This window comes from Leuciscus leuciscus, assembly GCF_965113295.1.
Source record: "Leuciscus leuciscus genome assembly, chromosome: 3".
NCBI lineage: Eukaryota > Metazoa > Chordata > Actinopteri > Cypriniformes > Leuciscidae > Leuciscus > Leuciscus leuciscus.
This window is the reverse complement of record NC_138727.1, coordinates 29,041,034-29,105,303: the sequence shown is the minus strand read 5'-3', so window position 1 is coordinate 29,105,303 and position 64,270 is coordinate 29,041,034. Positions and strand designations below refer to the sequence as shown.

The 64,270-nt window shown below is 37.9% G+C and overlaps 1 protein-coding gene across 11 annotated transcripts; it reads right to left on the bottom strand.

The window, feature by feature from the left end:
• Window positions 1–23,243: 23,243 nt before the first annotated feature.
• Window positions 23,244–44,421, bottom strand: LOC309495587 (glycerol kinase). Of its 11 annotated transcripts, none has more exons than XM_082165376.1 (21): window positions 44,224–44,421; window positions 40,120–40,193; window positions 39,741–39,847; window positions 39,564–39,641; window positions 39,346–39,425; window positions 38,485–38,622; window positions 36,570–36,679; window positions 31,225–31,291; window positions 30,863–30,880; window positions 30,276–30,311; window positions 29,988–30,055; window positions 29,767–29,809; window positions 29,589–29,669; window positions 27,590–27,668; window positions 27,397–27,493; window positions 27,107–27,191; window positions 26,586–26,706; window positions 26,293–26,436; window positions 25,953–26,039; window positions 25,291–25,377; window positions 23,244–24,628 (listed from the first exon to the last, which is right to left on the bottom strand). In XM_082165376.1, the coding sequence occupies exons 1-21, from the start codon at window positions 44,314–44,316 to the stop codon at window positions 24,615–24,617; spliced, it is 1,707 nt and encodes a 568-aa protein (XP_082021502.1). In that variant the 5' UTR covers window positions 44,317–44,421; the 3' UTR covers window positions 23,244–24,614. The 11 variants fall into 11 exon arrangements, with proteins under 11 accessions (XP_082021502.1, XP_082021503.1, XP_082021499.1 ...); XM_082165377.1 differs by having other exon boundaries at window positions 23,244–24,625; XM_082165373.1 differs by having other exon boundaries at window positions 23,244–25,377.
• Window positions 44,422–64,270: the final 19,849 nt, after the last annotated feature.

The following is a 64,270-nucleotide window of genomic DNA, read 5'->3' as shown; positions in this document are numbered from 1 at the left end:
ACATTGACGTCCAGGAACTGCAGGAGAAGCAGTAGATTGCCGAGCATACTCTCCATCTGCTGTTAGTCTACCTCACCAGCAGATGGTGCAAAAGCGCGTGTTGAAGACCAGCAACAGTTAGAACAAGTCATTCATTCATAAAACTCATTTACAGCAATGTAAGTGTATTTGTGATTATTATGACGGCTGTTTTATGTTAAATTCAGTGTCTTCACGGTTACTTTTCCTGTGTAGCCTACATGCATCTTTCTCTACCGTGAACGAGATTATAATGTTATTCCCCGATGCGGATGTACAGATCCAATGTTACATTTTTTAGGTTGACATATATTTCTCTTGGTTGTTTAGTTGCCTTAACTTTATATTGTGGCGATGTGCTGCATGCAGGCTATTAGGGTTTCCCTCAATACTTAAGGATTCCCCTGCTGGACATATACAACGCTTAACGTAACTTAAAGGGATAGTTCACTTTGAAATAAAATGTTGGTATGTTTTAGCTTACCTCAAGGGCATCCAAGATGTAGGTGTCTTTTTTTCCGCAGTAGTTTCAATTTTGATATTTTTAGGTCAAACCGTTCTTGTCTGTCAGTCATATAATGCAGGTCGATGGTCACTGTCTCAAAGAGCATGCACAGAGTCCAAATTAAAACAATTCCCCATCGTCCAAATTAAACAATTCCCCATCGTAAGTACACATTGATGGCCCAAGAGCGGTTTGTGTGAGAAAACGAACAGTATTTATATCGTTTTTACCTCTTGAACACAGCTGCGTTCAAGTGATCTGAGAGCGCGGGCGGGTATAGATATATACACTAGATGTCGCATTGGCTACGGTTTCGCAGTATTAAAGTTTAATATTAAACTTTAGTTTAATATTTACTCTCCTAATCAGTTATTGACTTCGCATAACTTTTTTCGATGAACTTTCACTAATATTTCAGTGAAATTAACTTCTTTCGTTTAATAAATCTGAATTCCTATTGAGAATTAAAAGAGGTTTAGATGTTGCTTTGTTTCATTTGACGTTACCATTATGGAGATGTGTTTGCTTTAGTTGGGCTCTTGACCCTTGACTTTAACATTAGTTTTTCTTTGGTTGCTGTAACTGTGTGTTAAGACACATTTGTTGTGGCAGAAACAAAGCCAACAAAAATTAGATCAGGTGTTACTGATTATGATGTCATAACATAATGTTTGGATCATCGATCTCATTCTGTGTCTAATCCCTGAACAAAAATGTGTTGTTTTAATACAGCTTAATTTTATATTACAACACTGAAACTACAGCAAAAGTTCATGCAGTGCTGCACATTCAGTTATGAAGGATTTTTTAAACTCATTATTCACAATTTTTTTTTATAACGACTTTACACACAGAGACATCAAGAATCAGCCAATGAATCTCAACAATGGTGACGTTCAGATTTGATGTTATCTTTTTTGTTGATTATCACAAAACACGCTACTAAAAGTCAACACAAAACCAACAGCAAAAATAAGAGCAAAAAGTAAAAATTAAAGATAATAACCAGACAATTCAGCTGCATAATTTATTCAGGCTGCAATGCATGCTGGGAGTCATGGACGATTTTTTTTTGTACTATGCTGGTACCCAACATGCATTGCAGCATGAAACTTTTGATTGTCACCATTGTTGAGATTCATACGCCTATTCTTGATGTCTGTGTGTGTCTGGCTGATCCAGAAGTTTAAAATGTTCAGAGTATAAACTTTTTTTAAATCCTTCATGTTTTCTGGATGTCAAAACCCCGATAGATCTCAATCTGTAAAATCGCAATGATTCTATAATCAAAAATACAAAACATCCATATAAATACATTAGACAATAAAAGAGAACAGTGAATCGAGTCACTAGATGATGATTGTGACCATTAATAAATAGTCACTGTTATCTGATACTGTTTTCTTTCAGGGTTTTTTTGCCATAGCAAATGTATTTTAAAGACATATCATATGCCCTATAAGGAACAATAAGAGCTTGCAGTGAGAATGCAAAAAAAAAAGCACATTTTTATCCCAGCTAAGTGCCCTTCAAAGACATCATTTCGCCGTTTGGACCAAAAGGCCAGTTTATAAATTGCATTATTTGCAAAAAATAATGTGACACAGGTTATCATATCCCTTATTTTGCCTTTTTTTTTTTTGCCTAATACAACTCTTATTTAAAGGTTACAATGAAAACGACTAACCTGTTGTTTTGTTGTTGTGCTGTTTCTTTAGGATCGACTGCCAGTACCTGCAGAATTGGAGTAGTTCTTGTTCTACATTCCTCAAGTGTTCCCTTTCTTTGTTCAAACAAATTGTGTTACAATTATAATTAAAATGTTAATGTGTACTGTTGTGTACTGTTGTTTTCAAAATAAATTAGCTGAATTTACCTAATTTTGAGTATGCATTCATCATTCAGCAGATTTAAACAGCTTCTTTAAATGAGGCGTGGGCAAATGAGGACACAAACTGTCCGCCTTGAAAATGACATATTTAGTACCAGCACAGGACGTTGTCACAACGTTGTGCTTACTAACTGGTAACGTCACAAAGTTACGTTGTCACAACGTCGTGCTTACTAACTGGTAACTTCACAAAGTTACGTTGTAGCAACGTATCTGGGAATTTCACTTTTCCGGTTGCCACGACGTAACTAATTACGTCGCCACGACGAAAGTTTGGTCACCAGATTACGTTGCAGTTACGTAACAGTTACGTATTTGTGTTAGCTGGGATAGCTACAGCTGCCTGTTACGGAATTATGTAATTTCGTATAATGTTTTGAGTTTGTATACTGTTTGTATTTGTATTTATTTTGTTATTGTTATTTTTTGTGTGTGTGCTTATTTTGCTGCTTTGTTTTAGGATTACGATGATTAGCTGTGAGCTGGCTCCACCCCTTTACGTGGGTTTAAGACCGTGCTTCCGTTTCCAGAGGACGAGTTGTTGCGATTCCGGGCCGGTCGCACTTCTCCTGGCTCCTCTCCAGCCGTCAGACCATTGTTGTAGTATAGCTTATATGTTAATTACTTTTTTTTTTTGTTTTTGTTTTTAGTGGTGTTCTTTGTAGGGTTGACCTGCCCTTTTCTTTTGAAATCCTGTTCGTTCTGTTTTGTTAGAGTATGGAGGGTAATTTGTTGTAATTTTGATTTTGGATACTTTGAGGGAAGTTAGTTGCCTATTTTATTTATTATCTGTTTTGTTTGTTATTTTGGGCCTTGGGTCTTCCTGAAGACTATAACACCTACTGTTTTTTTGTTACTTTATTTGGTTACATCTAACTTTCAAATTGTTCAAATTTTTTTGTCTTAATAAAACGTTTATCGTTTTTTCTTGATTTTTGAAGTTACTTGAGTTCTTTGGGTCTGACGACTGGGCGTGGGAGACATGTTTATTTATTTTTATTCTTTTGTTACGATTAACCCTAGACGAATCGTAATAAATGGGGGCTCGTCCGTTTTTTTCGTTAGGCCATAATTTTTGTCCTCTCGTTTGATTATTTTCGTTTTCTCTCGTCTTCGGGAACAGTGTTTTTTGGAAATCTTGCTGGTGAGTACACTATTTGCTAAATGCATGTATTGTTGTTTCTGATTGGCATCTTTTATTTGTGCAGGGGAGTTGGAAATAGTTGTATAATGGACTTTAGCATTGAAGCGTTTAGACTTTCACCTACTTTGCAAGCATTAGAGAAATGTCGTAAATCTGACTTGTTTCTGATAGCTGATTTTTATGATATACCTATTCCAAGAGCTGGGACGAAGCAAGTAATTCGGGAAACTTTGTGTGATAGGTTAGTGAGGATCGGAGTTTTTGAATTTGATGAATCCAGTCCAGAGTTGCGAAATGCCGAAACAGGTGTGCAGCAGGATGCGGAAGTCACTGGTGGGGAATCTGTGGATAGAAATGCTGTGGCTAATCCACTAGTAGGTTTAAACACAGAAGATCTTAAACTGGCAGTTAGGCTTAAAGAACTTGATTTAGAAGTTAAGCGGCAGGAGCATAGTACACAGCTTTTGAAGATGAAGCAGTACGATCTGGAAAGCCAAGGTGCGCGTCGTTTGCCGGTGAGTACATTTAAAGTTCCTTTATCACCTGCCCCTTCTGCTAATGTTGATTCTCATGCGTCACCTATAAATTCAAATGAATTTGACATCAGTAGACAAATTCGATTAGTCCCTACGTTTAGAGAAAGTGAGGTTGACTCCTATTTTAATGCGTTTGAACGTATAGCCGCTGCCTTGCGTTGGCCTAGGGAAATCTGGCCGCTTTTACTTCAGTGCAAGTTGGTTGGGAAAGCGCAGGAGGTATATGTGCTGCTATGTCAATTGAAGACAGTCTTGACTACGATGCATTAAAGGCGTCTGTGCTCCGAGCCTATGAGTTAGTCCCAGAAGCTTATCGTCAGAAGTTTCGTTGTCATTTAAAAGGTGCCAATCAGACGTTTGTGGAGTTTGCCCGTGACAAGGGAGCTCTTTTCGATAAGTGGTGTCAATCCAGCAAGGTAAGTGATTTCGGTAAACTTCGTGAATTGGTATTACTTGAAGATTTCAAGAATTCGTTATCTGATAGAATTGTGGTGCATCTAAATGATCAGAAGGTGACCACACTTTCGGAGGCCGCTGTTTGTGCAGATGAATTTGTTCTAACGCACAAAAATAATTTTTTGCCACCTAATCGTCGTGAAAATTCTCAAAATAGTGTGGGTAAAAATGTGAAATATACGAAAACTGTAGTTCCAAATCAAGGAGAAAATCGCGAATGCTTCTACTGTCACGAATTTGGCCATCTGATTGCGGTGTGTCCAGTACTTAAAAGGAAAAATCAGTCACCAAGAAGGGATAATCCTAAAAGTGTTGGTTTCGTTCGTGTGCAATCGAAAATTAACCTCGATGAACAAAATGTTGATTCAGGATATGATCCGTTTATTTGTGATGGTGTAGTATCTTTCGTTGATAAAAACGAAACGAAATCAATTCGGATTCTCCGTGACACCGGAGCAGCTCAATCGTTCATACTTGATAGTGTGTTACCATTCTCGAAGGATTCGTCATGTAATTCAACTGTCTTAGTTCAAGGCATTGAACTGGGAATACTTGAAGTACCATTGCATTATGTGAATATTAAGTCTGACCTAGTTTCTGGTCCTGTTAAAATTGCTGTGCGTCCGCAGTTGCCTATTAGAGGAATTGAGTTAATCCTCGGTAATGATCTTGCCGGAGAAAAAGTTTTGCCGTTACCCGAAGTTATCAATGATCCGATTTATGAACTTCAAAATTCAAAAGATTTGGCTTCTGAATTTCCTTCTGTGTTTCCTGCGTGCGCAGTTACGCGAGCGCAAGCTCGTAAATTCGGAGTTGTAGCAGGTCTTTCTGATAGTTTCTTGAATCTGACTGAACCTGTTGATGAATCTCTTAATACTTCTGACGTTCAGGGCTTAAAGCGCACTGAGTCGCTGTCCACGCACTTGAGTGCTGAAGTTGACCTGTCATTGTTCATTGACAGAGCGTCATTAATTACTGAACAACGGCAGGATGTTTCTCTTTCTCGTTGCCGAATGTTAGCAGTGGAGAAAGATGATCTAGATAAGAGACCTGTTGCATATTTCTGGGATGATGGATTATTAATGCGCAAGTGGTCATCAGTTGTTTGTGAAGTTGAATGCAATTCAGTCTATCAGATCGTGGTACCTATGAACTCGCGTTCTCACGTTTTGACTTTGGCTCATGACCAGAGCCGGATTAACGCAAAGGCAAACTAGGCACGTGCCTAGGGCCCGATTGGCGGGATGGGGCCCAGACAGAGGGACAAAAAAAAAAAAAAAAAATTTAAAAAAAAATTACAAATGTCCTATCTACAATTTATTTCAATATGTATTAATTAACTAAAAATAGTGACGATGTTTATCTTAACCATAGACTGTTACATTACTGCAGTTAAACCAATTAATGTGTCCGTTACAAAGCGGGTGCCGGCTTCTGAAAGTATGTGTAACGAACGCATCCATCAGGGTGCTGCGAGGCAAAAGCCTAATAAGCACACAAAGAAGCACAGCTCATAATGCAGGTGTGTGAGTTGTCATCATCTATTTTGGAGTGATTGCAATGTATTCTAAATATAAACTTGTACTGTAGATCAGCGTCATTTCTGGAAAAATCATTCACCGCTTTATTACGAGTTTAAAAGAGCGCGAGCGTCATTAACGTGCCCAGACGCGACGCTTTGAATTTGCGCGTACAATGAATAACATCGCGTCGGGAGCTGACTAGTAAAAAAGCTACAAAATTAAAAGACAAGACGTCTGTATTCTAAGTTAAAAAGCCAACACACTACAACATTTTTAAATGTTTCAAATAAAGGATCTCATATCTATGGGTCTATCTTCTAAATTCTGCTGATGATTAGATTATACCCTGACATTACGCCAATAATATCAATCAGTTTATATATTTTTTTCTGCACAGTAGCGATCGTGTCTTTCTCTTCCACTTGATTTGTGTATAGCATATTTAAGGTAGCAATGCAATATAAAAGCACTTATGCTCATCTACTGAAGTGGGATTCTGGAACTGTGAATAAATTGAATAAAACAGCAAAATAACAACAACAACAATAACATCTTCATTAAACAAAAAAGAGATTACCTTAGATAAAGTTTGATTAATATGTACATACAGTAGGCTACCGGTAAAAGTCTGGACCCATTACTATGTTTAATGTTTTTGAAAGAAGTTTATTATTATGCTCTACAAGCCTGCATTTATTTGATCAAAAATACAGAAAAAAACTGGAATATTCAGCAAGGATGTGTTAAATATATAAAAAGTGATAGTGAAGACTTTTTTAAAACAACTTTTTAATAATCAAAAATCCTGAAAAAAAGTATCACAGGTTATAAAATAAATATTAAAGGAGAAGTTAACTTTTAAAATGAAAATTCTGTCATCATATACTCGCCCTCATGTTGTTTCAAACCTGTATGAATTTCTTTCTTCTGCTGAACACAAAGGAAGATATTTAGAAGAATGTCAGTAACCAGACAGTTTTTGGGTCCCATTGACTTCCATAGTATATTTTTTTTCCTACTATGGAAGTCAATGGGACCCAAAAACTGTCTGGTTACTGACATTCTTCTAAATATCTTCCTTTGTGTTCAGCAGAAGAAAGAAATTCATACAGGTTTGAAACAACATGAGGGCGAGTATATGATGACAGAATTTTCATTTTAAAAGTGAACTTCTCCTTTAAGCACCATTTCTAACATTTGATAATAAATCAGAATATTATAAAGTTTTCTGAAGGATCACGTGACACTAAATTCAGCTTTGCATCACAGAAATATAAAGTATAGTAAAATAGAAAACCATTATTTTAAATTTTAATAATATTTCACTATATTATTTTTCTGTATTTTTGATCAAATAAATCCAGGCTTGATGAGCATAAGAGACTTCTTTCAAAAACAATAAAAATAGTAATGTGTCCAAACTTATGTACTGTGTAAGTAAAAATATACTGCTTTTAAAATGAAATGTTGTATAAATAAAAAGGTTAGGAATCATATTTGTTTCAAGTGTTTTTTTATTGGGGGTGGGGGGCCTCCAACATGAATTTTGCCTAGGGCCTCCTAATGTCTAGAACCGGCCCTGCTCATGACCATAATTTTTCGGGCCATCTAGGTATTACGAAGACTTATAAACGCATTTTAAGACATTTTTTCTGGCCTGGGTTGAAATCAGATGTAGTGAAACACTGTCGATCCTGTCATTTTGTCAGCTGGTTGGAAAGCCAAACCAGACGATTCCTCCGGCTCCTTTGTGTCCTATACCCGTTGTGGGAGAGCCGTTTGAACACCTCATATTAGATTGCGTTGGTCCGTTGCCCAAAACGAAAACTGGGCATAAATATTTACTCACTCTGATGTGTACGGCTACTCGTTTCCCAGAGGCTATACCATTACGTTCTCTGAGTACTAAGGTCGTGTTGCGATCTTTGATTAAATTTTTTTCTACCTTTGGCTTGCCAAAAATAGTACAGACCGATCAAGGATCTAATTTTATGTCCAGGGTGTTTAAACAAGTTTTGACTCAACTGAACATAAAACATCATGTGGCTAGTGCCTATCATCCAGAGTCGCAAGGCGCTTTGGAAAGATTTCACCAGACTTTAAAGTCTATGTTACGTACCTATTGCGCTGATTCTGCCAAAGAGTGGGATGAAGGCTTACCATTACTGTTATTTGCTATACGTGAAACTACACAAGAATCTTTGGGTTTTAGTCCGGCAGACTTGGTTTTTGGGCATACTGTCCGAGGTCCACTTAAGCTTTTGAAAGAAAAGTGGAGGTCTAGGGAATCCACTTCGACCAATGTGTTGGATTATGTGAGCTCCTTTCGTGAGCGGTTGCATAAAGTATGTGATCTGGCTCGTATCTCATTATCGTCTACCCAGGCGAAGATGAAAAGCCATTTTGATCAAAAGGCCGTTTTTCGCAGTTTTGACAAAGGCGACAAAGTCTTAGTTTTACTACCAATTTTGGGGTGTGCTTTGCAAGCACGTTTTCATGGGCCGTATGTTGTCGAGTCTAAGCTCAGTGAAACCGATTATGTGATATGTACTCCGGACAGAAAAAGGAAGACTCGCGTATGTCATATTAATATGTTAAAGCCATATGTGACGCGAGACGATGACAAAGAGTCAAATAACCCTATTGTCCCGGTTGCTTCTGTTTCTGTGTCTATGACATATTGTCCTGATGAAGATGGACTGACTCTGCGAAATATCCCTGTGACTGGTGTGCGATTGCAGAATTCACAAATTTTTGCAGATTTAGAATCATTTCTGTCATACCTGCCTGATTCGTCTCGAAGTGATGTAAGTGAGTTAATACAGTCTCACCATGCTCTGTTCTCAGATGTGCTTTCACGTACTACTGCTGCATTTCATGACATTGAGGTAGGAGATCATACTCCAATTAAGCAGCATGCTTATCGTTTAAATCCCACCAAACGTGAGTTAATGCAATCTGAGATAAAGTATCTTCTGGACAATGGTCTTGCTGTTCCTAGCTACAGTCCTTGGAGTTCACCATGTCTCCTGGTTCCCAAGAGTGACGGTTCAGTTCGTTTCTGCACCGACTATCGAAGGGTTAATGCAGTTACGAAAGCAGATTCGTTTCCCCTTCCTCGTATGGAGGACTGCGTGGATAAAGTTGGTTCTGCTAGGTTCGTTACAAAATTAGATCTGCTTAAAGGATATTGGCAGGTACCCTTGACGCCCCGGGCTGCCGAAATTTCTGCGTTCGTCACTCCTGACAATCTACTACAATACACCGTTATGGCTTTCGGTCTTCGAAATGCTCCGGCAACATTTCAGCGCCTTATGAATTCTGTATTAGCTGGTGTTTCTAATTGTGAAGCATATTTAGATGATGTTGTGATTTATTCCTCCACTTGGGATGATCATTTGAAAACCCTTCACGATGTCTTTAATCGCTTTCAAGAGGCTTCGCTTACCGTTAATCTCGCAAAATGCGAGTTTGGTAAAGCTACGGTAACCTACCTAGGAAAGCAGCTAGGTGGGTCAGGGACAAGTTTGCCCAGTTTCTGCTAAAGTGCAAGCTATCCTAGAATTCCCTATGCCAAGAACTAAGAAAGAATTGAGGCGGTTCTTAGGCATGGTTGGTTATTATCGTGGTTTCTGCAGAAATTTTTCTGATATTGTTCTGCCTCTTACGAATTTGCTTAGTCAATCTCGAGATTTTGTTTGGTCTGATCTTTGTCAAACAGCTTTTGATTCGGTTAAAAGTCTTTTATGTAGCACCCCTGTGTTAAAAGCTCCGAACTTTTCCGTTCCTTTCAAAATTGAGGTGGATGCTAGCGCAAATGGAGCTGGTGCTGTGCTTTTGCAAGAAGACGACCACGGCATGGATCATCCTGTGTGTTACTTCTCGAAGAAGTTTTTAAAACATCAACTGCATTATAGCACTATCGAAAAAGAAGCTTTAGCGCTATTATTGTCTCTTCAGCACTTTGAAGTATATGTGGGTTCGAGTTCATTGCCTGTTAAAGTTTTTACTGATCATAATCCACTAACTTTTCTTGCAAAAATGCAGAACTCTAATCAGCGCATTATGCGGTGGGCATTGATTGTACAAGAGTTTAATATTGACATCTGTTACAAGAAAGGAAAAGAGAATGTGTTAGCAGATGCATCACGCTCTGTATAGGAATGATGTTAACTCTTAGTGGAGGGGGTGTTACGGAATTATGTAATTTCGTATAATGTTTTGAGTTTGTATACTGTTTGTATTTGTATTTATTTTGTTATTGTTATTTTTTGTGTGTGTGCTTATTTTGCTGCTTTGTTTTAGGATTACGATGATTAGCTGTGAGCTGGCTCCACCCCTTTACGTGGGTTTAAGACCGTGCTTCCGTTTCCAGAGGACGAGTTGTTGCGATTCCGGGCCGGTCGCACTTCTCCTGGCTCCTCTCCAGCCGTCAGACCATTGTTGTAGTAGCTTATATGTTAATTACTTTTTTTTTGTTTTTGTTTTTAGTGGTGTTCTTTGTAGGGTTGACCTGCCCTTTTCTTTTGAAATCCTGTTCGTTCTGTTTTGTTAGAGTATGGAGGGTAATTTGTTGTAATTTTGATTTTGGATACTTTGAGGGAAGTTAGTTGCCTATTTTATTTATTATCTGTTTTGTTTGTTATTTTGGGCCTTGGGTCTTCCTGAAGACTATAACACCTACTGTTTTTTTGTTACTTTATTTGGTTACATCTAACTTTCAAATTGTTCAATTTTTTTTGTCTTAATAAAACGTTTATCGTTTTTTCTTGATTTTTGAAGTTACTTGAGTTCTTTGGGTCTGACGACTGGGCGTGGGAGACATGTTTATTTATTTTTATTCTTTTGTTACGATTAACCCTAGATGAATCGTAATACTGCCAAAGAAAAACTAATGTTCAAAAGTCAGGGGTCAAGAGCCCAACTAAAGCAAACACTGATCTCTATCATGGTAACATCAAATGAAAATAAAATTCCATCTAAACCTCTGACACCTTTTAATAAGAACTTCTGTAGACTTGTGACAGAAATAAAGTGAATCTGGTTAGTAATAAGTGAAGCTGGTAATGCCGTTTGTGGAGTTGTTTAATCCTCCTCTGCTGAGATCTTTAGCTAAGATTTAATGTATTTTATCTTCCTTTGATTTCATCTTTTTTTCTGTTCTTCGTGTTCCTCTTTCCTTCAGTGTTACTGCTTGTTAGCAGCAGGTGTTAATCAGTGTCTGAATTAACTGAATTAACTATGAAATCATTCACTCAGTCAAGTGGACTTTATTAGTGAACTGATGTAGGGAATAGTGAATGAGGGTATAGGGTGTGATTTTGTGTCGACTTTGAGCGCTGTTAATTCACAGTATATTCCTGTAGGCTACTTCTCGAAAATTACAAAGATCAACCAGAATGCATTTTTTTCTACGGTATATTGTTGTTTTAATGGAAAACAGCATGTTACTGTAAAAATTTGGCCGTTTTTTTACAGCAATTTTTTACAGAGGCCATAGGCACAATATACCCTTTGGCGCATGATGTCCACTGGAGTGAGCAGATGTATTTTCTGTCACAGAAAAAAATGTACAAGGAAAATATTATTAAAATCTGGATAAAAGTGTTTCTAACATCTTATTTATCTGAAATTTTTTTTTGTTTGTTTTGTAAATGTTTTGTTTTCTGAGAATAAAAGGATTTAACACTCATTCCTGAGGTACTTGGTGCATCTCCTCTTCCCTCTGCCATTTTGAATGATGCAATATCTCAAAACAACAAAGAGATACAAAGACAATTACAATTTTCTCAATCGATTTGACACATTTCTCCAAATTCAGGTCACTGTTCTCAAAACAGTTAACACAGTGATCTGAACACTTTGTAATTGTCCTAATCAGGTTGTACATTTTCCTTAATTTGCAAATTACAAATCACATGCATAATTTTTCAAAACAATGTGCACAAAATTCTCAAATGTTTTCACATTAGTCCATACTGCCAGCAAAACTTTAATATATCAGGAAAAAACAATTGCAGCTCTTTTTATTTATTTTACAAAAATCACAATCATTTGTGCAATGTGCACCATTTTGTGTCAACAAACAAAACTCTGTAATTTATTGAATTCTCAATTGTACTTGGAATGTTCTCAATTAGCCCCCAAATAAATATCTGCTGAGTTAGTAATACATACAACACAGGAAACTCGGTTACGTATGTAACCCTCATTCCCTAGCTGTGTCCCAATGTGAAGGCTTCGAAGGATGCAGCCTATGTGTCCTTTGAAGGACGCACCATGTAGCCTTCGTAGGATTTACTTATTTGCCAACCAGGTGTTCCTGATCACCGCTCCTAGCGCCAAGCAACGGTGCGAGAGGACAACTGCCATCCTGATAATTAATTTGATATAATTGAGTAAACAGCTATGGAGCCAGAATTGGCTATGGCTATGTTTTTTTTGTTTTTGTTTTTTACTGGAGGACATGGTGAGGATGTTTCAGCCCTGGCGCTGCCAGGTCATGTATTTTCTGTTTAGCCCTGTCTGAATATAAAACCCAATTGAATATAAAAAGTCCAGTATTTCTCCCGGTCATCATCGGCAGCTGTCACAGTTTCCAGGCGACAAGAACAACCGTAGGCTAGACCGGTCCGAACGCTTCAGATGCGCCCTTTGATATGGGACGCAGCTGTAGTTGAAAACAATTAGTTAATATTTAAGTATATGTAAGTATTCACGTACACATGTGAAGTAACCTACTGAAGTATTTTTTTCCCTCACATATGATTTTACATTAAACTACACAAAAGTATATAGTTTGTAGTGTAACAATCTTGAAAATATTCAGAAGTAAAATGCAGTAGTAGCATAATATAAATGCAAAACTATCATAAAAACCCTGACAAGGATTTTTTTTTTTCTGCAGAATACATACCTCTAGTTTTACTTTTGATACTTTAAGTACATTAGAGTATGCAAGATAATTTTGCTTAACTAAGGTTTCAGTAGTTTTTCTCCAATGCAGTATTAGTAGTTATTAAAAGTACTTTTTTCAGAAATATACTCTAAAAAAAAAAAAACAACTCAGTGACATGGCAGCCGTCGATTGAGTCCGCCCTGCAAACCTGATAGTGGAAATATGCACTCAAACACTCTGGAGACCATCCCAGATGATGTCCCACCAGCAGAGAGGCCTCACCAGGGGCAGCCCATCCCGGTCCAGCGCACCACCAGGGTCTCCCTGCTCAGCTCAATAAAAGTCTACATCATTTTTTTGCTTATTTTATGTACTGTAAATGTTTATGTTGATTTTGATATGTTTAACGTATGTTGTTATTAGTTGGAAAAAGTACTTTAATGTAGCCCGTGGAACAAATAATTTTCATTTACCAATTTTATTTAAAAAAAAAGGTATAGAAGAATTTGTTTCATGTAGAAATTATGACTGTCATTACAAAAATAACCAATGTCCAGAACAATTCATTCTCTTTTATTTACACATTTAAAGTTGCAGATTTTTTCTTTCCTTTTAAAAAATAAAAGTGAAACAAGAATATGTAGTAAAAATATCTATTTTTCAATCATTCTCTCAAGAAGAGAAAACAGCCTGTCCATCCTCTCCCTACTCTCCTGTGCTTAGGATCCTTTTATGTATACTTCCTATCACGGGGAAACGAAGGGTGCATTTGGCGTCGCTTTTGAATCAGGGAAGCCTTCGTCGGGTCTCGATGACGCAACCGGCCTTCGAAGGATGCAGAATTGAATTGGGACAGCCTTCATCGTGCCGCAGTGACGCAATCGGCCTTCAAATGCGGCCTTCCAAGAATGCAGCCTTTGAATTGGGACGTCCTTCGTCGCGCCACTGTGACGCAATCAGCCTTCAAATACGGCCGATCGGCCTTCAAATACGGCCTTCGGAGGATGCAGCCTTCACATTGGGACACAGCTCCTGAGTAGGGAACGGAGACGTTACGTTGTGACGACGAATGGGGTTTCGATTAGAAAGCCTTTCACCTTCGAGAATACAAAACAAGCCAATGGCAAGAAAATGCCATGGGTCTGTGGAATTTGCATAGCCTAACTCCGCCCCACCTTGTGGGTATATAAGGAAGTACGCTGGCAACATGCAGTTATGTTTTCTCACTGAGGAGCCGAGACTGAACTCAGGCATTCCAGCGGTACAGTGGAAGTGGCAGGGAGACGTAACTACTCAGGGGAACGAGGGTTACATACGTAACCGAGACATTCTCTTTCGTGGTCACTATGAGTTACGTTGTGACGACGAATGGGGTTCCCAATCTAATCACGCCACCTCGGCTGTCTTCCAGTGCCCTGCGTAAGTCTGAGCTCCCTGTCATGAGACTAGCATGGACGAGGGACTCCTACTTAACACAGGAATACCAAGGTACACTGCGAAGCATATCTCAGTAGAAATATGCAACACAATGCCTGCCCGAAGGGAGGACTTACAGAATACACATATGACCCGCAAGTGGGCTGCATATGGAAGAACACTGGGGTATCCAGCCCGCAGGGTGGAATCTTTCAACCCCAGGGGTGGCAAGGTGGCTTGCCAAGGGAAAGACACACGCTTGAGAGAGGCTTACAGTGGAAATACACATGTGGGGGTTGCCCAAGGGGGAAACCATGCACATGGAGCACCTAGCCAATGCGAAAGCTGCCGCAGGCATAACTCTGGCGTTGACGTCAACAGTGCTGGAGGAACTATGGGCTTCTCGGGAAAGTTCACCTGAGGAGAGTATCGCACGTATCCAGTCCGAGGAGTGGAATGGCGAGCAAGCGAAGACACCTGAGCAGAACCTAGTTACCGGCTAGTTGAAGCGAGTACACGGGAGGATACTGGCTCCACTCAGAGATTGTAGAATCTCGCGAATGTGTTAGGTGTCAAACAGCCTGCAGCTCTGCAGATGTCTGTTAGTGACGCTAGAGCCCAAGAGGAAGCCACACTCCGGTTGGATTGTGCCTTCACACCAAGGGGGCATGGTCGACCTTGCTGCTGGTATGCCAAAGCAATGGCGTCCACTATCCAGCAACCTTTGCTTAGAGAGAGAGCCTTTCCCTTCAGCTTCCCACCATAACAGACAAAGAGCTGGTCTGAGGTCCTGAAACACTGCGTTCTATGTACGTAGGCACGGAGGGCACGTACTGGACAGAGCAGTGCCAAGGCTGGGTTTGCCTCCTCCGAGGACAGCGCTTGCAGGTTCACCACCTGATCTCGAAAGGGAGTGGTGGGAACCTTGGGCACATAACCAGGCCGGGGTCTCAGGATCACGTGAGAATAGGCTGGCCCGAATTCCAGGCACGCTTCGTCAACCGAAAATGCCTGCAGGTCCCCTACCCTCTTGATGGAGGCCAATGCAACCAGGAGCGCTGTCTTCAATGACAGGAACTTAAGCTCGACTGATTGCAAAGGCTCAAACGGAGCACTCTGCAGGGCGGAGAGAATCACTGCAAGGTCCCAAGAGGGTATGAGAGGAGGGCGAGGAGGAATTAGTCTCTTCGCTCCTCTCAGGAACCTGATGACCAGGTCGTGCTTCCCCACAGACTTACCTTCAGCTGCATTGTGATGTGCGGTGATAGCGGCAACATACACTTTGAGGGTGGAGGGAGACAGCCTTCGCTCCAACCCATCTTGCAGGAAGGAAAGCACGACACTGATCGGGCATTTTCTGGGGTCTTCTCGGCGAGAAGAGCACCAGGTGACGAAAAGGTTCCACTTCAACGCATAGGCATGTCGCGTGGACAATGCTCTAGCGGAAGTGATGGTAGCCACCACCGGAGGTGGTAGGGTACTCAAACCTGCTTCGTCCCATCTAGAAGCCACACATGTAGGTTCCATAGAACGGGACGAGGGTGTCAGAGGGTGCCCCATCTGTGAGAGGAAACGCCCGCAGGTTGCGGCACGCAAGAGGGGCGTGTGAGCCGAGGAAGTATTGTCTGCGCTTTGTTCCACACCGTCACCCTCAGGTCACCCTGTCCACCAGCCAAAGTACCACCTCTCGAAGAGGGGGTAGATCGGGGTGTGGTTGAGGGAACTCTCGCTCTAGTGAGGTCATTGAGTCTCGACCGCAGTGTCGCAATGGTCATGTTCCCGCAATGAGAACATGAGTCATCCACAAAGGCTGCCTTAGCGTGATCTAGGTCCAAACATGCAAGGCAGCGATTGTGCCCATCAAAATGAGAAACAGTCTGACCGCAACCAGAAGTGCACGGACGAGACATCTTTAAAAAGATGTGCCCATGCGCAAGCTCTTTTGTGGGAGGGGAAAACTCTGCAGAGTGTTGAAGCGACCAGGGAGAACACACGACTGGCAGATCACTGCACAGATCAGCAGGCAATGTGAACTCGCTGGAGATCGCCGACACACCAACACCTGGAGAGTAGCTCGTCTCGAAGAGAGAAGATCTCAGAATGGCTTGTGGAGTGAAGAATGCTCTTGGCTCCAAAGCGAAAACATAACTGCATGTTGCTTCCTTATATGCCCACGAGGTGGGGCTGAGTTACGCTGTGCAAATTCCGTAGACCCATGGCATTTTCTTGCCATTGGCTCATTTTGTTTTCTCGAAGGTGAGAGCGAAACCCCATTCGTCGTCACGACGTAACTTGTAGTGACCACGAAAGGGAATGCAAATTTTAGATGGTATAGGAAGAGGAGATGGAGCAAGAAGAGTTGAGGATGTAGAAGTAAGAAGAGCTGAGGATGTAGAAAGAGGAGTAGAGGGAGAAGAGATGAGTAGAAGGCAATGGTATTAGTGTGAGGGAAGGGAAGAGCAAGGTGTAAGAGGAGGGAGGAGAGGTAGAAGGATAGGGTACAGATGAGTTTCAAATGAAATCAGAGCTACCTTAATTGACTGTCATAAATGATGGTCTTTCCTTGATAGAAGCTGGGCAGAGAGTTCAGCTCAGTATAAACATTCTGCCACAGTCAATGTCCCTGGTGTTGTGCCACACAATGCTGTCTTGGGGCCGCACAACACAGAATGTTTTCTAAATGTTTTTTTAGCTCCCTCAATGAAATACACTTTCCGCTGGGGGATCAGGAGGAAATTGAGCGAATATATCATAAATCATGCGAGCCGTTACCGTTACACCTGGTATTATCACGCGTTTCAAATGTGTCTTCTGTCTCCTATTGTCTTTGCACTAACTGTAAATAGTTAGATGCTATATTTGCACTAAGTGTTAATAGTTGTTAGGTAGTCTACTAGTGTAAATAGTGGCAGATATACTATTTGCACCTCATTGTATTGTAGTATAGGACTATTACAGTATGCAATAATAACAACATATTCAGTGATATAGGATTATATTTATTAATTGAGAATCACTTACAAAAATCCAGCAGGTTTTTAATTTTTCTACAGAATGTTGGATGGTATCCTGTAGGAATGATGAAATCCTGCAGGACACATTGGCAACCAGTTGCATAAACTGCTTAGGCTAGTCTTAAAAGACTGGTCCTAACTGTTTATGGTCAGGTACATAAAAAGGTAGATCGGTCTAATTTAAATTGAAAAAGTAATACTAATTACCCCTTGGTTAATTGCCAGTTAGTCAAACACAGTCTTAAAAGCATAATATCCTAAGATTTAATCATAATCATAATACGATTTTAGATTTAAATTATCCAAAAACCACTAAAACCACATTGTTTCCAACAATGTTTAAATCCAGAGAAATCAGCTATTTTGTAATGTCCCATGCCATTGTGTCGCCTGTCACGCACGTCATATCTGCATTGCCCTCGATTTCCGGGTTTACACCACGAAAACCCAAAAGACGCTTTAATATTATGTGTTTTATTAGAAAGGTGAGCTTCTGTTACCTTTATCGACAGAAAACGAATCATTGTTAGATAGCTCATGGTTCTTATTGCTTGAATCTCTTGTTTTCTTGATTTACTGCAAGTATGTTTGTACACAAAAAGTAAATCAGACAACACAATTTCGTCAAGTGCATAAAATAGCATAATTAGAAAGAACTTTATTCGTAGTAACACAATACAGCATTTTCTGTATATTTCAATGCATTTAGCTAATATGATATTCTAATACCAATCTAGCTTACTGCAATGTGCAACAAGTGTCTCATACCAGCCACTGAGCGATCGCACAGAGTAACGTTAACATAACTTTCAACACACTTAAATGTATTTTTAGTATGATTGTTCTGCATTTCCCCAAAATTTTTATTCATCCAATAAAGTGACCTGTAGTAATTCAGCACTTGTGGCTGAAATAAAAGAATGTGAATTTATGATCAAACATAACTGTAACAAAGTTCAAGTTCAGAGAAGAAGGAGGCGAATGTTATACGTAACTTTAATTGTAACTTTTATTGTAAGATTAACATTAACAATAAAACGAAAGGAGCATCAGCGGCTAACTGCGGCATACAAGCATAATAAAAACAGCAATGTAAAATGTCCCAGGCTCTCTGCGCCGCCCAGGTTCATGCAACAGTAACGTTATTAAAACTTTAATACATTAGCTCATCCATGAACATTTTTTCTGCCTGAGTCCCGTCTGATTGCTTTCCATTGGCTGTGGTGGTGAATACACCTACCAGTTAGTAGCATCTGTGGAATTAAGAGCTTTTAGAATGTTATAAAACCTATAGAAATTAAACAACTGAATTGACAAAAAAAGACAGCCTTCATTTTTCGCCGTACTTCACAACACGTGACCCTACAAGTCTGTCTGTCACTTGCAAAAAAACAGTCACGTTTTAGAGATGAAAAAAAAAAACAGTAGGCTACAGAAATGTAGTGGAGTAAAAAGTACGATATTTGTCTTTCAAATGTAGTGAAGTTAAAGGGTAACTCTCGCCAAAATGAAACCTAGGGTCTTTTTGTTAATCTACCCGAGGCAAACTTTCGTTTAAAAGCATAATTAGAATGGAAACTCCACTTTTAAATTTGACCATATTTTCGTTTTCGGTCAAATTGCCTTTTGAATGGGAGTGTTTGGGGCACTTCTATGATAGCATCAAAAATCGCTATTTTTAAAACACTAAGAAGGCTCCACACGACATGAAACTTTGCTCGAAGTATCACCAGGGGCTCTACACATGAACTCGAACATTGAGAACATTGTTTGTGTATACAGAGTTTACTAAAAAGAACGATTTTGAACAACTCACTGTAGCTGTGTCCGCAGGCATTTTGTCAGTCAAAAATAGTCGAATGCAAATGAACTGACTCTGAATTTTAGTATTGTTTCTTATATGAGGATCCTTTTTAAAATACAAGGTCAATATTGATTTTCACTAACGACAAAACAACAAATTATCCGTGAATTTATATGGAACTAAGCTTTAGGAGCTTTCCATCTTTACTCTGCTCCCTGTTACGTTACATTAAGACCCCAGATTGCATTTTGGCGAGAGTTACCCTTTAAAGTAAAAAGTTTCCAGAAAAAATAATACTCAAGTAAAGTACAGATATTCAAAAAGTGTACTTAAGTACAGTACTCAAGTAAATGTACTTCGTTACTGTCCACCTCTGGCTACACCTTTGTTATTATTAGGGCGATCGGGCGGCGCACCACCAAAGTGTGAAAGGGACTTTTTCAATCACAGTCTCATTCAACCAGGGGGGCAGGGTTTCATATTATTTTGAAGCTTCCCCGGGTGCCGCCATTGATTAGCCGACCCCCACCTGTTAGCATTCCATTGACTCCCATTCATTTTGGTATCACTTTGACAGCGAATAACTTTACATCTGGGGCGTTTAAAGACTCCATTTGTCCATTATTTATTTCTAAAGAAACACGAAAATGTATAAAAGGCTCCATTACCTTGTAGCTTACGTTATGGCCCCGTAGAAGCAATTTTTGTAAAAATAGGCTAACGATTGCATCATAACCACGCGACTCTCTGTCGCACAGTAGAGAAATTACCGTATGGACAGGAGGAGAAGCTCGCGGGCAATCGGGGGGACGTGGAGGCAAAATGACAAAATAATTCATCAGAATACCTAGCAAAAGTTTCTCCTGCTCCAAGCTCAGACACCTCCTACTCACACTCTCCGTCTCTGCAAGTTTCGGAAGGGAATGATTCGATTTCTCTTGGCACAGCTACTAGAAGACAGACGGATTGCTCACGTCACATCTACGTCGTCAAGCTCAGTTTGAGTCTGCGCAGTACGCTCGACCCCCAGGAAGTGAGAGCTTCTAATTGACTTCACTTGTCTCCGTTGAATCCAATGGGGTCGCTGTGTCCAGTTTATATACTGTCTATGCATTCAACCACAGAGTTACGCTAGCAGTCACTCACTGTTGTTCTGCCTCTGGATATAGTCCAATCAGCGACAAGTCACGTTATGTGGAGTACCGCCTCTTTTTGGGCGATTTCACTATGGCCGAAAATCGCCCAGAGTGTTCCCATAGACTTTCATTCAAAGATTTTTTTTTTTTTGAACTGCAGGCACTGCAATGCATTCTCTATGGATTCCGGGAGGGCTCGCACTAACGTGCTTTCGTCAACATACGTAAACTTCACTTGTGCAGCGATTGGTGGAAACAAATATACCTCTAATAATATTTAGCCATAAGCTGAAGTGACATCCAATAATTTCCTCAGTCCATAACTTACATTTCACGGACATATTCTTCATCTGTAAATGTTAGAAAGTCAATATTTCCAGTTTGCTGTCATGAACATAGACAGTATATAAACTGGACACAGCGACCCCATTGGATTCAATGGAGACAAGTGAAGTCAATTAGAAGCTCTCACTTCCTGATGGTTGAGCGTACTGCGCAGACTCAAACTGAGCTTGACGACGTAGATGTAACGTGAGCAACCCGTCTGTCTTCTAGTAGCTGTGCCAAGAGAAATCTGAATCATTCCCTTCCGAAACTTGCAGAGACGGAGAGTGTGAGTAGGAGGTGTCCATGAGCTTGGAGCAGGAGAAACTTTTGCTAAGTATTCTGATCAATTACTTCGTCATTTTGCCTCCACGTCCCCCCGATTGCCCGCGAGCTTCTCCTCCTGTCCATACGGTAATCTCTCTAATGTGCGACAGAGAGTCGCGTGGTTATGACGCAATCGTTAGCCTATTTTTTACAAAAATTGCTTCTACGGGGCCATAACGTAAGATACAAGGTAATGGAGCCTTTTATACATTTTCGTGTTTCTTTAGAAATAAATAATGGACAAATGGAGTCTTTAAACGCCTCAGATGTAAAGTTATTCACTGTCAGAGTGACGCCAAAATGAATGGGAGTCAATGGAATGCTAACACCAGGTGATGGTCCGCTAATCAATGGCGGCGCCCGGGGAAGCTTCAATATTTTATGAAACCCTGCCCCCCTGGTCATGAGTGGGCGAGCTTTCTGCAAGCTAAACTTCCGTGAACGAGCGCTGCCGCTGCCAACAGACGGAGCGCAATAGAATAGGAGCGCAATTATTCTGACTAAAATATACATTAGCACTAAATTATAAATATATTTAGCTAAAATATTTGTTGTTGAATATTTGTTGTTGTTGGTGAACATAAATGTGCTAGAGAATTTCAAACCTACATGTGTATTTTTGATATTAGCTTTGTTTGTTTTTTTCTTTTATTTGTTTTTTAAGTTTAGTAAATTTAACTACTTCTTTAAAAAGCATTATTTTGTTTTTAGATTGTAATGTTGCAATGTTAGAATGTAATGTGATTTGACCCCTTTTTTTGACTGCAGATAGACAGCAAGGTTACACAATGTTTGTTTTTATAACCTTCAATATAACCCTTATGGTTTATAACCCTACATTGTTTGTAGGACAATATTGATCAGGATATTAAATATTTAAAAACAATATTTCGCCATACATAGCCAATTGCCAAATAAATCTGAATTTTTGGGCTAAATGGCGATTTCCCAACCCTACCGGCTGAAGTTTTAGCTAAACTTTAGGCTAATGATAGCTACATTATTATCACTGTTAAATTGTTATTTAACAATTAGCCTACATTCAGTCCTGGATTAATAATTCAGTTTGTTGCGCACCATCATTTTTTTAGCACCAGCCGCCACTGGTTTTGAATAAGTGACCTCTAGCGGTAAAACTTACATACTGTGCCTTTAACATAGTGGTTAAGTTTATGCAACTGGCCCCAGGTTTTAAAATGTACCCTTCAGTATAACAGAAACAAGGAGGAGAATGCTGAACAAGGTGGAAAAAAAGTGCCAGTACTCCTTTTGTGCATTGCGGGCATATGTAAATTAGCATAATTAAAGAACTTCTGATAGGGTAGACCGACTCTGCTTGTATACACGTGATTTGTCGAGATGAGAGATAATTCACGTATTGTGATGTCATTACTAGTGATGGGAGAAACAAAGCTTTTCGAAACTCTGAATCAACTGAAATAATTGCTTCGCAAAATGATTCACTGTTTCGAAGCGCTTGAAAAATGCTGGTGACACCTGCTGGTCAAAACTGTGTAAATGTAAGGAAAAAGTCCAAAAATGCATAAAACACCCTTTACAAACCTATTGCAAATATTTTCTTGAAAGGTTAATCTATTTAAATGGAATCTATAAATAATTAAATACCATTAAATAAAAAGTGTCTGTAGGCTATAATATGTGCTCTTTTATTCATTTGTTAGGTGTTTTATGGGCCCTCACTCTTCTTTTTATTATACAAATGTGACATTACAAATGTCTACATCTTTATAAAACTGATTCGAGATCAGATCAAATTAGACACTGCAGTATCATGGTCCATGGATTCACTGAGATTGTCCCCAAATGGTGAACCATTGAAATTTCGCAACCCTGATCAAGGCAAACCTCATTATTTACATGACCGAGGGCAAAAAAACAACAACAACCCTTAGTTAGTAGATTTTGCAGGGGTAAAGGAGAACTCACAATTTATGGTTTATGTCTTGATTTCATCATTTCACTGTATTTTGAAGTGACAGGGGAGCAAGTTCACTTTCATGTAGGCCCATAACATTCTATAAATTGCAGAATTTTATTTTATTTGAAGTTTACTTCAAGATGGGTGGAAAGAACTGAAATGCAAGATGCAGCAGACGCAGTATGTGCGAATGAATGAATGTCACAACTTTTAATGAAAGAAAATATATGCATGCACTAACCAATATGCATGCACAACCCAAATGTTACTTTTTGCAAATCTTCAACAATCAAAGCAACATACACTGAAGAATATAAATTACTGAAATTTAATACTGGCAACTTTTTTGTTAAACATTTTTTTGTTATAGTGGATTTCAAGTATTCATAGATGCAGGAAGTACCTTTCAGAGTACATTTTAAAAATGCTAACACATGTTCTTTAAAACACAAACTAATGCATCAAAACAAAACTATTAAATTGGCAATTGTATTATTAGAATTTTGGCACATGAAAATAACAATTCATAATTTTTTCCTCTACAAAAATTTGTCATTGTCATAGATCTTATGAGATTTCATTACACAGATGTCAAGTATGAGAGAAAATCAAGTGCCAAATATTTCCTGAGATCAAATTAGATATTTAAAAAGGAATCAGTCTCAGCAACTGAAAATTCTTACTATAAAATTATTTTGATCTGTTAACATCCTTCATAATAACTTCATTGAGCTGCACAGTAATGTAATTAACATGCACAATTTCAGTGACATGACAAAAAAATAGGCACAGCATGTTTGTTTAAATATAATTCCACAAACCTTATCAGTAATTCTTTCGATATTGACTCAACACTGCTTAAGTGATGTCATTTTTTAATGGTCTCTCATAGTGGTAAACAAAATTCAAAGGCTGAAACTATGCAGTAGTGCAACTTCAATCTAGCTGGGCCACAGTGTTTTGGACTAGATAACTTGATTTCTTGACTAGATAGCTTGATGTGCACAGTATTTTTTTCAACAATATGACAAACTTTTCCAACAGACAAATGCAAATGAAATAGTAAAAGAGGAAAGATGTCACATTATTTACATGCGATTGTATGGTTCCCTTGCAGTTTATACACAAAACAGCATAATACATTATAAAGTGCACTAAACGGTCTCCTGAATAGGTTTCATAAGTAACTAAATTAATATTAGCCTATATCTTGCTCTTTCAAACTTCAAAATAAATGTCACAACCATGCACAGACACACTTCTATGACTGTTAGCGCAATTAAAAAAATAAAATTTGACAAAGATTGATGAGCACAACTGAGAGCTGCTTCCCACCAATGAAAATTCCAATAGAATTTACTGTACAGACAAAATGCTAGAAACACTGAGCCAGTGCAACTTCCTTCTAGTGAACAGTGTGGGGATACTACAGTAATATGTCATCATATCAAATATGGTAAATGAAGACTTTTCTGGCTATGTAGCAGAAAGTTTCATGTATAATTTGGAGGCTCTATGTCTGCAGGAAACATTAACAACCTCTATTTCAGTTGGAATGTCTTTAGACGGGGGTGTAGTCTGCCAAAGCCACAGCACATCTTGAGTTTGAAGGGGTAAGCCAAGGACCCTCTTTTGTTCTTCTGACTTTGTCTCCTATCTTCTGAAATGTGGAAGTGTTCAATTCTACTTCTGCCCTGCTTTAGTGAGAGAGAGAAAAAAATTAGAACAGCAGACACTATGTTTTGCTCAATCGATGAGCAGAAAGTATCTACGTTTTTCAGCATGCTTGGTAGTTTTGAAGATAGTGTGACAAGTATGACCGGAGACTGTGAAGAAGTGATAGTGACAGTAAAAGCACATTTGGGGCAGACGGAGATTCCTAGAACAGGTACCTTTTTCCATCACCAAATTCACCAAACCAAGCTACATATTTACAGCCATCAGTAACATGGCACTCTCCAATTAATAAAAAAATTAGAACTGTGGAAAGATTATTTTCGGCTGCCATGAGTACATCTCATCACACAGGACCTGTTCTATAATTTCCTCCTTACAGATGCACATTAATTGAAATGCTAGTCTATGACATTCATTCATACTACAAGACATCTACTTGCAACAGATGCACATTAATTGAAATGCTAGTCTATGACATTCATTCATACTACAAGACATCTACTTGCATCATATAAAGAGAACTAATGTGTGGTGGTTATCCTGAAATGTTGCAATGTAAGTATGCTCATGTTCACCGCTCTCTCCCAGGCCGATGGACTTTAAGCAGAAGGACACGCATACAAAACCATGCATCTATCTCTTTCACCATCTCGCAGTCACTCTCACTCGCTCTCACACTGACCTGCAATGTACTTTGCTCCAATTAACATAAACATGCTACCCAGAATGTAAAAGCCCAAGGGTACACTACTGAAGATACTAGTCTCCTCTGTTGGTTGTCCAGAACACAGGTCCATGTTATGCAAGACAGTGAAAAGAAAAAGAAAACAAGTGGGACAATTAAGTAACTACTGATTTTGTGAAACCGAAAAACAAGTCACTTCTCCTAGAGGTTTGCTTTACTGCAAACCTTTTTAGTTCTAACTGAACCAGGTAATCAATAACTTTGCAGAAAAGTAGATCACCAGAAGGAAGACTTTGACCCCTGATAAAAAAAACAAAAAAAACAAGCTTTGTGTTCTTGCAAAGTTCTGAATATCCATTCTCCCTGACTTTGGACATTCTGGGTCAATACATCAAGTTATTTATTACTACAAACCCTAAATCAATCTTTGACTACTGTTGTGGGCCTGGTTGTATTTTTTGGTGTGTTTCTTTTTCCTTTTGGAAAAAACATTGAAATAATTTGAGCAAAAGAGATCAGATAAATTTCCAGATTTAGTTTTTTACTCATTTAGATATAATATGTAATTACTGAATTACTTGCATTTGCAGAGTGTTTCTTTGATTAGTTGATTGATCAAATTTACAATTGAGTCAAAAAAAGAAAGGAAAAACCCCCACCATTTCCATTGTTGACTGGCTCAGTGGTTTCCCAGTTCATAGCCTTCTGTACAGCTTTCTTCCAGCGAGCATATCGCAGTTCACTCTCTGCGTATATATATATATATATATATATATATATATATAAAAAGAAAGTTTCATCTACAACTAGAGTGCTAATCAACAGTTAGTTATTACAACACAATGTGAAGGCTGGAAGGTTCCAAAAAGTTTGTCAGTATTACATTGAACAAGGTTACAAATTAAATAAACAATTAATTTAATGAAAAACCTATATATTGTAAATACAATTTACATTACAGTTATGAGCTGTAGGGTGTTGGTTTTTAGATTCCTTTACCCTCTGGGTTGATCTGAGGTTCAAATTTTTCTGAAGTGACCTCTGTGAGATCTTCTGGGTTCAGGCTCCACACACTGACCCCCTCAGCTGCTCCTGCTGCCATGGCAGCACCCAGAGCTGTGGTTTCAGGCATGGATGGTTTTACTGTAAATACAATTTACATCACATATCTGCCCATTTCTAAGCATTTATGTTCATCCTCATATAGAGATGTACCAGTAAATCAATTATACTTCCTCCTTTCAAAAACTGATACACATTTTCATACAAAGGGTCTGAAAAGCGCATCTTACCAACTGGGATACACAGTATGTCGGCCTGCAGCTGCATCAGTAACCTGTTGGATGTCATGCCTCCATCAACCTGGAGCTGAGCCAGATGAATACCACTGTCCAGGTTCATTGCATCCAGAATCTGAAACAAATTTTAGCATCCTTTAACATCCTACAAAAACAGTTTTTATAGTCACTTATTTATTCACGACATACAGTACTCAAATTTATAAATACACCTCCAGCCTTAAGACTGTAAAAAAATAAATAAATAAGGGATTATGTACAATAAAATAGACGCTGCAAAATAAACCACAACAGGGTAATCAGGACATGAAGTCTGTGGCTGACTACATTGTCCTGCTTATTACATGTTCATTTGCAAATCAAATGAACATCAAATGAAGATTTGAGTTGAAATGATTGTACTAGTTTGTAGAGACCACAGAAACGCTTTGGACAACGGTTAACATTCATCCGTCAGAAATTATTTTAATTAGGACATTCAATCATGCAGACCCATGCCAATTCATGGAAGATACCTCTCGTGTCTGGAAGCAGACAGCTTCGAGTGCTGCAAAAGCCAAATGACTCCTATTGGTGAACTGTGTTAGACCACAGATTATTCTGTTGTAAGCAAGAGGCAGAGGTTCAGTGTTGTACATTTCATATGTAATAACACAGCACTGAAACTGGACTTAAAGGAAGAAAGAAAATGCATTCATTTCACAAGTATTCTCGCATGATAAAATGTGCAAGGCTTTAGTGTTTTAATGTCACTTACAGAGATCAGTCGAAAATGATCTTTTAAATGGACGGATCAGTTACTCACCCTCTGGCACTTGGTTCCCAGTATGGCGCATATAATCCAGAGAACGCAGGGACAAAGTAACAGCCGTATGATGTGCCAACATCAGCAGCTAATTTTTCTGAGGTGAAAAGTGAAGTGTTTATACTGAAATATTCCAAAACTGGGTTGAATGCTTTTATATTGGGTATAAAATATAATTTCTATAAAAACACACCAAGTTCTGAAGAAGTCTGTATAATTCCAAGGTTATCCTTTAGCCAACGCACAACTGCTCCTGCAATGGCAACAGAACCCTAAAAAAAGCATTGCAGATGAATAAGGTTAAACGATTGGCTATATCACTTTAAATCACAAAGTAATTGTGAGAAATGAATAGATTTAAATAATAATAATAATAATGTTTTTAGAGGTGGAATGAAAAAGTTGCTAGTTCTAATAAATGTAAACAATAGGGATGCAACTATCCAATATTCAGTATCGGTACAAGTAAAGTCACATTTATTTATAGAGCGCTTTATAATACAGATTGTTTCAAAGCAACTTTACAGGGATAACAGGAAAATTATTCAGTTCATTTCGGCTGTACAGCAGCTCTAAAAGAAAACAGTGTTATTGTTCAGCTGAAGTCAGTTTAGGGTTGATTCAGTTCCGTTGTTAAGATCATCAATTATTAAATGAGTTCATTTTATCTATAAAGCAGTTCTGCAGGAAAACAGTAATGTCGTTGTCCAGCTCAGTTCTCATACAACAGCGTCAGTACAGTCAGATCAGGTGACAGAATGGAGAAAAAAGCCTTGGGACAAACCAGGCTCAGTTCTCCTCTGGCCAATGAACGAACATGGAGTGATTATGATTCAGGCTGCATCACAAGTCAGAAATCAGATTGTGGATCGGTAGCATTTAAATATTTCATCCAGTTCCTTTTGCTTGAAGATTGGATTTATCACACCAGTATGGGGAAAAAGCTGATCATATCGGTATCAGCTCAGAAGCTGCAATAAAGGTCTGTGTGCATAAGAGGACTCTTGCTGGAGTTTATCAATCAATCAATCAATAATTTGCTGGAGTTTATCAATCAATCAATCAATAATTTATTTCTAAAGCACATTTAAAAACAACACGAGTTGACCAAAGTGCTTTACAGACTCATCATTTCAACAGCATTACACAAACATCAAACAACACAACAAGACACTCAACACCACATGTACCTAAGAACAGTTAAAAGCAGCAGAAAATAAATAAGTCTTCAACATAGATTTAAAACACTCAATGGAGTCGCAGGATTTGATGTATACAGGGAGACTATTCCAAAGACTCGGTGCCGCCACCGAAAAGGCTCGATCTCCCTTTGTTTTCAACCGAGATTTTGTAACCTTTAAAAGCAAGCTTTGCGTTTTATTGCGGTTTCTAAATGATGCGGTACTCGGAGTCTGTTAGATCACAACACTGGAGTAGAGCGATCAGAGGACTATGCATTGGCATCATGCGCACAGTAACTGGAATTTAAAACTGTGAAGAAAAAAAGGCTCAAACTGTTGGATAGATACACTAGGAGCTGTACACACAATATCTCTTCTCTTTGTGCCCTTAACTTTTCAATGAGAAGCAATACTCACTGTGACTTCATGTTCCTCCAGCGCATTATTCTGCACCCGGAATGCCAAAAGCGATTTGTGCAACTCTGTACCGGAGCCTTTCATATCATGATAGTTTTGAGTATTATAGTATAGCCTGCAATGTTCTGTCATATCGATCATATCTTGTCACCCTATTAAAAAGCGGTTCAATAAATTTAAATAAACATCCTAACTTTATAGTAATTTCTACAAATTATTTTCATGAATGTATTCTATAAAGAATAAAAATTCAGTTTTTTATTAACAATTTATCAGATTTAACACTACACTTAAATTCACCTGTTTTTTTTTTCCCACTAAATGTTTAGATTTTATAAAATTACTGTACATTTTTCAATAAATACTTTTGCTGCTGAATGATCCAAGCACTAAGTTTACAATTTATTTTTGCTAAAGATTTTATATTTTTAATCATTTGTTGTCTTTCTCTATAATGAACTAGTAGTGGGCTGTGTTTAACACATAAGACTGATTATCAGTTTCACACAGAGGTATATATATATATATATATTCTACAATGATCAAGAAAACAAAATGCATTAGTATCGGATCTTTACCATTTAAAGAAATTACCTCTAGTGCGTAGTAGGCTGGCTTGTCACGCCCTAGTTTATATGCGACTGTTGTCAGAAGTCCATGGTCCGACATTACAGGCTTCAGAAAAAAAAAGAAAGAAAAAAAAAAAAACACAGGCAGATTAAATAAAAACACACAAACAATGTATTTTAAAAGCTATATGTAAATTGGATACCTTTGTTCCTACATTCTTAAGGAGGAAACAACCAGTCCCATAACTGTAAATAACATAACATTTACATAATGTGAGAAAATATATACAATCACAAATAACATCATTCAGTCTCAAACATTTTTGCATGTTGACACATTAGGCTGTGTGAATAGCAACAGAATCTGCTCAGTGATCCTGCTGCATAATAACATAAAAGACAGATTAACAAAACTAAGTCATACGTGTTTTTGGCTTGTCCGTCTTTGAAGCACATCTGTCCAACCAGCGCAGCAGACTGGTCACCAAGACACTGTAAATAGATGTAAAGGTACTTTAAAGGACTACAGAAAGTATTGTGAATTTCAGTGTTATCCTTGAGGATCTGAAGACATCATATTTTAGATGCATTATGATCAACGTAAAAAAAAATATATATATGTATACAATCAAAAGTTTTAAGAGACATTGGCTAAATAAGAGGATGACAGAAAGAAACAGTTATTGTTCTAATAATAATCTAATAATCTTACCCCTGATATGGGGACACCAGTTAAAGGGCCAGATTTCTGTAAGAACAAAATATAATATTAAAAAGTAAAACAACAGGGGAAGAAATTAATACAGTAATATACAAATTAATTTAATAATTAACATGCATTACACCACTCCCTGCTTATGCCAAAGATGCTCTAAAAGTAGACTATCATTTTTAAACTAGGGTTTGAGTTTTGGCATTGTCAAAATCATCTGCTGCTGTGTGTTGTAAAGTTTTTTTCTCTAGACATACCCCACAAATGGTAAAACCACACAGAGGAAACAGTGACTCTACAAGTATGTGTTGAAAACGGAGTAATTGAGCAGCTTCATTTTCATTACTGCAACTCAAGATGGTGTGTCCTAAGCCATAGAGAATGAATGAAGAGGGGAAAAAAAGTTTCTAAATTGGATAAAAACTTCAAACAATGACGATCAACATCCGGTACATTTCCAATAAGTATAAATTGCATTTATAACCAATAGGAAAAACATATTGGAAATGCACAAACTTCTGTGATGACAGGACACAGAAAAGTTGTCTCAGACATGACAGTGTGTAGACAGCTAGAGAAATACTCACCTGATTAGAGCTGATTTTCTATCAGTCAGCCCAAAGAGGACACAGGACACAAAATATAATCATGATAAAGAGGGACATACTAAACTATCCAAAGGGTGAAATGACTGCTCCACAGCAAAGTTCAAATTTGGATGGAAACCATTTTTCGGGCTTGTGGATTTTGTGTACAGTTAAAGTACAAAGGGTTGCTGTTTGACAAGCACTGCTCTGGAGCAAAGATCATTTCTCTCTTGCACAGCATGCAAATAAATATTTTTATTTCACCCTGAGTAGGACACATTTTAAAGCAGTGTGACAATATATCACACATTATGTAACATAAGTACAGAAATAAAATGTTCTCTTTGGTGTCAAACACTTACCATCAAACCATAAATCTCTGAAGAACTTCTCACTTTTGGCAGAATTTCCATTGGTATATCAAAATATCTATTTAGGAAATATATGTTATAAATATATCTTAAAGGCTGGAATCGGTGAAGGCTGTAATACATTACACTGTTTTGCCCAGACTTCTGCATAGTTTGCAGTCTGGACGCATCAATGCTAGTTGCCAAAAGAGCCAACCTGGAGATATGGTTTTATAAAAAAATTTACAGAAAACTGCGTTATACTCAGTTTTACTGTATGATAGCCAGTTTTTCCTCTGTAAACATTTACAAGTCGACAAGCGTTCAGATTTTAAAGTTGTGTAGTGTATTCCAGCCTTAAAGGGATACTTCACACAAAAATGTTAATTCTCTCATCATTTACTTGACCTTAGGGCTGGGCGATATGGCCAAAAATAATGATCACGATACATTTTTTTTTATCAGTCGATATCGATAATTATCAAGATAAATGTCAAATCTTTATTTCTTTCAAGTTTAAAGGCAGATTTTTGCTCCTAAGTGAAAGTTGTAGAAACCAGTGCGTTAATTGTGGTTTTAAACTACTCTTTATTGTCAAAACATATCATGACAAACACTTGCCAAACAGGTGAACATTTCACACATTTGAGGTAGAACATTCAAACATTTGTCATTTTTCCTTAACAAAATAAATATCTTAATAGAAAAATGTATTTCTTAGTTTCTGCATGTGTAATTTTGATTTGGTCAAATGTAATATTCTGACTGTTTGAGTTTTATTAAAATTAACCATTGGTCATCCAGTATCATGCATTTAGATCATGATAACCAACCAGGCATACCCTACAGCACCTCACTATCATGGCAAAATGTAACTTTATAGTTTCTATGGTATTTGTATGAAAAACAGTAACCTAAAAACATTATTAAATACTGTAATTATATTCCATTAGTCCTTTAATACATTGTCTACATTAATAATATAACACAATTCAATATGTATATCCCACATTTCATGGTGCAGTTAATATTACTAGGCTAACGTTACAGTAAATCCATGGTAAATGATGGGAATTTGTAGACGGAAAAGCCTTCTGACTGTATCGTTGCACACAGTGTTTCTCCTGTTTGTCAGCGCTGTTTCATCTGCCTTTAAACTGGTTTAAATCCCAGAGACATTGCGTTCTTCGCTGAATTCAAGCGTTTCTCACTGGATCTCGTGACGAGAGCGCTCAGAGTAAACCTTAGGAGTAAACGCATCGGCTCTAGTGAGCGCACGCTGCGCTGCCGTTTGGACTTTGAGCCGAGCGGATAAATGGTTCGTGTGGCGCGTGGTTCAAATGAGTTTCGTTCCGCTTTTGGCGCATAAACATTATCGAACATTTATCGAACTCTTGATATCGTTTTATCGATATCGTTTTATCGCCCAGCCCTACTTGACCTCATGTCTTCCCTGAACTTTTTTAACTATAAACTAGGGACGCACCGATACCACTTTTCCCAGAACGAGTATAATACAATACTTTTATTTTAATTGCATTTTTAATTTTTAAAAATATTGGGCAGGAAAGCAAAAGAATATGAAAGAAATTAGTTGGTTTAGCAAATAGACATTTCCTTCAGTTATTTTCATGCCTAATTATGCCTGTTAAAATGTATTGTAGGAACTACTGTTACTTTCACTGTTCGTATTATTGCTCTATCATAATTTATCTTTAATTTAATAGCACAGTGAATATTTAGAGCAGCTCCAGCAGGGCTCAACCAGTCAAGAGAAGCGAGTGGTTTTGTCTGTCCTTAATTTTAATTAACAACAAAAGACAAAGACAGCAGTAGGTTATTAGGCTGATGTCACATTAGGAGCTGCACGTATCCAACATAAGCCCTACTCGCACGGGATTAGTATTACCCCTGGACCTCTGTAATTAAGAAATTACCCCCTGACGTCTGTGTTTTTGGTGGCTCATTCACACGGGCAAATAAATGTTCGTAATTCCCTAGAGTTTACGGACTTTACAGCGTGCGCCCACCCATTCACACTTCACTAGCTGAACGTGCTGAAACGAAGATCGCGCTGCAGTATTGCAATTCAAAAAAATAACTTATTTAAAACCAATTTATTAGAGAAATATATGATATATATTATAGAATATGATATTATTGTATAAATATATAATATATCTTCTTTTTCTTTTATTCTTTGTCCATATTTACAACAAGCCTGCCTGAAGAAGGTATTATAAATACCGAAACGTCGCGATAGGCTTGTTTTTCTATTCATTTTATTTGGTTTTTCATTTTATATAATTTTTACTCTTTCACACTTTGATTTCTTGAGATACTTACAGGATGGACGTCTTTAGAGGCCGTGTGAGACAAATAAATGCTCCACGATACAGACTACTAAATTACACTACCACAAAAAGCGTCCAAACTTTCCAAAAGAGCTTCCATGTTGCGCCAAAATACTTAATTTGACGTTTCCATGACAACGGTCCGAGTTGAGCTTCCGGATCACGTCTTTACTGTAGTTTGTTTTCTCTTTTGCTGCACTTCATAGTTTTTATTGGAGAAAAACTATAATCGGATTGGAGTAGAGCATATCGAGAGATTTTATTGTTAATATAGTTTTAATACAGACGTAAAATGGACTGTTAAACGGCCCATGGTTATTACGTTCTTTAGGAAACGATAGGCTCACAGAAAAACAGCCCAAATCACAGACATGGGGATTCGCACGGGACTGGTGTTATCAGAGGACCCGTGTTGGCCGAAATACGGTAGGTAATTTTCGGGGGAATTTTTACAGACATTTTTACAGACATGGCAGATTCGCACGGGATAAAAATCACAGACGACCTCTGCGATTATTACAAATTACCGGAGGTCCCTAGGTAATACTAATCCCGTGCGAATAGTTACACACGCGGGTTTTTTTTTTTTCAACTGTTTACGTTCACTTAAGACATAACCAACCATAGCCCTATTCGCATGGGATAAGTATTACCTGGTGACCTCTAGTAATTTGTAATAATCGCGGAGATTGTCTGTGATCTTAATCCCGTGCGAATCGGCCATGTCTGTAATTTGTAAAGTAAAAATTCCCCTGCAAATGACCTACCATATTTCGCCGAACACCGAGGTCCTGTGATAATATTAGTCCCGTGCGAATCGGCATCTCTGTGATTTGGCGGGTCGTTTATAATTTTGTCTATGTTTTTTTTTTTTTGTGCGCTTTTTTATCCATCTTTCGCGAAGAATGGAGATTGTGTTTTGATAGTATTTGGGTGCGGGGTCATGGCTAGCCTACACTAGGGCTGAACGATATTGGGAAAAAAAAAAACATTGCAATATTTAGAAAATATTTCTGTAAGAATTTGGTGAACGTTATACGCAATACAACGTGGCGGCGCCCTTAATAGATATTTGTTTGTTCATTAGGCTATAATTCGTAATAAGTAAAAAAAAAATCTCTCTCTCTCTCTGGTGCTGATGCAGTGACGCGTTCATGTAAACGGCACCTAAAAGCTGTCACTAAGAACCAGAAAAAGTAATGATTCTGAAAATGTAAACTATTGCAATGAAACATTTTAATTGTTTATTAATAAGCAAGTGTTTTCTGTGTCGGCTGCAAAGATGACGATAGGCTACTGACTCAAGATCTTCGCAGTATCCTAGTGAACGCGCTGGAGAGAAATGCACATTCAATTTAATTTTGTTTTGAATGGTTTTGTTTAAAAGTAGAGATTTCTGTAGATAATATATATATATATATATTTTTTTTTTTTTTTACGTGTGTGAGGAGAGTAGGCTACCTTATACGCTGAGTTTCGGTTCATGGATGATAGCGCTGTTCAGTTGAGGCGCTGGCGCCCTCCGTGTCTTGAATATCTATATTTACTTCTTACTTATTAAATCCAGGAAAATGGATAATAAAACACTGATTAAAATTAAGATACAATTAATACAAAACGAAATTCGTTTTAAAGAAAGGCTTTGTGCTTTCTGTTTTAGGTATCTGTGAAAGTTTTAAAGCAGTCTTTTAGTGCTGCGTTCAGAGCGGTCGCGTCCCTTATGAAGAACGGTCACGTTTTCCTCATAAATGCGAACACGAAAAATAAAAGACAAAATACTTTTTAAAAAAGACAACCATCCACAACTTTATAACACTGCAGTTAAAGTACCTCTTTTTGTAGCCGAAATAGTCCCAAATAAGCGGATCATAGCTATAGGATTGCCAGTGAATGTTGGCTGTGAGCGGTGAGCAGCGGCATATTGTTCCATGTTCCTTACAGACATGTATAGCAGCATGCGGTAAGGAACATTCTTCTGTTTATGTTATATCATACAGCTAGACCTATAATAACGACAAGATATTTCCAAGCAATAGCCAGTTGACATCATATCCGGGAGATATGTCAGTAATTTCGAGTAAAATCACAGGCTTCGTTTATCCCGTGCGAATGCGCCACACGAAATTCAGATGTGGATGGGTAATTTCTAAATCACACGAGGTCCCCAGATAATACTAATCCAGTGCGAATAGGGCTTATGTTACACAAGGATACTTGCCTATACGGGCATTTTGACATAATTTTTTGTGAATTTGTTGAAGAGCAAGATGACATGAAATAGAACTCTATTTAATAGGATAGTCGTGCGCAGTTTAAGAGGGAGGAGCATTCTGGGTCCGCGCTTCGGATATTTGTGCACCGAAAACGTCATGTGATTACTGTACCGCCTCCCTGTAATAATGTAGGTAACCACTCGTTATACATAAATCACGTAACAGTTCATGTTTTTACTTCGTTTTAATTCAAATGGTGCATGTGTGCTGAGTGCTCTGTTGTCTGTGTTTCTTTGTCACAAGCACTGTACTGTACACGCTGCATGGTATTGGAGTATTTTAATGAGTACATAAATGCAGTATCGGTATCATTGCATCCCTACTATAAACCTAGCTTCCGACAAACTGTCATGCAATAAAGGTCTATGTTTTATAGTGAAAAAAAACCAAGTATTTTCCTTACACTATCATTTTACTTTAGAAGACACTGATTCCCCCACTGGGGTCGTATGGATTTCTGTCGTGTCAACTATGGGGTACACTTGTACTATTTGTACTCGCAGAGTCGCAGTACATTTTATTTTTCTACAAATCTTTTGTTCATCTGAAGAAAGAAAGTTATATACATCTGTGATGGCATTAGGGTGAGTAAATGATAAGAGGATTTAAGAAAAATGTGTGGATTATCTCTTTAAGTCACATTCTTTTTGACTAGCTACTGCATATGCAAGTTAGCTTTACTCCAGAAAGATTTATTTAAAAAAAACTATGTAAGCAAATGTATAATTACGTGCAGAGCTCTGGATCCCAGTCCATTGTGTGAATATTGAAGAGCATGGTCCGGCTGGCATTGGTCACATCTGTGCAGTGAACACCTCCCTTCTTCCCCCCAGTCAAGCACTGAAAGTAAGGGGTTATCACCAGAGATGTAAAGTCCAGGTTCAGAAAGTAAAAGTCCTCCTCAGTATTTTGTTCCAGTCACCTGGATTTGCTAATTAACACAGTTTTTCAGCCAGGAGATAGAACTAACAGGCATGAAAACAGGTCAGGGGTAAAAAAGGTGAGAAGGATGCGGCAGCAAAAAATCCAATCCAATCAACATTATATATATATATAGTGCTTTTTAATGTTAAATTCATCAATCTGGTGCAAATTAAACAAAGCAAAATTATTTTAGTTACAGTGTCTGTCTACATTACTACTACATAATAATAGTTATAATATTAATCCCATGATAGTAATAGCCATATATTGTAAAGCAAATGCACTGAAAAATAAAGGAAACTTTCATAATTAGTTTTGTACTAATTTCTATAATTGAAAGAGTATATTTCTATACTTCACATTAAAGGTGTGATTGGGCTAGCCCAGTGTCAATCAAGAAAATAACCAATGGGCCGCTGATCTACGTGTTTCATGGGGTGTCAGAAAAAAAACTAACGCTGACTTTTTATTGACCAATGCATTACACACTAATTACGCACTAACCCAGCGCCGCCAATTAAAGGTATAGCGGAGGATCTTTCCAAATTTTAGATAAGACCCGCCCTCTCCACTTTTTGAAAAGTTTGATTGATTCACCAGAATGATTGACAATTAGGAGGACCAATAGTTTAGACTACCCACCAGGAAGTAAAACATCCTCCGCTATACCTTTAAGCAAAACAAAACGAATGGGCCGCCGGAATCTCCCGGTAGTCCCGATGGCATTAGCCTACGTCACACAAAACAAAATCCTACCTGTAGCCTTTCACCATTATGTAGCTGCTGTTGCATCAATTGACATGCCATCTCCTTTGCTCTCTTTCTTTTTCTATGTTTAGCCCCCGACAGCTTTTTTGCATTATCCATCTTTTTCGACGACAACTCACTACTCGTTCCTGCTCGCTCAGCGCTCACGGCGCCCGCGCGCGATATTATCCCGCCCACTTCTGTCAAAATAATGACATTGGCAACATTGCTCTCTGTATCTGACAGGACAGCTAACATTGTAAGCTAACTTACCTCAGGCTTGCTTCCCGACGTGCGGTTATTTGTTCGGCAGTGTGTCATCAGACTCGCGGTGTTAAAGACTTTGAAAACAATTCTGCCCTACTCTGACTCGGATTGGCTGTCAGGTTTCTGCATTAGGAATGATGATTGGTTTTTTAAAGCTGCTAAGTTTATGGTAACTATAGAGATATAGCGGGTAAATGCTGGCCACGACCACCCCCCTCCCACCCCATAAATATTTTCTCATCGGATCTGTACAAATCACGTAGGTGACCCATTTTGGTTTTAAAACGGCGAATTTCGCCGAAAGGTGAGGAGTTTTCATGCCTGAACTAACTAGTGAAATCAGCTGGCTGAGTTCATGGGTGGAATAAACATATGGCAGGACTTTTACTTTCTGACCCCTGGACTTTACACCTCTGGTTATCACCTATTATTTTAACAAGCTTAAATATTTACATCATGATTACTTCATACTGATCAGAGCCAGTGGATTTAATCCATGACTAAGTGCTTGAGTTTATTTCGCAGTATCAGCAAGCACGAGTTTATTTTGCAGTATCAGCAAGCATGAGCATTATTATTTAGAAGCCTAATGGGATTGGACTGCCACAAAGCCATGCACAAATTTCTTCTTTTACACTTTAACCCCAAACTCATATACACAGTCACTATATATCACATAAGAGATACCTCACTGCCACCGCTCTTACCCAGATAAGCCAGGAGTCAACCGTTCCAAACATTGCCTTGTGGGAGAGCACAGCTTCATGGATCTTTTCCACATTATCCATCAACCAGCGTAACTTCACTGCACTGAAATATGTGCTGATGGGGAGGCCAGTCTTGTGCTTTATAAGGCAAGAGAAGTAACAATAATTATTCAATTGTCAACTTTGAGTAAGATATGACATATAACTTGAGCACAATTATAAATAAACTTTAAAGTCCAGTGAAGTGGCTTGATGAGCAGTTTTTCCTCAAAGCTTTGACAAATCCATTTGAAAAAAAGAAAGAAAAAAATCAGCATGTTGGTCACCATATTGAAGTAATTATAAATAAATAAAAAAATCACCATATTGAAGTGCTAGTCCATGTGAGCTTTTGACAAACACAGTTGTATTAAATATGAAGTCTAATAGATTCCCCCTTTAGATTTAATATGAAACTGTAACAAACTTTTAGTAATCAAATTTGACCAAAAAAAAAAAAAAAAAACTGTTTTGAAAAGTGATCTATTTCAGATGCACTGAAGCAGCTTTAGCGTGTTTTTATGAAGTTTGTAATGTCAGATTCCAGAGAGCATTTGATTGGACAGAAAAAAAGTGCATAATGGTATAATCAAAATGTACATTCTGAATGTATCTTCTAAATGTTAATTTTGTCATGTTTTGGAGCATGCCAGCTTATTCATACTAAAAGCCACAAAACATCCATCTTGATTTCATGAGGATTTAAAAAATAAAGACTTCCTCACAGATATTAAAAAAATTATTTTATATAATAATGGATTGTGTATGTAGCTGTTCAAGATAATTTCAGTCTTGTTTATAAGGGAACACTGGCACTCTCACCTTGAGGTGGTTTTTGTTCCTGCCAGGAGTTTTGTTGATAAGTCTTTCTACTGTGGACTGGGTCCGCAGATCAAGCCAAACTAAACACATCCAAATAAATAATGAATTATTATTTTAAAAATTTTTTTTTTTTTTTATAGATTCTGAACTGTAAAACAATGGATACAATCACTGATAAAAGTGCTATTTATATATAAAAGTGAGGCAATGTTACTGACCTATAGCATTGTAAAGTGGTTCCCCTGTTTCCTTGTCCCAAACAATGGTGGTTTCCCTCTGATTTGTCACCCCAATGGCTACACAGATTAAAAATAAGTGAAGAAATAAACAACCATAATAGCATAGTGTAAGAACATGTGCAATGTGCAAGGAGAAATAGCAGGTGGTCCTGGTACCTTTTATGTTTGAGATATCAATGTTGAGCTTGGTCAGTTTCTCACAGGTCCTGTCCATACACTCATACACAGACTGAAGAATCTCTTTTGGATCTTCCTCCACCCAGCTGAGAACAGACAATAAATACTTTTTAATGTTCTCAGTCAGACCTGACACATGACACCTGCATGAATTAAATACAGAACACTACACACAGTTGACACATGACATCATTGCCATCCAAGTGAATGGAAGAAATCCTATTCATCTCATCCAGAATAACAGTATGAACCAATAGTAAACTTGTGATTTGAATCACAAGTTTTACTCTTATTTTATTAATGCATTGCCCCATTGAACCAGCATGTCATCTCATGACAGAAAGGACACAATACTCACCCCTCTTTAGGAAAGCTCTGTTTAATCTCAACCTGATGGTGGCTGAGAAGCTCTGCAGTTTTTGCATTGAAAACCTACAAGTAAAAGAAAAGAGAAAGATGGCACGTCTGTCAGTTAAATTTCATAACAAGAAAATAAAGAAAAACATTAATTAAAGCCACTTATCATGAAACATATCGCATTCAGAAATGTCAGATGAACTGTTTCAAAAAGGCACCCCAAATGTTAACCTGTTTTAAAGCAGAAAATTAACTGCCAGAAGACATTTATTGCCAGAAAAGCAATTCCCTGACTTGTACCCGCTACATTTCCGTGTGGTATTGCAGTCATTTTTCAGTGATTCTGAAAACGGGAAATTCCAGGTATTACCAAGGCATTAATCATAAAGAGTTTTATTTCATTCTGAGCTTTTCTATTGAGTAACAATGCCCGCCGCAACATTTTAACAATATGAGTAATGTTTGTTAGGCTGTGGAATTACTAGTACACCCTATTTTAACACAAAAACACATTTATATTCTTCTATGTCTTCCTAATGGAAAAAACAAAAGCACATGGCACAAAAAAAAAAGTGCTTTGTCCACTATTAGTGTCATGACCTTGTCAGATGAGATCTAATGTACGTAACATATTAGGCCCACAGTAGGCAACAGTAACATTTCAGGTCAGAACAACCTGTGAAGAAAGGGGTCTTCAAATATGATCTTCCTCATGTGAGGGACCCCAACCTAAAATTTAAAAGGCATCTATATAGTTTCTTGTATAAAGATCAAATATGTACTGTGAAAAAATTAGGGTGAATTGGAACACTTTCTGCCATTCAGATGACTGGGAAAAATGTCCCAATTTTCCTGAATTAGCCTTATATTTTTCCTACTCATATAGTACTGTAAAATTTATTTATTCCCTCATTTACTTATTTTAATCTACTTTTTAGGGGCCAAGCATCGAAGGTGCGTAGGCACCTACTGTATCCGTTGGCGTTCTTCTTCTTATTCTTATTCTGCTCTTGGAGTCTATGGTAGCTCATAGAACCGCTTGCGGGAAAGTTATTAAATTTGGCACACTGATAGAGGACAGTCTGAAAAGTCACCAGAGCAAATTTGGAGTCTCCAAATCAATTCCTCTAGTGCCACCAACTGTCCAAAGTTTCACACATGTTTATGATAATAACTTTTGGGCTACAAACAAAATTCCTTTTTCAAAAAGCACAAGGCACACAGTAGGCAACAGTAACATTTCAGGTCAGAACAACCTGTGAAGAAAGCGGTCTTTAAATATGATCTTCCTCATGTGAGGGACCCCAACATAAAATTTAAAAGGCATCTATATAGTTTCTTGTATGAAATTTGCCACATTTATAGAGGACAGTCTGAAAAGTCACCAGAGCAAATTTGGAGCCTTTTTGAACATTTGGAGCAAATTTGAACGAAAAAGCGTTGCAGAGATACAGCTTTACGTCTGTTTTCACAAGCGCTACGTAAAATTAGTTTGCGCTGTATTCGAGAACGGTTTGATGAATCGACATGAATTCCATAGCTTTTTGTCGGTATGGTCTGGAGATGATCTGGTTACATTTTCGTGAAAATCGGAGCAACAGCCTAGGAGGAGTTTGAAAAAGTAGGTTTTTCAGAAAATTCAAATTGGTGGACAAATTTTCCTGATGGAAAATTACGTCGTAGAGTGCAATCGAATCGGCTCGAGCTAAGAAATCATAGGAAAAGATTTTTTTTTTCGTAGCCCTTATGATTCAAAAGTTATAAGCATAAACATGAGTGAAACTTTGAACAGTTGGTTGCGCTAAAGGGATTGAGCTGAAGACTCCAAATTTGCTATGGTGATAGTTCAGACTGTCCTCTATCAGTGTGCTAAATTTCATAACTTTCCCGCAAGCGGTTCTATGGGCTGCTATAGACTCTCAGAGCTGAAGAAATGGCGGAATAATAATAAGAAGAACGCCAACGATTACAATAGGTGCCTCCGCACATTCGGTGCTTGGCCCCTAAAAATAGTGGGATTGTGCCTCTTGTTGGCGCTATAATAGAACAAAACATGAATTGACTTCAATACAGTATTGTGATATAATACTATACTTTATGAACGCATTAGTATATCGTTACTAAACTCGGTATGAGTCATCGGCACCATGCCTTGAAGGTACTTAAAAAGTTTCGGGGCAGCGCTACCTTGTGGTAAAACATTTATAACGAAATTTATAAAAATGCTAGCTTTTGAATAAATTTGCCAATTGTAATGACACTGGTCTTAAAAGATTCCTTGGGTTATGCCATAAAACATAGATATCAATTTTGCCATAGTCAGCCAAACTTCCTGTCTGCCATTTTATTTTATTTAAAACCTACTTTTTCGAACTTCTCCTAGACCATTTGTCCAATTTTCACCAAAATCTAATCGTATCATCTCCAGACTGTGCCGAATAAAAGTTATGGATTTCGTAACGATAGACGAAACCGTTTTCGTATACTGCAGCATCAAAGTTGAGGCATGCTGCCAAAATGACTATTCAGGCTTTATCTCTGCAATGCCTTGACATTTTGACACCAAACTGTGTAAAGGCCAATTTATACTTCTGCGTCGGGTGCGCGTAGAAGGTACGGTGTAGCATACGCATTGACGTGTACCATACGTCGTACCCTTCGCCGTACCCTGACGCGCACCTCCTCAAAAATGTAACTACGCGTCGCGGCGACGCGGACCGCAAGATCTGTGATTGGTCGGCTGGATAGCATCGCGTTTCCTCCTACGCATTTCCGGAATGATCTTCTGCACTCTGCACCGCCCGCCCGCCATTTTTAAATTCCGAAGATCAGTGAAGAGCCATGGAAATAGACCAAGTGACCGAGAGATTGCTTGAAGAAGTGTGGAAATACAGCCATCTGTTTGACTCCTTCAGTCGCCATTGCTCGTAGAAACCTAAACTCAAAATAGCCGCGAGGAATGTAAACACAGTGGAACTGGAACATTAAAACCCACCCGCGCCAACTAGCGTTTCGGCGGTGTAACTGCAGAGCAACACAGACATTCGCAGAAGTATAAATGCTCACGACGGCGTCGCCTACGTGCGTAGCCTACGACATACACTCGACGCAGAAGTATAAATTGGCCTTAAGTGTCATTGTCACCTCACTCTAACCACACCACATCAATTTCGTAACTGCGCCACCTATTGGTCAAAAGTGATAATCCATTAAATCATATTTTTAGCTGTGTATGATTTTTCAGCCATTTTGCCTAAATTAATCTTTAAATGTCTTTAACTGCTGCTTGCTGCAGTTGGTCTGACGCTCCCAGCCATGTTGGCATGTCTTATCGTCTTTTTTTGTGCTTGGCCCCGATAATGGTTGATTGCAGCTATATTTATTTATTTGTGTTTACTTATTTATTTTATTATTAATTATTGTAAAAAAAAAAATTTACATTAATTTATTTAGACATTTTATTTAGCCCCCTAGCACTCACGTGCGGATCTATCAGGATCCTTCAACACAACTAAACAAACAATATCTTATACTGTACACTGTATGGAGAAACTGTCAAACGTGTGATCGACTTTGTCATTTAGTCAAGTTCTGAAAACATCATAAATACAGCTGTCATATTAAAGTGGGAATTGAAACTTGGTTTTAAGCAGAACATTTGAACTTTGTAATGCTGCTCAAATCCAAACATTGTGTAAAACGTAGATTATTACCAATTTAGCAAGTTAAATTTCACAGAAGGCCATAAATGAACAGCATCTGGGATGAACGTGTTCACTTGCCTAGTGTCAAAATATCCCTTCGATTGCACTAAAATAATTATTTTCAGACACAAAGTACCGAGTAAACAGAAAGCTAACTAGAAAGATTCAACTAATGTTCAATTGTCATCATACGGAAGACTAAGCAGACCCAGAAACTAAAAGCAATTCATTTGGGTAACTTCCATGACGGATGAATCAGAACTCCTGCTAAACCGGCTTCGGCATCTTTATCTGCCGGCACATGTTGGCAAGGGCACGGAGGACAATCTCTGTCTGTATATGCGAGCCACTTCAGTAAGCTCCACCACAACCAGATGACATGTCCTCAAGATGCGACTTACCAGAAAACGTGTGGAACTCGTGCCTTGGTCGATAGCAGCTACAAGGGGGCCCAGCATGATTCTGTTCGACGATGCAGCCATTATACCGTTCATTGAATCAGTGAGCGTGAGTGACTACAGCAGCCAGAAATATAACACTGGACACTCGCCTCTGCGCTCCGCCCTCGCTCCCGCTCAGACTTCTCCGCGGCACTGACGCCATGATGATGACGTAGACATGCCCCTTGAGGGAGGAGTGTTTTTCTAATGAAATAGCTATCACTTTGAAATCTACACTTTGGAGTTTATACTTTTAAGTATAAATGTAATAAAATGTCAAATTGCACAGACGCAATAAATTATGTAACATACGTATAATATCATATTAGAATGCAATCAGTGCCTTCTTTTACTGCACTCGGGGCCGGCCCAAGTCTTTATGGGGCCCTAAGTATGGGGCAGTCATGGCCTAGTGGTTAGGGAGTTGAACTGGTAACCCAAAGGTTGCTGGTTTGATTCCAGGGCCGGTGGGAAATGACTGAGGTGCCCTTGAGCAAGGCACCTAACCCCTAATTGCTCCCCGGGCGCCACACAAACGCTGCCCGCTGCTCTGGGTGTGTGTATCCACGTTTGCAGTGTGTGTGTGTTAACTACTCACTACTCTGCTCCTAATGTGTGTGCATTAACTTGGATGGGTTAAATGCAGAGGTCAAATTCCAAGTATGGGTTACCATACTTGGCCGTCACTTTCACTTTCACTTTCAAGCAGAATTTTATTTGGGGGCCACTCTGTGCCGCCAATATGACTGACTATATTGTCAATACTTGATTAGTTATTTTAGATTTATAGTCTGCAAATAGACTATAAAAGTGTGGCCACTATCAATTGTATTAGTTGTAACTGTGTAGCTTACTTTAAAAGTAAGTAACTGTATTTTCACTTTAAGTAAAGTAACTGTATTTGCACTTTAATATTCAAACTCTTACAGTACTAATGTGGTGTACTGAAATTAACCAGCAGACAATGCATTTACTTTAAACAAGTTAACCACTTTAATTGCTTTTGGTTAAAAACAAAACAAAACAAAAACATGCAAAAGCGCAGAACTGTTTTTAACTGTCACCGTCCCGTATACGGGACACCTAAGTTTACGTCACTATATTACAATTAAATCCTAATCTAATCATGACAAACTATATATCATTGGAAAGGTCTAAGACTCATAAATAGATATTTCAGCACTGTTTTTTATTACAATTTATGCAGGAACAGTAATAGATGAATTTATGACAAGAGTGCACCTCAAAAAATCTACATCATAACAGGAGTTCTGGCGTTTGTCACAAAAAGTCGATGCACACACTTTTAATAATTGAAACTTTGGTTTTCATGCTAAAAGTTCATAATAAAACATTTAATCTAGTATTTGTCAATAAAAAATATATAAAATAATATTATCTTCTAAAAAGTATAATATATATATTATCCTCTAAAATATAATTATCTTTTTTTATCGCCTTTTTTTATTACATTACATATTTTAGTAGTTATCATAAATTAGGTATCATTTGAAAGCTTACGATCTCAGAATTCATCCTGTGAAAATTGTTTTGAAATTGGACATTGCGTTACCATAGAAACGGTGCTCTAAATTATTTTATCAGGCTCCTCCCCTTTTGGGCATCATTATGTTTCATAATTTATGATAAAAATATTTTCTAATCTTGACAAAACACATATTGTCAGAAAGGTCTGAGTCTCAAGGTTCCATATTTTGTGACAGAAGTGATATTTGGACAGAAATTTATTCATTTGTTATGTTAGAATGCATACAGTTAAATTCAATGGAATTCAATGACACCCGGTGGCTATTTTTGGTAATACGCCTAAACAAAATCTCATGGGAACTTAAAGCGACACTATGTAACTTTTCAACCTTCATAATATATTTCCAAGATCCTTGTGATGGTACATCGACTTACAATAAGTTGAATGACACATCTGCCATAGCCTGACAGGGTCTGTATCGCTTTTACTGGCACTATGTAACTTCGGTGTTCGGGTAGTAACAAGAGCACAAAAAGAACTACAAAATTCGACTGCTTTACGGCATACGTCACTTCCCCACCACTTCGTCAAATTTGGACGTGAGAGGCCAACCAGCGTTTGTTTTCGGCTTTCGTGCGTATGTTTTTGTCATGGGGGTTGTTTACACCTGGCCACTTCATGCATTTTCTCAGATCGTGAAAAGTCCAGGTTTAAATGCCCTCCGAAACGCATTTGAGACGGATTTGAATCCGATCCCTCAAACCACTTCAGGAGGAGATCTGAGATGCATTCCAGACGAAACTGGACAAGTGTAAATGCATATGGTTGTTGAAACCACATATGTAAATTGTACTCCTCCCAAAAATGCTAAAATATCCAGATATGACGACGCGCTGGAACACGCATCACCGCAGATGAGCAACTGCATCAAGCCAACGTGCAAACTATCGCAAATCAAAGTGAAAGTAAGTCGCAGACGCTTAACACACAATCTTTATCATTAAAAGTAAAGAAACGAAATGATCTTACCAGGGCTGTTACTGCTCTCTCTTATTGCGGTCTTTGATTTTGAAATTTTAGCTGATGATCTATAAAATGCAGCTCATATCTCGGTGATGTGCACTCCATTAAATCTGCATATTCATGAATTTCATCCGGTCCCTTTCCACAGGTGTATTAATCAAGCGCAATGCAGTCTGCATTCATAATCTAGGTGCTTGATTTTATACACCTGTGGAAAGGGACCGGATGAAACCCATGAATAGCGCGAGAATTGAAGATCGAATTTAAATCCGTTTCGCAAAAATACATTTATGTGACCAGGTGTAAATGGAATCGTTTTGATAAATCAGATAGCTATGCCTCACGAATTAGTTTGCCAGCTGAACTCAGGGGCCTGTACCATGAAGGTAGCTGAACAAATTCGGGGTTACAGGTAGTGGTGGGCAGATCGAGGCTTCGTGAAGCAATGAACCAAATGGGCCATATTGTTTCGAGGCTTCGAATCAATCCGACACCCGTCTCAACGGTGACACCTAGTGGTCACTTGCAGGTGTTGATCTGAAACAACCTTGACTAGCCATTAAAAAAAATTGTTGTTTTTTTTATTATTGTATTTTTCTAATATGTGAAGCTTGTAACCTGTTGGCTCCTCACTGTGCATAATGTTATTTTGGTCCTGCAAAATGAATATTAATAAAAGAAATCAAGCCACAATGTCTCACTTTTTTTGAGATTTTTATTTAAAAATATTAATTTCTCTGCTGTGGAAGGACTTCTTTTTTTACAGATAATTTCTCCAGCCTTTGAAAAAATCCTCTCACAAGGGACTCTTGTTGCTGACGTGCAAATATATATTTTTTAGCAAGGACATACAAATGAGGAAAGATTACTGCTCTCTCTTTCCAGTAAGTTAGGGGATCATGAGTTCTGGGCAAATACGCAAATTTCAAATTCTCCTCAAATGGCGCATCATGGATGATGTATTGTTGCAGTAGGCTAGCTGCCGATCACAATACACACATCTCACTTTATTTGGGGTTTCTAAACGGAAATGCTCCCACACCACAGATGTACAGCATCTCTTCTGGGGAGCCTCCATTTTATCTATCTATCCAAATCTATCTATCTATGTATCTATCTATATGAATCTATCTATGTAGCTATAATATATCTATGTCTCTAAATATGTATCTAGATATGTACCTAGATATGTATCTAGATATAATCTATGTATCTATATATGTATCTATCTATAATCTATCTATGTATTTATAATCTATCTATATATGTATCTATCTATTAATCTAGCTGTCTATATATATTTATATCTATGTATCTATTAATTTGTCACTATGTATACTCTGTCTGTCTCTAGCCTATCAGTCAATGTGTTGTGTAAATTTAAATGTAAGCCTAAATAGCCTATAACTAATCAAATCGCACTATGTCACTATATCACCAAAAGTCCGCTATCTCAAAATCAAACTCCTCTCACAAAAACCCACGAGGTCAATATGCGTTGATTTCACTTTTATACAGATGTGCGATTGTGTGGTCTGTTCCCGACCGTGTCAATCAAACGCTGATTCGGCGGACCACACCTGATGAAACACTTTGTGAAACATTTTCGAGTCTTCGTTTGGCCATAGTCGTGTGACACCGCGGTCAAGCCAGCCGCGGTTTGAAAATACACGGTCAAGCCAGCCGCCAAAAAAAAAGCGTGTGCGCCTATTACTGTGAATACGGTAATTTCAGTAACAGCAGAGAGAACGCGCTTTCAGAGCGCTTGAGTTGCCCAGATCTCTCTCTCTCTCTCTCTCTCTCTCTCTCTCTCTCTCTCTCTCTCTCTCTCTCTCTCTCTCTCTCTCTCTCTCTCTCTCTCTCTCTCTCTCTCTCTCTCTCTCTCTCTCTCTCTCTCTCTCTCTCTCTTTTTTTCTTCTTATTTATCTATCTATCTATCTATCTATCTATCTATCTATCTATCTATCTTTTTTATTTCTTTCTTTCTTTTTTCTATCTATCTATCTATCTATCTATCTATCTATCTATCTATCTATCTATCTATCTATCTATCTATCTATCTATCTATCTATCTATCTATCTATCTATCTATCTATCTGTTTTCTTTATTTTTTCTCTCTCTTTCTCTCTCTCTCTCTCTCTCTCTCTCTCTCTCTCTCTCTCTCTCTCTCTCTCTCTCTCTCTCTCTCTCTCTCTCTCTCTCTCTCTCCTCTCTCTAGGGGACGTCCCATACAGTATGCACACCTCATATCAAAACATTTTACTGTAGCATTTTGGAGTTATGTCACATTTTGCTACTTTAGAGGCCTATAAAGACCTCATTTCTAATAAGTAGAAAAAACTAATGGCCATTTCTTATAGGGGACGTCCCATACAGTATGCACACCTCATATCAAAACATTTTACTGCAGCATTTTAGAGTTTTGTCACATTTTACTAATTCAGAGGCCTATAAACACCTCATTTCTAATCAGTAGAAAAAAACTAATGGCCATTTCTTATAGGGGACGTCCCATACAGTATGCACACCTCATATCAAAACATTTTACTGTAGCATTTTGGAGATATGTCACATTTTACTATTTTAGAGGCCTATAAAGACCTCATTTCTAATCAGTAGAAAAAACTAATGGTCAGTCCTTATAAGGGACACCCCATACAGTATGTACACCTCATATCAAAACATTTTACTGCAGCATTTTGGAGTTATGTCACATTTTACTACTTTAGAGGCCTATAAACACCTCATTTCTAATAAGTAGAAAAAACTAATGGCCATTTTTTTACAGGGGACATCCCATACAGTATGTACACCTCATATCAAACCATTTTACTGTAGCATTTTGGAGATATGTCACATTTTACTATTTTAGAGGCCTATAAAGACCTCATTTCTAATAAGTAGAAAAAACGAATGGCCATTTCTTATAGGGGACACCCCATACAGTACGCACACCTCATATCAAAACATTTTACTGTAGCATTTTGGAGATATGTCACATTTTACTATTTTAGAGGCCTATAAAGACCTCATTTCTAATAAGTAGAAAAAACGAATGGCCATTTCTTATAGGGGACGTCCCATACAGTACGCACACCTCATATCAAAACATTTTACTGTAGCGTTTTGGAGATATGTCACATTTTACTATCAGAGGCCTAAAGACCTCATTTCTAATAAGTAGAAAAAACTAATGGTCAGTCCTTATAGGGGACGTCCCATACGGTATGCACACCTCATATCAAAACATTTTACTGCAGCATTTTGGAGTTATGTCACATTTTGCTACTTTAGAGGCATATAAAGACCTCATTTCTAATAAGTAGAAAAAACTAATGGCCATTTCTTATAGGGGACGTCCCATATAGTATGTACACCTCATATCAAAACATTTTACTGCAGCATTTTGGAGTTATGTCACATTTTGCTACTTTAGAGGCCTATAAAGACCTCATTTCTAATAAGTAGAAAAAACGAATGGCCATTTCTTATTGGGGACGTCCCATACAGTATGTACACCTCATATCAAAACATTTTACTGTAGCATTTTGGAGATATGTCACATTTTACTATTTTAGAGGTCAATAAAGACCTCATTAGTAAAAAGTAGAAAAAACTAATGGCCATTTCTTATAGGGGACACCCCATACAATATGCACACCTCATATCAAAACATTTTACTGCAGCGTTTTGGAGTTATGTCACATTTTACAACTTTAGAGGCCTATAAAGATCTCATTTCTAATAAGTAGAAAAAACTAATGGCCATTTCTTATAGGGGACGTCCCATACAATATGCACACCTCATATCAAAGCATTTTACTGCAGCAGTTTGGAGTTATGTCACATTTTACTACTTTAGAGGCCTATGAAGTTTTCATTCATAATAAGTAGAAAAAACTAATGGCCATTTCTTATAGGGGACGTCCCATACAGTATACACACCTCATAACTCCAAAATGCTACAGTAAAATGTTTTGATATGAGGTGTGTATACTGTATGGGATGTCCCCTATAAGAAATGGCCATTAGTTTTTTCTACTTATTATAAATGAGAACTTCATAGGCCTCTAAAGTAGTAAAATGTGACATAACTCCAAAATGCTGCAGTAAAATGCTTTGATATGAGGTGTGCATATTGTATGGGACGTCCCCTATAAGAAATGGCCATTAGTTTTTTCTACTTATTAGAAATGAGGTCTTTATAGGCCTCTAAAGTAGCAAAATGTGACATAACTCCAAAATGCTTCAGTAAAATGTTTTGATATGTCACATTTTGCTACTTTAGAGGCCTATAAAGACCTCATTTCTAATAAGTAGAAAAAACGAATGGCCATTTCTTATTGGGGACGTCCCATACAGTATGTACACCTCATATCAAAACATTTTACTGTAGCATTTTGGAGATATGTCACATTTTACTATTTTAGAGGTCTATAAAGACCTCATTAGTAAAAAGTAGAAACAACTAATGGCCATTTCTTATAGGGGACGTCCCATACAGTATGCATACCTCATATCAAACCATTTTACTGTAGCATTTTGGAGTTATGTCACTACTTTAGAGGCCTATAAAGTTCTCATTTCTAAAAAGTAGAAAAAAAACTGATGGCCATTTCTTATAGGGGACGTCCCATACAGTATACACGCCTCATATCAAAACATTTTACTGTAGCATTTTGGAGTCATTTCACATTTTGCTACTTTAGAGGCCTGTAAAGACCTAATTTCTAATAAGTAGAAAAAAATAATGGCCATTTCTTATAGGGGACGTCCCATACAGAATGCACACCTCATATCAAACCATTTTACTGTAGCATTTTGGAGATATGTCACATTTTACTATCAGAGGCATATAAAGACTTCATTTCTAATAAGTAGAAAAAACTAATGGTCAGTCCTTATAGGGGACACCCCATACAGTATGTACACCTCATATCAAAACATTTTACTGCAGCATTTTGGAGTTATGTCACATTTTGCTACTTTAGAGGCATATAAAGACCTCATTTCTAATAAGTAGAAAAAACGAATGGCCATTTCTTATAGGGGACACCCCATACAATATGCACACCTCATATCAAAGCATTTTACTGCAGCGTTTTGGAGTTATGTCACATTTTACAACTTTAGAGGCCTATAAAGATCTCATTTCTAATAAGTAGAAAAAACTAATGGCCATTTCTTATAGGGGACACCCCATAGAGTATGTACGCCTCATATCGAAACATTTTACTGCAGCATTTTGGAGTTATGTCACATTTTACTACTTTAGAGGCCTATAAACACCTCATTTCTAATAAGTAGAAAAAACTAATGGCCATTTCTTATAGGGGACGTCCCATACAGTATACACGACTCATACCAAAACATTTTACTGCAGCATTTTGGAGATATGTCACATTTTGCTAATTCAGAGGCCTATAAACACCTCATTTCTAATAAGTAGAAAAAACTAATGGTCAGCTATTATAGGGGACGTCCCATATAGTATGCACACCTCATATCAAAGCATTTTACTGTAGCGTTTTGGAGTTTTGTCACACTTTACTACTTTAGAGGCCTCTAAAGACCTCATTTCTAATAAGTAGAAAAAACTAATGGTCAGATCTTATAGGGGACGTCCCATACAGTATGCACGCCTCATATCAAAACATTTTACTGTAGCATTTTGGAGATATGTCACATTTTACTACTTTAGAGGCCTATAAAGACCTTATTTCTAATAAGTAGAAAAAACTAATGGTCAGTTCTTATAGGGGACGTCCCATACAGTATGCACACCTCATATCAAAACATTTTACTGTAGCATTTTGGATATATGTCACATTTTACTATTTTAGAGGCCTATAAAGACCTCATTTCTAATCAGTAGAAAAAACTAATGGTCAGTCCGTATAAGGGACACCCCATACAGTATGTACACCTCATATCAAAACATTTTACTGCAGCATTTTGGAGTTTTGTCACATTTTACTACTTCAGAGGCCCATAAACACCTAATTTCTAATAAGTAGAAAAAATGAATGGCCATTTCTTATAGGGGACGTCCCATACAGTATGTACACCTCATATCAAACCATTTTACTGTAGCATTTTGGAGATTTGTCACATTTTACTATTTTAGAGGTCTATAAAGACCTCATTTGTAAAAAGTAGAAACAACTAATGGCCATTTCTTATAGGGGACGTCCCATACAGTATGCATACCTCATATCAAACAATTTTACTGTAGCATTTTGGAGATATGTCACATTTTACTATCAGAGGCATATAAAGACTTCATTTCTAATAAGTAGAAAAAACTAATGGTCAGTCCTTATAGGGGACACCCCATACAGTATGTACACCTCATATCAAAACATTTTACTGCAGCATTTTGGAGTTATGTCACATTTTGCTACTTTAGAGGCATATAAAGACCTCATTTCTAATAAGTAGAAAAAACTAATGGCCATTTTTTATAGGGGACGTCCCATACAGTATGTACACCTCATATCAAAGCATTTTACTGTATCATTTTGGAGATATGTCACATTTTACTATTTTAGAGGCCTATAAAGACCTCATTTCTAATAAGTAGAAAAAACTAACGGCCATTTCTTATAGGGGACGTCCCATACAGTATGCATACCTCATATCAAAACATTTTACTGTAGCATTTTGGAGATATGTCACATTTTACTATCAGAGGCCTATAAAGACCTCATTTCTAATAAGTAGAAAAAACTAATGGTCAGTCCTTATAGGGGACGTCCCATACGGTATGCACACCTCATATCAAAACATTTTACTGTAGCATTTTGGAGATATGTCATATTTTACTACTTCAGTTGCCTATAAACACCTCATTTCTAATTAGTAGCAAAAAGTAATGGTCAGTTCTTATAGGGGACGTCCCATACAATATGCATACCTCATATCAAAGAATTTTACTGCAGCATTTTGGAGTCATGTCACATTTTACTAATTCAGAGGCCTATAAACACCTCATTTCTAATAAGTAGAAAAAACTAATGGTCAGCTATTATATGGGACGTCCCACATAGTATGCACACCTCATATCAAAGCATTTTACTGTAGCATTTTGGAGATATGTTACATTTTACTATTTTAGAGGTCTATAAAGACCTCATTAGTAAAAAGTAGAAACAACTAATGGCCATTTCTTATAGGGGACGTCCCATACAGTATGCATACCTCATATCAAACCATTTTACTGTAGCATTTTAGAGTTATGTCACTACTTTAGAGGCCTATAAAGTTCTCATTTCTAAAAAGTAGAAAAAACTGATGGCCATTTCTTATAGGGGACGTCCCATACAGTATACACGCCTCATATCAAAACATTTTACTGTAGCATTTTGGAGTCATGTCACATTTTGCTACTTTAGAGGCCTGTAAAGACCTAATTTCTAATAAGTAGAAAAAACGAATGGCCATTTCTTATAGGGGACGTCCCATACAGTATGCACACCTCATATCAAACCATTTTACTGTAGCATTTTGGAGATATGTCACATTTTACTACTTCAGAGGCCTATAAAGACCTCATTTCTAATAAGTAGAGAAAACTAATGGTCAGTTCTTATAGGGGACATCCCATACAGTATGCACACATCATATCAAAACATTTTACTACAGCATTTTGGAGTTTTGTCACATTTTACTACTTTAGAGGCCTAGAAAGACCTCATTTCTAATAAGTAGAAAAAAATAATGGCCATTTCTTATAGGGGACGTCCCATACAGTATGCACGCCTCATATCAAAACATTTTACGGCAGCAATTTGGAGTTACTTCACATTTTACTACTTCAGAGGCCTATAAACACCTCATTTCTAATAAGTAGAAAAAACGAACGGTCAGATCTTATTGGGGACGTCCCATACAATATGCACACCTCATATCAAAGCATTTTACTGCAGCATTTTGGAGTTATGTCACATTTTACTACTTCAGAGGCCTATAAAGACCTTATTTCTAATAAGTAGAGGTCAGTTCTTATAGGGGACGTCCCATACAGTATGCACACCTCATATCAAAACATTTTACTGCAGCAATTTGGAGTTACTTCACATTTTACTACTTCAGAAGCCTATAAAGACCTCATTTGTGACCCTGGATCACAAAACCAGTCTTATGTTGCACGGGTATATTTGTGGCAATAGCCAACAAAACATTGTATGGGTCAAAATTATAGATTTTTCTTTTATGTCAAAAATCATATTAAGTAAAGATCATGTTCCATGAAGATATTTTGTAAATTTCCCACCTTAAATATATAAAACATTTATTTTTGTGAATGGATGCAGCACTATCGCCAATAGAAATGGACAACTTTAAAGGCGATTTTCTCAATATTCCGATTTTTTTGCACCCTCAGATTCCAGATTTTCAAATAGTTGTTTCTCGGACAAATATTGTCCTATCCTAATAAACCATACATCAATGGAAAGATTGTGTATTCAGCTTTCAGATGATGTATAAATCTCAATTTTAGAAAAAATACACATAAGACTGGTTTTGTGGTCCAGGGTCACATTTCTAAAAAGTAGAAAAAAGTAATGGTCAGTTCTTATAGGGGACGTCCCATATAGTATGCATACCTCATATCAAAGCATTTTATTGCAGCATTTTGGAGTTATGTCGAATTAGACTATTTTAGAGGCCTATAAATACCTCATTTCTAATAAGTAGAAAAAAGTAATGGTCAGTTTTTACAGGGGACGTCCCATACAGTATGCACACCTCATATAAAACCATTTTACTGTGGCGTTTTGGAGGTATGTCACATTTTACTACTTCAGAGGCCTAGAAAGACCGAATTTCTAATAAGTAGATAAAACTAATGGTCAGTTCTAATTGGGGACGTCCCATATAGTGTGCATACCTCATATCAAAACATTTTACTGCAGCATTTTGGAGTTATGTCACATTTTACTACTTCAGAGGCTTATAAAGACCTCATTTTAAATAAGTAGAAATTCAGAATTTGTAGAGTGGTTGCTGGCATCTTGTGAATGCTTGTGACGCCACTCACCGTCGTAACTGTGGACAACAACGCCAGTCCCACTCACAACCCAGTTCCCAGCCAAGATCACCCAGACTGTGAGGATCAGCAGCATGAGCCCACCGAAAGCAGCGAGAATGAATTCACTTGTCCCGTCCAACCTCCCTCTCCCACCACCTCTCCAAACCACTTGTAATAAATGTGTATGTTTCCTCAGTATCTGTATGTTTCTGCAGTCCCAAGACACTCCTGCCACCCAGTCATCTCCTCCTCCCATTTGTCCCGCAGTGCATCTCAGCCTCCTCTCAGTGGCACGGCTACATCTTGGGCCTGCTGGGAGCCATCTCCTCCTGGGAGTGTGGAGACTGTGGCTCCGCCTCCAGCCTCTGAGTGCACCGCCTCCACTCCACCTCTACCCATCGCCCTGGCTCCTGTGCTCTTACCACCCTCCACTCCAACGTGGACCATTGGCCATTCGGCCTCGCCGGGCTCCCTCGGCACGTCGGCTCCACTTGGGTTGGTCATCGCACCACTTTTGCCATGGACTTGTGGCCCATTTGTTGCCCTGTGGCCCTCCACCTCTTCAGCTTTGGCTAGCCCCGCACTCCCTCAGGCTCCACCTTCACATATGGTCGCTCCAGCTCAGCCTCTAACCTCAGGATCCCTGCTTCCACCTCAGGGGGTCGTCGCTGCGGCCCAGCCACGGTCGCATAGGTCTTTGTGTCTCACTGCCTCATGGCTTCTCTGGCTACGCGGTGTGCTCCACATCCATCACTGTCGTCACCACCGGCAGTCCCCATGGTGGCGTCTGGACTCTTCACTCCATGGCTACTGCCTCCTGCGCCGCCGCCATGGGAGGCAGTCCTGGCTGTGGTCTAATTATTGGAAATGAGGTCTTTATACACCTCTAAGGTAGTAAAATGTTAAATAACTCAAAAATGCTGCATTAAAATGCTTTGATATGAGGTGTGCATACTGTATGGGACGTCCCCTATAAGAACTGACCATTAGTTTTTTCTACTTATTAGAAATGAGGTCTTTATAGGCCTCTGAAGTAGTAAAATGTTACAAAACTCCAAAATGCTGCTGTAAAATGTATTGATATGAGGTGTGCATACTGTATGGGACGTCCCCAATAAGAAATGGCCATTAGTTGTTTCTACTTATTAGAAATTAGGTTTTTATAGGCCTCTAAAGTAGTAAAATGTGACAAAACTCCAAAACGCTACAGTGAAATGCTTTGATATGAGGTGTGCATACTGTATGGGACGTCCCCTGTAAAAAACTGACCATTACTTTTTTCTACTTATTAGAAATTAGGTTTTTATAGGCCTCTAAAGTAATAAAATGTGACAAAACTCCAAAACGCTACAGTAAAATGCTTTGATATGAGGTGTGCATACCGTATGGGACGTCCCCTATAAGAACTGACCATTATTTTTTTCTACTTATTAGAAATGAGGTGTTTATGGGCCTCTGAAGTAGTAAAATGTGACAAAACTCCAAAATGCTACAGTAAAATGTTTTGATATGATGTGTGCATACCGTATGGGACGTCCCCTATAAGAACTGACCATTAGTTTTTTCTACTTATTAGAAATGAGGTCTTTATAGGCCTCTAAAGTAGTAAAATGTGACAAAACTCCAAAACGCTACAGTAAAATGCTTTGATATAAGGTGTGCATACTGTATGGGACGTCCCCTATAAGAACTGACCATTAGTTTTTCTACTTATTAGAAATGAGGTCTTTATAGGCCTCTAAAGTAGTAAAATGTGACAAAACTCCAAAACGCTACAGTAAAATGCTTTGATATGAGGTGTGCATACTGTATGGGACGTCCCCTATAAGAACTGACCATTAGTTTTTTCTACTTATTAGAAATGAGGTGTTTATGGGCCTCTGAAGTTGTAAAATTTGACAAAACTCCAAAATGCTGCAGTAAAATGCTTTGATATGAGGTGTGCATACCGTATGGGACGTCCCCTATAAGAACTGACCATTAGTTTTTTCTACTTATTAGAAATGAGGTGTTTATGGGCCTCTGAAGTAGTAAAATGTGACAAAACTCCAAAACGCTACAGTAAAATGCTTTGATATGAGGTGTGCATACCGTATGGGACGTCCCCTATAAGAACTGACCATTAGTTTTTTCTACTTATTAGAAATGAGGTGTTTATGGGCCTCTGAAGTAGTAAAATGTGAAATAACTCCAAAATGCTGCAGTAAAATGCTTTGATATGAGGTGTGCATACTGTATGGGACGTCCCCTATAAGAACTGACCATTAGTTTTTTTCTACTTATTAGAAATGAGGTCTTTATAGGCCTCTGAAGTAGTAAAATGTTACAAAACTCCAAAATGCTGCAGTAAAATGTATTGATATGAGGTGTGCATACTGTATGGGACGTCCCCTATAAGAACTGACCATTAGTTTTTTCTACTTATTAGAAATGAGGTCTTTATAGGCCTCTGAAGTAGTAAAATGTTACAAAACTCCAAAATGCTACAGTAAAATGCTTTGATATGAGGTGTGCATACTGTATGGGACGTCCCCTATAAGAAATGGCCATTAGTTTTTTCTACTTATTAGAAATAAGGTCTTTATAGGCCTCTAAAGTAATAAAATGTGACAAAACTCCAAAACGCTACAGTAAAATGCTTTGATATAAGGTGTGCATACTGTATGGGACGTCCCCTATAAGAACTGACCATTAGTTTTTCTACTTATTAGAAATGAGGTCTTTATAGGCCTCTAAAGTAGTAAAATGTGACAAAACTCCAAAACGCTACAGTAAAATGCTTTTATATGAGGTGTGCATACTGTATGGGACGTCCCCTATAAGAACTGACCATTAGTTTTTTCTACTTATTAGAAATGAGGTGTTTATGGGCCTCTGAAGTAGTAAAATGTGACAAAACTCCAAAATGCTACAGTAAAATGTTTTGATATGATGTGTGCATACCGTATGGGACGTCCCCTATAAGAACTGACCATTAGTTTTTTCTACTTATTAGAAATGAGGTCTTTATAGGCCTCTAAAGTAGTAAAATGTGACAAAACTCCAAAACGCTACAGTAAAATGCTTTGATATAAGGTGTGCATACTGTATGGGACGTCCCCTATAAGAACTGACCATTAGTTTTTCTACTTATTAGAAATGAGGTCTTTATAGGCCTCTAAAGTAGTAAAATGTTACAAAACTCCAAAATGCTACAGTAAAATGCTTTGATATGAGTCGTGTATACTGTATGGGACGTCCCCTATAAGAAATGGCCATTAGTTTTTTCTACTTATTAGAAATAAGGTCTTTATAGGCCTCTGAAGTAGTAAAATGTGAAATAACTCCAAAATGCTGCAGTAAAATGTTTTGATATGAGGCGTGCATACTGTATGGGGTGTCCCCTATAAGAAATGGCCATTAGTTTTTTCTACTTATTAGAAATGAGGTCTTCAAAGGCCTCTAAAGTAGTAAAATGTGACAAAACTCCAAAACGCTACAGTAAAATGCTTTGATATGAGGTGTGCATACTGTATGGGACGTCCCCTATAAGAACTGACCATTAGTTTTTTCTACCTATTAGAAATGAGGTGTTTATGGGCCTCTGAAGTTGTAAAATTTGACAAAACTCCAAAATGCTGCTGTAAAATGTTTTGATATGAGGCGTGCATACTGCATGGGACGTCCCCTATAAGAACTCACCATTCGTTTTTTTCTACTTATTAGAAATAAGGTCTTTATGTGCCTCTGGAGTAGTAAAATGTGAAATAACTCCAAAATGCTGCAGTAAAATGTATTGATATGAGGTGTGCATACTGTATGGGACGTCCCCTATAAGAAAGGGCCATTACTTTTTTCTACTTATTAGAAATTAGGTCCTTATAGGCCTCTGAAGTAGTAAAATGTGAAATAACTCCAAAATGCTGCAGTAAAATATTTTGATATGAGGTGTGCATACTGTATGGGACGTCCCCTATAAGAACTGACCATTAGTTTTTTCTACTTATTTGAAATAAGGTCTTTATAGGTCTCTGAAGTAGTAAAATGTGACAAAACTCCAAAATGCTGCAGTAAAATGTTTTGATATGAGGTGTGCATACCGTATGGGACGGCCCCTATAAGAAATGGCCATTAGTTTTTTCTACTTATTAGAAATGAGGTCTTTATAGGCCTCTAAAGTAGTAAAATGTGACAAAACTCCAAAACGCTACAGTAAAATGCTTTGATATAAGGTGTGCATACTGTATGGGACGTCCCCTATAAGAACTGACCATTAGTTTTTTCTACTTATTAGAAATGAGGTCTTTATAGGCCTCTAAAGTAGTAAAATGTGACAAAACTCCAAAACGCTACACTAAAATGCTTTGATATAAGGTGTGCATACTGTATGGGACGTCCCCTATAAGAACTGACCATTAGTTTTTTCTACTTATTAGAAATGAGGTCTTTATAGGCCTCTGAAGTCGAATAAATTGACGTATCTCCAAAATGCTACAGTAAAATGTGACATTGAATTTCAGAAACTTTTAATGTAGTAAAAAATATGAAAACAAAAAAGATGTATTTAGAAAGAATGTATACTTTATTTTACTGCTTTTTTTTGCAAATAATTATGTTGTAAACCTCTACATAAAAATTCTCTAGATGTGACCTATAAAGAAAAAAAAAAACATTAGTCAAAGAAATACACAACTTGCAAAGACAACATGAGTGTAAATTAAAAGGATAACAGAGTAAAGTACAAAAACTCTCAAAATACGGCATCTTATTATATCGTCTCTCACAGATAGATAGATAGATAGATAGATAGATAGATAGATAGATAGATAGATAGATAGATAGATAGATAGATAGATGAAGAAAAAGATAGAAAAAAGAAAAAAGAAAGAAAGAGAGAGAGAGAAAAGAAAGAAAAAAGACAGATAGATAGATAGATAGATAGATAGAAAAAGAAAAAAGAAAGAGAGAGAAGAAAAAGATAGAAAAAAGAAGACAAAAAGAAAAGAGAAAGAGAAAAAAAGAAAGAGAAAAAAAGAAAGAAAAAGATAGATAGATAAGAAAAAGATAGAAAAAAGAAAGAAAGAAAGAAAGAGAGAGAGAGAGAAAAGAAAGAAAAAAGAAAACATCTGCGCTTCGGGATCTCGCAAAGCTTCGGAACGACTGTTTCGCGTCAGCCATCCCTTGTTACAGTGATTAGTTTTGAGTTGACAAAACCAAACCGATGCAATCAGGCTTTATTGGTACCACGATGCAGCTCATCAACTTTCTCTGTCAACTCAGGCTTTGATCCTCAAGCTATGATTAGGCTACTCCACGCGCGCGTGCACATAAAAGAGTGACGTCGACACTGAACAACCAATCGCGGGTAGAGCGAGAGCGATATATTTTTCTGTGGAGGAGCAAGAGATAATCATTCATAATTACGATGAATTTAAATATGTATTTCAAGCTCGAAACAATACGGTCTCTGCTGCCAAAGCAAGAGAAGACTGTTGGAGAAAGATTGCTGATTGTTAATGTGTAAGTTAAACAAATACGTTCTATATTTATGTAAAATTATGTATATAGGCCTATGTATGTGTAGCCTATACGTGTAATATAGCCTATAGCCTATTTTTATAATATATAAAAATGTGCATGTACTAAGAAAGATTAATATTCATTGATTTTTAGATGCAACCCCAACTCCAAATGTTCTTGGCAGCAGATAAAGACAAAATATAAAAATATAATTCAAAGTGGTGAGTATTTACCACAACCTTTTATTATTTTTGTGAACATTTTATCACAGACACTTGTTTGCAGCAAACAGAAATAAAGAGTTAAACCAGAATACACTGGCGGAGGAGTTGGCTCTGAGTAGGCAAAAAGGGATGGCCGATTATGGATGTGATTACAGGTGCTGTACAATCTGACCCTGGTGCCGGCTCCTCTAAACAGGTAACACTGGGTACGTGTGCGATACATTACTACTTTTTTTAAGTTTTAAATATGGCTGACTATGTTCTGCAGTAAAGGGAAATACAGTGTCCCTGTTGAAGCCAGCACACATACACACAGTCTCCCACACAGAGGTCAGCATGCAGCAGACAGAACACCAAACATAACCTGCTTTACAACAGTTATACTTTACATTGGCCTATTTTTATTTATTATGGTGGAGGAAATGATGAAGACACTCTGTCTGTGTGTTCTCAGACAGTTGCTGATGTGAATGCACTGGGCTTTTTATTATGGCAAACATTTGAATGTGTGGCATAAAAAAGGGACTGGCACTAAAAAAGAAACTGAGGCCTCTACCTCAATGGGCTTCAGAAGAAATGTGTAAGGATTTAAAACCCTTGACATAAATTACAGTCAGTCCTGTGTTTGTAGGAAGTCAAGGAACTTTTTGTGATTTGATGAGCCTCCAGAAAACTTGTAATGATCATGTTTGTGGTGGAATTATGTTTCAGGTGGAAACAGACTCAGCCAGGGCCCTGTACAAAAGGAGTCTTGAACTAGAATGCACACTAAAGGAGCTGGACTGAGCTGAGGAGGCTCAAAAAAAAAAAAAAAAAAAAAAAAAAACTGATCTCAGTATGTGAACTTATTTAACCAAGTAACACTTTAGTATGAATATTTATTAATGCAACTTTGTCTTGCTCTCTTTCTCCCTCCCATCCCACAAAAACAATAAAACAGTTTGAGACCTATCTGCAGTTTCAATGTGCTTTTATTAAGTTTAATATTGTATGGTCATTGCATCTACATCTGCACCAGCTGGGTGGTCCGCTCTGGTGACTCTGAAGCGCCGAACACAGTTGAAACGTGCCTTTAGGAGGCCAAAGGTCATCCCTATCTTCACTCTGGTTTTACTGAGGGCCACATTGAAGCGCTGCTGTGGCCCTGTCTGAGGGTCATGATAGGGGGTTATTGTGTAGGTTTTTCTATCTCAGTTCAAATTAACAGTGTTTTGTACTGTACCAAATTTAACTTGCTTTCCTCAAAGCGCTGACACAACATAGACTCACGGAAAATGCGTGAGTCAAGCGCCAGGCCATTTGGCATCCAAACTTGTGATCATACGTTCATGACCACCACAAGTCGTCTGCAGATGAAATGTTTAGTAGATCATTGTAGATCTGTTAATGTTACTATTAATTTAAAGATTCATCTCACAGAAAATAATCATCTCACATATTCCCATCATCTATACCTGAACATTAAGGCTGTGATAGGACTTCCTATTAACATAATCTGCCTCATGTTCCCAGAGCAGTGGAGATTGGAGCAATAGACTGCATACATGTTGCAATGACTCTAGGGAATCCTATCATAAGATTAACAGAATAATAATAAAAAAGATTTAATTCTTAACATGTATTGTATAGTACATTTGTGAAATTTGCTTTTTGAAAAAAAATGTGTTCATGTGATGTCACCCTATCAATATATCTTACCGGCAATTTTATAAAAGCCCTCTTTTATGGACATGGTGGATAAATGTCAGGGGAACACTATTCATGTACTTGGGGATATTTTGGGGATATTTAATTTAATTTAATTTTATCAATCAATAAATTCCTCTTGAAACAAACTTTGTTGTATTTTAATTTAATACTGTGAAGCTGCTTTGATACAATCTGTATTGTGAAAAGCGCTATACAAATATACTTGACTCCTGCAGAGCGACCTTGCGAATGGTTTGACAAACGGTGTTTTCCCCTAGCTTCTGTGCGTCACCCACCATGCAAGAATGTACCACTTGCAACAAAAAAAAAACCGCAAGTAAGTGCATGAATTCGACGTGTTAGATTCTTTATGTGCGGCTCAAGAAGTTCGCAAAGATAAGACATTGCTTCCGCGGAAAATCTGTATCTTTCATACAAATAACTATCAGGAAAGGCAAGGGGATTTTGTCTGGCTTAAAACTCTTTCTTTTCGAAGTGCTCGTCTAAGATGTCACAGGATTTGGAAGAAAAGGTGAAGTCATTGCAACAGACAATGGGAATAAGTTATGTCACCTATATGTTTCTTTGCTCTCAGCTGATTGGTCAAACTTCAGTCTGAGATCTTGAATCCAGAACATAACCTGCCCCGGAGCAGGTTAGCCATGCAGCGTAAGATACCATGGCAACGAACTCTGATTAAAGCCAAGCTACTTTCATAGTACCTAAAACCCAGGGTTGGCGGAAACTAAACTGAAACATAGCTGGCTAGCCGCCTAAACCGGCTTCATGGTATAGGCCCCAGGTGTTGTGAGGTGTATTTATCACGTAGTCCTGAGGGATATCAGACGACGCTGTTGATTGATTCCTGCGATTATCATGAGAACAGCTTTCAATATCTCACATAATTATCATAAATAAGCCTAACGAAGAGGTTGTAAATAGTGTAAACGAGCACAATTTGCAAACTATTATGATAAATTGCAATAATCATGTCTAATGACATCATAATGGCCAATGTTATGAAATAATGCGACGTACATTTAACTTAA

What these genes read in the sequence shown, in the direction of transcription:
- LOC309495587 (XM_082165373.1), bottom strand. Translation starts at nt 44,316, where the DNA reads ATGAACGGTATAATGGCTGCATCGTCGAACAGAATCATGCTGGGCCCC. An exon ending in TGATATCTCAAACATAAAAG is followed by an intron (nt 39,642 to 39,740) that starts GTACCAGGACCA and finishes TAATCTGTGTAG; the next exon opens with CCATTGGGGTGACAAATCAG. An exon ending in TCTGCTTCCAGACACGAGAG is followed by an intron (nt 26,707 to 27,106) that starts GTATCTTCCATG and finishes AATTTGTTTCAG; the next exon opens with ATTCTGGATGCAATGAACCT.